Below are 66477 nucleotides of genomic sequence, written 5' to 3' on the forward strand. Positions count from 1 at the left end.
GTGCGCTCACAACGTTGGACAAAAGCCTGAGCGGAGGGGACGCTGGACTCGGCGAGCTGGGACGAGAACAGAGGAGGCTGGTACCCGAGGCTACTCTGAAAAGGAGATAGCCCGGTCGCAGATGAAGGAAGCGAGTTGTGAGCGTATTCTGCCCAGGGGAGCTGTTCTGCCCAAGACGCAGGGTTTCGAAAGGAAAGACTGCGTAAGATGCGACCAATAGTCTGATTGGCCCGTTCTGCTTGACCGTTAGACTGGGGGTGAAAACCGGAAGAGAGACTGACGGAAGCCCCAATCAAACGGCAAAACTCCCTCCAAAATTCAGACGTGAATTGCGGACCCCTGTCCGAAACGGCGTCTGACGGAAGGCCATGAATTCTGAAAACATTCTCAATGATGATTTGTGCCGTCTCTTTAGCAGAAGGAAGCTTAGCGAGGGGAATAAAATGAGCCGCCTTAGAGAACCTATCGACAACCGTTAGAATAACAGTCTTCCCCGCTGACGAAGGCAGACCGGTAATAAAGTCTAAGGCGATGTGAGACCACGGTCGAGAGGGAATGGAAAGCGGTCTGAGACGGCCGGCAGGAGGAGAGTTACCGGACTTAGTCTGCGCGCAGTCCGAACAAGCAGCCACGAAACGACGCGTGTCACGCTCCTGAGTGGGCCACCAAAAACGCTGGCGAATAGAAGCAAGCGTACCCCGAACGCCGGGGTGGCCGGCTAACTTGGCAGAGTGAGCCCACTGAAGAACGGCCAGACGAGTAGGAACGGGAACGAAAAGAAGGTTCCTAGGACAAGCGCGCGGCGACGGAGTGTGAGTGAGTGCTTGCTTTACCTGCCTCTCAATTCCCCAGACAGTCAACCCGACAACACGCCCCTCAGGGAGAATCCCCTCGGGGTCGGTGGAGGCTACTGAAGAACTGAAGAGACGGGATAAAGCATCAGGCTTGGTGTTCTTTGAGCCCGGACGATAAGAAATAACGAACTCGAAACGAGCGAAAAACAGCGCCCAACGAGCCTGACGCGCATTAAGTCGTTTGGCAGAACGGATGTACTCAAGGTTCTTATGGTCAGTCCAAACGACAAAAGGAACGGTCGCCCCCTCCAACCACTGTCGCCATTCGCCTAGGGCTAAGCGGATGGCGAGCAGTTCGCGGTTTCCCACATCATAGTTACGTTCTGACGGCGACAGGCGATGAGAAAAATACGCGCAAGGGTGGACCTTATCGTCAGAATGGGAGCGCTGGGACAGAATGGCTCCCACGCCCACCTCTGACGCGTCAACCTCGACAATGAACTGTCTAGAGACGTCAGGTGTAACAAGGATAGGAGCGGATGTAAAACGCTTCTTGAGGAGATCAAAAGCTCCCTGGGCGGAAACGGACCACTTAAAGCACGTCTTGACAGAAGTAAGGGCTGTGAGAGGAGCTGCCACCTGACCGAAATTACGAATGAAACGACGATAGAAATTCGCGAAACCGAGAAAGCGCTGCAGCTCGACACGTGACTTAGGGACGGGCCAATCGCTGACAGCTTGGACCTTAGCGGGATCCATCTGAATGCCTTCAGCGGAAATAACAGAACCGAGAAATGTGACGGAGGAGACATGAAAAGCGCACTTCTCAGCCTTCACATAAAGACAATTCTCTAAAAGGCGCTGGAGGACACGTCGAACGTGCTGAACATGAATCTGGAGTGACGGTGAAAAAAATCAGGATATCGTCAAGGTAAACGAAAACAAAGATGTTCAGCGTGTCTCTCAGTACATCATTCACTAATGCCTGAAAGACAGCTGGAGCGTTAGCGAGACCGAACGGCAGAACCCGGTATTCAAAGTGCCCTAACGGAGTGTTAAACGCCGTTTTCCACTCGTCCCCTCCCTGATGCGCACGAGATGGTAAGCGTTACGAAGGTCCAACTTAGTGAAAAACCTGGCTCCCTGCAGGATCTCGAAGGCTGAAGACATAAGGGGAAGCGGATAACGATTCTTAACCGTTATGTCATTCAGCCCTCGATAATCCACGCAGGGGCGCAGGGTCCCGTCCTTTTCTTAACAAAAAAACCCGCTCCGGCGGGAGAGGAGGAAGGGACTACGGTACCGGCGTCGAGAGCTACAGACAAATAATCTTCGAGAGCCTTACGTTCGGGAGCCGACAGAGAGTATAGTCTACCCCGGGGGGGAGTGGTACCCGGAAGGAGATCAATACTACAATCATACGACCGGTGAGGAGGAAGGGAGGTGGCCCTGGACCGACTGAAGACCGTGCGCAGATCATGATATTCCTCCGGCACCCCTGTCAAATCACCAGGCTCCTCCTGTGAAGAGGGGGCAGAAGAAACAGGTGGAATAGCAGACATTAAACACTTCACATGACAAGAGACGTTCCAGGAGAGGATAGAGTTACTAGACCAATTAATAGAAGAATTATGACACACTAGACAGGGATGGCCCAAAACAACAGGTGTAAAAGGTGAACGAAAAATCAAAAAAGAAATGGTTTCGCTATGATTACCAGAGACAGTGAGGGTTAAAGGTAGCGTTTCACGCTGAATCCTGGGGAGAGGACTACCATCCAAGGCGAACATGGCCGTGGGCTCCCCTAACTGTCTGAGAGGAATGTCATGTTCCCGAGCCCAGGCTTCGTCCATAAAACAGCCCTCCGCCCCAGAGTCTATCAAGGCACTGCAGGAAGCTGCCGAACCGGTCCAGGGTAGATGGACCGACAAGGTAGTACAGGATCTTGAAGGAGAGACCTGAGTAGTAGCGCTCACCAGTAGCCCTCCGCTTACTGATGAGCTCTGGCTTTTACTGGACATGAAATGACAAAATGACCAGCGGAACCGCAATAGAGACAGAGGCGGTTGGTGATTCTCCGTTCCCTCTCCTTAGTCGAGATGCGAATACCCCCCAGCTGCATGGGCTCAGCACCTGAGCCAGTGGAGGAAGATGGTAGTGATGCGGAGAGGGGGGAAACGGATAACGCGAGCTCTCTTCCACGAGCTCGGTGACGAAGATCTACCCGTCGTTCTATGCGAATAGCGAGTTCAATCAAAGAATCCACGCTGGAAGGAACCTCCCGGGAGAGAATCTCATCCTTTACCTCCGCGTGGAGACCCTCCAGAAAACGAGCGAGCAGCGCCGGCTCGTTCCAGTCACTGGAGGCAGCAAGAGTGCGAAACTCTATAGAGTAGTCCGTTATGGATCGATTACCTTGACATAGGGAAGACAGGGCCCTGGAAGCTTCTTTCCCAAAAACCGAACGATCAAAAACCCGTATCATCTCCTTCTTAAAGTTCTGATACTGGTTAGTACACTCAGCCCTTGCCTCCCAGATTGCCGTGCCCCACTCACGAGCCCGTCCAGTAAGGAGAGATATGACGTAGGCGATACGAGCTGTACCCCTGGAGTACGTGTTGGGCTGGAGAGAGAACACAATATCACACTGGGTGAGGAACGAGCGGCATTCAGTGGGCTCCCCAGAGTAACACGGTGGGTTATTAATTCTGGGCTCCGGAGACTCGGAAGCCCTGGAAGTAGCCGGTGGATCGAGGCGGAGATTGTGAATATGTTTCGAGAGGTCGGAGACTTGGGCGGCCAGGGTCTCAACGGCATGTCGAGCAGCAGACAATTCCTGCTCGTGTCTGCCTAGCATCGCTCCCTGGATCTCGACGGCTGAGTAGAGAGGATCCGAAGTCGCTGGGTCCATTCTTGGTCGGATTCTTCTGTTATGCAGGTGAGTGAGGACCCAAAAGCGATTTAACAGAAACAGAGTCTTTTAATGTCCAAACAGGGAAAACATAAATCCTCAATCTTTACAGGAGATGTCCAAACAGGGAAAACATAAATCCTCTATCTTTACAGGAGAGTCCCCCTTCTAGTAGTAGAGGAGAATAGCAGGGCTAGCGGCAACAGACTGCTGGTCCCTCCGGGTAGGCGCGGGCCGTAGAGGACAGAGACACCTGCTCACACGCAGCATCTGATGAAGAGGCAGATTACGACAGGACGGGACAAGGGCAAAGCAAACAAGAATCCGACAAGGACAGAAGCAGAAACAGAGAGAGAAATAGAGACTTAATCAGAGGGCAAAAGAGGGGACAGGTGTGAGAGAGTAAACGAGGTCGTTAGGAGAATGAGGAACAGCTGGGAGCAGGAACGGAACGATAGAGAGAGAGAGAGATAGAGAGAGAGAAAGTAACCTAATACGACCAGCAGGGGGAAACGAAGAGAAGAGAAAGCACAGGGACAAGACATAACATGACAATACATGACAGAGGGGGAGGGTCGTGCAGAAAAGAAAGTAGAAAACGTCACCTTATTGTCATTCGAAGGACAGTTTTTTTTATTTGTGTGTTTGTTTTGTTTCAGTCGGGATTGCGTATGTACTTCATCATTATATCACAGAGGAAGGAGTGCACCTTTAAGTTGTTAGCCTTACACTTTCACTTTCCCTCCTTCACCCCTGCGTTTGACCCCTGACCTTGGCTCACAGCCTGTTTACACCATCTCGCCCTCCTCCGATACCAGCTTGGTTGGTTCTCTCTCTCTCTCTCTGCCTTTCTCCACCTCCCTCCACCTCACCCTCCTTCAGATACCAGCTTGGCACGCACTCTCTCTCCATTGATTATGGTCATTTTGTACCTGAAAACATTCATTTATCTGATTAGCATAGAGCCTGGGTCCAGTTCATTAGCCCTGACCAGCTGACACCCATGCAGGCAGGCAGACGCCTGGCCACCCATAAGAATCCATCACAGAGCCACTGAGGCCTGAAGAGCACCGAGGCAGGCAGAAAGGGAGGGAGGGTGGGTAGACAGGTAAAAGGTAGGTATGTTGGCAGGCCGGCAGGGGGCAGACATGAAGGAAGGAACAGCCACAAACACAAGCATGCAGTGATGTAGTAGCGAGTGCATATACACACACACAATCCAACATAATGGGTCTGAAAGACTGCGGATCAATGAGGCTCCAAAGAGAGGATGCTTACTAGTGGGGTGCTGAGGGTAAGGAGGTCGGAGAGGTGGAGGAACGTGGGATGGAGATTCAGGGGGAAAGAGCACAAGACGAAGGGGTGGAGGAGGAGAAGGCCACCCTGCAAAAAAGGCTGTGATCTGATCAGTCAGAAGGGCTCCCTGGGGACCAGCACCACAGAAGGAGTCAGATTAAACGTGATTGAATTCACAGTCGTACCATCTTCAAAGGTTCATATGCTTGGGTTCATTCATCCCCCAGGATACATGCACTCTCTGTATCGCTCTCTCTCTGTCTTTCTCCCTGTCTCCCTCTGTTATTCTCTATATCTACAGTATCTTCCCACCTCTCTGTCTGTCTATCCCTTTCCTTCTCTCTATTTCTCTGTCATTCTCCATTTCTACAGTATCTTCCCACCTCTCTCTCTCTCTCTCTCTCTCTCTCTCTCTCTCTCTCTCTCTCTCTCTCTCTCTCTCTCTCTCTCTCTCTCTCTCTCTCTCTCTCTCTCTCTCTCTCTTTCTCTCTCTCCCTTTCTCTCTCTCTGTCTCTCTCTCTGTCTCTCTCTCTCTCTCTCTCTTTCTTTCTCTCCCTTTCTCTCTCTCTGTCTCTCTCCCTTTCTCTCTCTCTCTCTCTCTCTCTCTCTGTCTCTCTCTCTCTCAAATTCAGAGCCTGGATATCAAAGTCTAAACCCAAACATATAAGGGAGAATGATAAACTCATGGAGAGTTTCAGGGAATGTGTTTGGTCATGAAAAATACAAAACTGGAGTTTAGGGTCTTTGTGATGTTTCTTCTCTTCATTTGGATGCTTTTCTCACACATTGTCGCATGTTCAAACGTTTGTTTTATTTGACCACCCTTAGACTGTTTATCAGAGCCTATAATTCTTGGTACACTTCTTCCAGAACAGGAGGGAACTATCAAATGATGAGCACATCCTTGAGTCAATAGAACACCACATGCTCGTAACAGTTTTTTATTTGACATTTTAAAGGGACATGTTTGCTTGGCCAGCAATACAATGGGGCCTTTTGTTCTTTTGTTGTCCACAGATTGTTTATCGACTCTGGGCTGTGTGAAGCCTATGCCTCTGACGGTGTGGTGAGGCCTCGGGAGAGAACTATAGATTCCTCTGTGTGTATCAGTACACTGGCTAGGTCAGATTTCTGAAGACTAAAATATCTTATGCATTCTCACACAGATGCTGGCACTCGCTACCCACAAACAGACACACAGAAGGAAACTTGACTTGACCACCTTCATTCTACCTTCTATCGAGTTGGTTACTTAAAGTATTGCTTTAGACAACTCTTTTTACCCTCAACATGCTGAACTCTCAACCCTGTTACACCTGGACGTCTCAGCTCTGTTACCCTCCGAGGTCTCAACTCTGTTATCTTCAAAAGTCAATGTTGTTACCCTCAGAAGTAAACTCTGTTACCATTAGAAGTCTGAAGTCTTTTTACCCTCAGAAGTCTAAACTGTGTTACCCTCAGAAGTCCCTCCACTTTTTCTGCCTGCTATTCATAGATTAATGGATGTTCTTTATGCAGTGGGTAAGGGAACCTACTATTAAAAACTCAAATCATTCACCAACTCAAATAATTACAAATGAGTGTTTGCATGAATAAATCAGAACATGATCATTAAAACATACCTCGTGCCCATTCTCTATTCACCTACTATGAATTCCCTTCATTTTGCATTCAGGCAACACCAAATTAATGCAATTCAGTAGCAATTCAATACCCAATATCATGATTAAAATCCACATCTCCCTTCTCCCAACCTCCCTCTTCTATTCAAACAGCTTCTATATCTGTTATCAGACTTGTTCTTGGCCTCAGATAATGTGTACCCTCGTGGTCTATGACGAGTTTCTTCCCTGTGCCATTTGAAGCTTGCTTCTCTGATATTTGACGGTTGACATTCAAAGGTGCTCTTTCTACCTGACTGCGGCAGGCGCTCCAACTTGCTAATGTTATCTGTTTCACCCCAGTTTAGAGGCGGAGAGGTGTGGAGGTTGGGGCACTGGAGGCATAGAGGGATTTTCAAAGCATAATGAGGGTTTTGCTGGAGCGCCTGCCTGCCTCTCTGCCTGCCTGGTCCCCTTCACAGAACAAGAGGGGAAAATGCTCTCATTCTTCCAGTCAAAGACTACAGAGAGCCTTCCTTGGACTTGAAATGCAGGTCCTTAAGCTAATCCTCTGTTGTAGAATGAATATGCATAATATTACTGCAATTTGAATAATATAGTTTTTTTTCTGGCTTAGCTTTTTCCTGTTCCCATTTAGTCAGCTTTCCATACCTCTGGGATGAGGGTAGGATTGAATGTGTATTTTGACTCATTGCTAGCATGACTCACAAAAATGTATATCCCCTTGTTTAACCTTGATTTGGTGTACAGATGCCTGTATATTTGCAAGGCAGTGTGCTTGAGTGCATGTGTAAACATACTGTATCTATGTGTGTATGAAACGCTGTAAACCGGAGACTCTGTGCATCTGTGCGTGCGCTAGCGTGCACATGCAGCAGCATGTGGATAAACTCAGATTGCTCCTCTCTGGTCCACTACCCTCTGGTTTTTAGGCAGGCAACCTCTTGGCCCAGCTAACAGCTTGCAGAGCTGAGAAGACCGCTCTCTCTTAGCCCAGTCGCTGGATCCCTCAGCTCAGGTGAACAAGAGTAGATGGAATTTCTCCAGCCCCGCATGAGGTCTGCAACTCATCACAAACCGGTCTCGGCTGGTTTGTCCAGCGAATCAAATCAGGACCAACACTATTTCAGTTTTTGACTGGAATCTCTGAGTACAACTCAGTCATTCACCACATCTGATTCGATTCCATCCAACTTAAATGAAATATAACCCCAAAAACAATGGTGGTTTGACATTGTGCGAAAAGCCCACATGCTGTGCGTCACCACCGTAAACTCTAGTTATGACATCATCTGCTTCTGTTTGCGAGCCAAAAGACCTTGGCTGTTGATAATACCGTCTATTTATACTATTCACAGCACACATTCAAATATGAACACACGTACAAAAGGTGCTTCATACACAGACAGTACAAACAGAGAAACCTATACAGTAGTCACAAGAACCATAGGATAGATCTGCAGTGCAGCGCTGCAAGGATGTACTGATAATGCACAATAGGACAATACTGCAATAGTCACAATAACATCAATGGAGAACAAACACCCACATTAAAAAATACTATGGTTAAATACTATAGTATCCACTTTAGTGTTTTTGTGGACTTTACTGTAGTATTTACAGTTTATTTTTTAAGAAAAAAAAACAGTAGTATATGCTATAGTACTTACTGTAGTATACTGTAGTATTTTCTGTAGTATGGACATTGTGTGGACATTACTGTAGTATTTACTATAGGGTTTTTGTTTTATTATCTTTGACATAGTGGTGGGGGCTTTGTTCTTGAGGAAACCTACTTGACAAAATACGCAAAGAGCAAATTTTCCATAACCTGTAGGTAGGTAGGACTGAAGAGCAGGTCAGAGCTTCTGCTCTTTTTATATATATATATATGTATACTGTAGGGAACACATTATATGGTCTCTACTTGGCATATAGGTTTCTAACTTATGGGTGGCACAAATTGGGATATCGGGAGGGGCATGGGCAGGGTATATGCTAATATAATACAGTAGCATGTACTATAGTAATTACTGTTCTTGCGGATTGTAGTGATTTTGCGACCATTAATGTTTACTGCAGTTTACTACATTATTCTATAGTAAGTACTGTAGTATTCTATAGCAAACTGTAGTATTTTTTTCATGTGGGCACACACACTCAAAGACCTGCCGGACTACTCTAGACATGATTGTATAGTACAACATAAAGACATACCACACAATCCAAGCACATCATGGAGAAAAACATCAGAAACGTAGGTGTTTATTGACGTGATATAGTCTTTGAGAAACATGAAGCAGTCAGTCAGAAGCTCTAACGATGCTCTCCAACGGAGCTTAGGAGTTGATGACGTCACTACTCCCGCTGTGCTTTATGCCCTCTTCTATGAATGAATAATGAGTGTGTTTCTTCTCTGAGCGGTCTAAGTAACACAGAGTCCTCCTAGTACTTGGCCTCTCTGCTTTCTCTCTGCCCCATGGGCAGGCTGATTTAACATTCAAGAGGCTGGTATCATTCTTCTAACATTGCCACGTTACGTTAGACTACATCTGAAGTCTTTCGCTCTCTTCAAGCCTGTGTAAGACTGAGCTGGTGTGAAGCAGAGCACTTCATCAAGACACAACAACAACAAAAATCATATTTGAAGGTGTCCTTGTTTACATACTTCAAGTACCCTTTGAGTGCCCTTTGACCTTTGAGTACAGCCAGGGACCCTCTAAGCAGGTTCTGAGTAGGTGTCTGTTTGCTTGTTTGTTGTGCATTTGGAGACAGCAGGTGATTCCACTTCACACTGATATCAGCCAGTTAGCTCAGTGAACTGCAGCACCTCTCCGTATCAGCGTGTGTGTGGTGACCTTTAAACTGATTGTGAATTAACTGACTCTGGAATCCTCCGCCCGTGGCCTTTGAAGGTTACAACGCTAACACTCCTGACTCTTATCACCTCAACGCTACAGACCTGTACATATAAACCTGGGTGGGGAAAACAACAAGGTCTATCACGTTTGTTTTCTCTCCAATGCCAAACAATCTAATGCCAAACAATCCTTTGTACCAATGGCAGAAAGGCTCCTGAATGTTTAAAAACCCAAATGCTTAAAAAACCAAGTAGGACTTGAGGGCTGGTCTACAACTAACATTGCAGTTGACAGAGTGTTCTGTTGTGAATAGTGTACAGATGAATAATTAATTGCTAATGAACTGCACTTTACCTACCTGTATTTATTGTCTGTTTATGTCCTTTGTCTGTCTTTAATTGTGTTATCCCTGTGGGGATAATAAAGTCATTAACTTATCTTACTCCCTCCATCTATTCATCCATCTCTTTCAGCAAGCATAGGTATCAGACACTGGGCCTCTCGCTCTCTCTCTCGCTTGCTCCCTTCTATCTCCTCTCTCTCTCTCTCTCTCTCTCCAACCCCTTCCATGTCCCTCAGGGGCAGGAGCTGGGATGTCCATTCTCCATAGTCTCCAAAATTCCATCAGAACCCCTCTCTGGGAAGAGAAGAGGATCAGAACCCCTTTCTGGGAAGAGAAGAGGATCAGAACCCCTTTCTGGGAAGAGAAGAGGATCAGAACCCCTTTCTGGGAAGAGAAGAGGATCAGAACCCCTTTCTGGGAAGAGAAGAGGATCAGAACCCCTTTCTGGGAAGAGAAGAGGATCAGAACCCCTTTCTGGGAGAAAGGCATGACAATAAAACTGAAAATGAATAGAAAAACAATTAGTGGAGCTGATGGGACTGTGTATGATAATGAGATGGTGTGTGGTTGCGTGTAATGGAGAGAAGTTTGAAGTTAATTGAGGGCGAGATATGACACTGGGCGGTCTCCTCCATGGTATTGCGCTAGGAGACAAAGGATTTATCAGTAAAATCACTGAACCCAGTACATTCAATTTATTATCAGATTTCACAAACCAGAACTATCTTGCCTTAACCTGACCATAAGGCAATATTAATTGGTTTCCTAACTCATTTTATTGGTTTCATAATGAATTTCGGATTTCTTTCATCAGTTTCAATATGCCATTATTGGCATGAAGGGTCTTGCTGAGTCAAACCATTTCTCAGTAGTCTTCATGTTTCTAATGTATAAAATGAAGCTAAAATACCATCATTCCAGCTGAAAGGCTTAATGTCACAGTTGTCGTGAATGTACATTTATTCAACATATTCAATTTGCCACTATGCCTCTCTACAGTAGCAGTGAAAGGTAATGTAAGGTTTTTTTTCCATTATGTTGTCAGTGGGATAATTCCCACTGCCAGAATGAGAACATTTGCAGTCTCGTCTTTAACTGACTGTTGGTTTTCTGAAAGAGAATGAGTGCCACCCTCTGGTTGAATGATAGAATGACCTCCACAAACCATTCTAGAATCCATATAGTCAGCAAACCGACAGAAATGTACACGAATACAAATGTATGCGCTTTCTCAAAGATCGCACAGAGATCACATATAGACACACACGCATACATACATGAACAAGCACGTACACACACATTTGCGCGCACACACACACACACACACACACACACACACACACACACACACACACACATTTTACTTGAACAAACCATAACCTTCTGTCTGCACCACACACATCCTCTCCTATTCAGCTTTAGCAACTTACAAAAAAAGGGTGGGCTTGTTGCACTGCATTTCCTATCAATTCATGCTAGGAATGGGAATACATTCCATTATGTTGAGCATGATCGACAGCAGAGGGCCCTCTCCTCCCCTCCTCAGAGAGAGGCTCTTTGTTAACAAAAGACAATTAAACGCTGTCTGCCTGCTGTATTGATCATGTTTCCCTGATAGGCAGTGCGGAACCACTGCACCTGTATTCATTACACTACCTGTTCAGCGTGGGGAGGGGTGATGGGGTAACGTGCTGATTGCGAAATTAAGTGCCGTGAGCTGAAAGACTCACAAAACTGTTTTGTGATTTGTTGACTTGGCTTCTACATTTTAGAGAAGTGCAGTCTGTCATCCTCCATGGGCAACATTTCCTGATATGAGCAAAAAAAAAATGAATCTTACAATGAAAACAGGCCATTTATGCTATTGCAGAGTGATATTAAATGGTGAGTTCTGCAACATATCCTTGCAAATGTTGGAGTGACTTTAAAACCGTTATGTTATGGATCCACTTTTGCAGTTATGACAGGATCAAAAATAAATCTGCTGGTGCCTGGGTACAATATTTACCACTCGTAGTACGTAATAAGGGACACAAGCCCTCATGTAAATATCGGCTCTTTTAAGCTCTGTTTGTTCAATTGCTAATAACCCATCCCCCAACCACCTGACTATATGTGATAAAGAGAACATCTGAAGCCCGAACCTAACGCTAATCTGCAAATATATGAAATACGATGTGGCTGCTATGAAAGTGAATTGTATTTACGTGTTATCAGGGGAGTATTCATTCCGCTGATTCTGTTGGGAAAAAAAACATCAACATTTTAAAAGTTATCCTTTTTAGATGAAACTATACTAAATCTACTCATGTCGCCAAATAATTGAAATTGCATTTTTTTTTCCAGTTTCACTTACCTAGCTAACAAATGCAGCTAGCTAGTTTAGCATACTCAAACACCCTGCTTAAACAGAGGAATGCTATGTTAGCTAGCTGGCTATGACTATTCAACACAACACAACTCTTCCAAGTCAAGGGAAGCTTTCATAAACCGTATCATAACCGCTACACACAGCCTACATCGTTGTCACTATATTAGCTAAAGTAACAGAATAGTCAACATACTGTAGCTAATAGAACTAACGTGTTAGTAAACCCACTACAATCATGCAGTAACATTACAGTCTACAGTCAGTAAGCAGTTTAGCACTTACACTGGTGGGTGTAATAAATTAGTGAAACTGTAGTCAAAACAGAACTGACAGATCTGTTAAGTCAAACATCAGTTACCTTGCCAGCTACATCAGTCAAACAAAGACTAAACAGTTCATGCTCTGCTTTCTTGTACAATGCTGAGAAAAAGCACAACATACACAGACAACAGCTGCCTGTCGACGAAGACCTAATAAAGCCTGCTGAAACAAACAGCCATAGACATGGACCAGGAGGCTAAATGGAAATTCAGATGGTATGAATGTATCACGACTCAGTGAAACATAAGATATTACAGTTTTTAATGTACTGTTGGTAGGATATACATGACCGTGGGCAAATTGTTTGTTTGATTATCAGTATTGCTTGTTAGTATATCGCAATGTAATGTAATGTAAACCAATGTAAACCCGAGATGGCATAGCAGTTCAGACGTCTTTTGTCCTCGTCTTGTCGTGTCGTGTATATATATATATTTACAACTTTTTTCACATACATTTTATTTTTATTTTCCATCAACTCATCTTCAATACACTCTCCTGCAACCTGCCTCACCAATTGATATGTATAAATACGTATTATTTACCTCAAATCTGCAATCCTCCAAGAAGCTAGCCAGAAGCTAGCCAGAAACTCCAAGAAGCTAGCCAGAAGCTAGCCAGGAGCTAGCCAGAAGCTAATCAGAAGCTAGTTAGCTTCTTTACTGGCAACTCGTTAGTATTCAGCTAACCACGGTTTGTGGTCATCAGCTATCCTTTAACTCGAAAATCTATCGCCAGTTTTGTACGGCGCAGCGCGGCTCGGAACGGAACATACCGGACCGATTTTTCTCTCCATGTCCCTGGATTTCAACTGCTCTCTGGACATTCACTCCCGGATCTCACAGCTAGCTGGCTGCTATCCGTGTGTCTATCTGCTTTCGTCGATTCCGGAGCAAACATCAATTACTCCGGAGCTAGCCAGCTCCGTCAATCACTCCTGAGCTCCGTCAATTACTCCTGGGCTGCAGTCACCTATCCGGACCCGTTTTACTGCCTACGCGGAGCCCCATCGGGCCTTCACAACTGGACTGCCGACGTTATCTACCCGAAGGAGATCCGGCTGGCTCCTCCGTCGCGACGTTACCTGAACGCCCATCTGCGGCCTGCTAACCGTTAGCTGTCTTACCGGCTGCTCTCAGAATAGACAATCGGACAATTTATTTATTTTTATTATTATTATGTTTCTTCTTGGGCCTCTATAACTATATCTATTGTTTTTATTTTTTTGTTGTTGTGTGATTTGGACTAATCCCCTCTACAACACGGAACTCCACTAATCTACTGACGGAACGCAAGAGGTGGCTAACAACAGACCTCCATCCTATGCTAGCTTGCTACCAATGTCCTGGCTAGCTGTCTAAATCGCCGTGACCCCCAAACCAACCTCTCCACTCCCTGGACCCTTTTGATCACTCGACTAAGGATGCCTCTCCTTAATGTCAATATGTCTTGTCCATTGCTGTTCTGGTTAGTGTTTATTGGCTTATTTCACTGTAGAGCCTCTAGTCCTGCTCACTATACCTTATCCAACTTATTAGTTCCACCACCCACACATGCAATGACATCTCCTGGTTTCAATGATGTTTCTAGAGACAATATCTCTCTCTTCATCACTCAATACCTAGGTTTACCTCCACTGTATTCACATCCTACCATACCTTTGTCTGTACATTATACCTTGATGCTATTTTATCGCCCCCAGAAACCTCCTTTTACTCTCTGTTCCAGACGTTCTAGACGACCAATTCTTATTGCTTTTAGCCGTACCCTTATTCTTCTCCTCCTATGTTCCTCTGGCGATGTAGAGGTGAATCCAGGCCCTGCAGTGCCTAGCTCCACTCCTATTCCCCAGGCGCTCTCTTTTGATGACTTCTGTAACCGTAATAGCCTTGGTTTCATGCATGTTAACATTAGAAGCCTCCTCCCTAAGTTTGTTCTTTTCACTGCTTTAGCACACTCTGCCAACCCGGATGTTCTAGCTGTGTCTGAATCCTGGCTTAGGAAGACCACCAAAAATTCAGAAATTTTAATTCCAAACTACAACATTTTCAGACAAGATAGAACTGCCAAAGGGGGCGGTGTTGCAATCTACTGCAAAGATAGCCTGCAGAGTTCTGTCCTACTATCCAGGTCTGTACCCAAACAATTTGAACTTCTACTTTTAAAAATCCACCTCTCTAAAAACAAGTCTCTCACCGTTGCCGCCTGCTATAGACCACCCTCTGCCCCCAGCTGTGCTCTGGACACCATATGTGAACTGATTGCCCCCATCTATCTTCAGAGCTCGTGCTGCTAGGCGACCTAAACTGGAACATGCTTAACACCCCAGCCATCCTACAATCTAAACTTGATGCCCTCAATCTCACACAAATTATCAATGAACCTACCAGGTACCCCCCCAAAGCCTTAAACATGGGCACCCTCATAGATATCATCCTAACCAACTTCCCCTCTAAATACACCTCTGCTGTCTTCAACCAAGATCTCAGCGATCACTGCCTCATTGCCTGCATCCGTAATGGGTCAGCGGTCAAACGACCTCCACTCATCACTGTAAAACGCTCCCTGAAACACTTCAGCGAGCAGGCCTTTCTAATCGACCTGGCCGGGGTGTCCTGGAAGGATATTGATCTCATCCCGTCAGTAGAGGATGCCTGGATATTTTTTAAAAATGCCTTCCTAACAATCTTAAATAAACATGCCCCATTCAAGAAAATTAGAACCAGGAACAGATATAGCCCTTGGTTCTCCCCAGACCTGACTGCCCTTAACCAACACAAAAACATCCTATGGCGTTCTGCATTAGCATCGAACAGCCCCGTGATATGCAGCTGTTCAGGGAAGCTAGAAACCGTTATACACAGGCAGTTAGAAAAGCCAAGGCTAGCTTTTTCAAGCAGAAATTTGCTTCCTGCAACACTAACTCTAAAAAGTTCTGGGACACTGTAAAGTCCATGGAGAATAAGAACACCTCCTCCCAGCTGCCCACTGCACTGAAGATAGGAAACACTGTCACCACTGATAAATCCACCATAATTGAGAATTTCAATAAGCATTTTTCTACGGCTGGCCATGCTTTCCACCTGGCAACTCCTACCCCGGTCAACAGCACTGCACCCCCAACAGCAACTCGCCCAAGCCTTCCCCATTTCTCCTTCTCCCAAATCCATTCAGCTGAAGTTCTGAAAGAGCTGAAAAATCTGGACCCCTACAAATCAGCCGGGCTAGACAATCTGGACCCTTTCTTTCTAAAATTATCTGCCGAAATTGTTGCCACCCCTATTACTAGCCTGTTCAACCTCTCTTTCGTGTCATCTGAGATTCCCAAAGATTGGAAAGCAGCTGCGGTCATCCCCCTCTTCAAAGGGGGGACACTCTTGACCCAAACTGCTACAGACCTATATCTATCCTACCATGCCTTTCTAAGGTCTTCGAAAGCCAAGTCAACAAACAGATTACCGACCATTTCGAATCTCACCATACCTTCTCTGCTATGCAATCTGGTTTCAGAGCTGGTCATGGGTGCACCTCAGCCACGCTCAAGGTCCTAAACGATATCTTAACCGCCATCGATAAGAAACATTACTGTGCAGCCGTATTCATTGATCTGGCCAAGGCTTTCGACTCTGTCAACCACCACATCCTCATCGGCAGACTCGACAGCCTTGGTTTCTCAAATGATTGCCTCGCCTGGTTCACCAACTACTTCTCTGATAGAGTTCAGTGTGTCAAATCGGAGGGTCTGCTGTCCGGACCTCTGGCAGTCTCTATGGGGGTGCCACAGGGTTCAATTCTTGGACCGACTCTCTTCTCTGTATACATCAATGAGGTCGCTCTTGCTGCTGGTGAGTCTCTGATCCACCTCTACGCAGACGACACCATTCTGTATACTTCCGGCCCTTCTTTGGACACTGTGTTAACAACCCTCCAGGCAAGCTTCAATGCCATACAACTCTCCTTCCGTGGCCTCCAATTGCTGTTAAATACAAGTAAAACTAAATGCATGCTCTTCAACCGATCGCTACCTGCACCTACCCACCTGTCCAACATCACTACTCTGGACGGCTCTGACTTAGAATACGTGGACAACTACAAATACTTAGGTGTCTGGTTAGACTGTAAACTCTCCTTCCAGACCCATATCAAACATCTCCAATCCAAAGTTAAATCTAGAATTGGCTTCCTATTTCGCAACAAAGCATCCTTCACTCATGCTGCCAAACATACCCTTGTAAAATTGACCATCCTACCAATCCTCGACTTTGGCGATGTCATTTACAAAATAGCCTCCAATACCCTACTCAACAAATTGGATGCAGTCTATCACAGTGCAATCCGTTTTGTCACCAAAGCCCCATATACTACCCACCATTGCGACCTGTACGCTCTCGTTGGCTGGCCCTCGCTTCATACTCGTCGCCAAACCCACTGGCTCCATGTCATCTACAAGACCCTGCTAGGTAATGTCCCCCCTTATCTCAGCTCGCTGGTCACCATAGCATCTCCCACCTGTAGCACACGCTCCAGCAGGTATATCTCTCTAGTCACCCCCAAAACCAATTCTTTCTTTGGCCGCCTCTCCTTCCAGTTCTCTGCTGCCAATGACTGGAACGAACTACAAAAATCTCTTAAATTGGAAACACTTATCTCCCTCACTAGCTTTAAGCACCAACTGTCAGAGCATCTTACAGATTACTGCACCTGTACATAGCCCACCTATAATTTAGCCCAAACAACTACCTCTTCCCCAACTGTATTTAATTTATTTATTTATTTTGCTCCTTTGCACCCCATTATTTTTATTTCTACTTTGCACATTCTTCCATTGCAAAACTACCATTCCAGTGTTTTACTTGCTATATTGTATTTACTTTGCCACCATGGCCTTTTTTGCCTTTACCTCCCTTCTCACCTAATTTGCTCACATTGTATATAGACTTGTTTTTTTTACTGTATTATTGACTGTATGTTTGTTTTACTCCATGTGTAACTCTGTGTCGTTGTATGTGTCGAACTGCTTTGCTTTATCTTGGCCAGGTCGCAATTGTAAATGAGAACTTGTTCTCAACTTGCTTACCTGGTTAAATAAAGGTGAAATAAATAAAATAAATAAAAAATGTGCAACACGCAATACTGTTATGGCTCTATCCAGATGTTTTGCTTTGGTGTTTCTGATTTATTCTACAATTCAAACATGGCGATTATCCCAAACTCCCATTCCACTTACACCGAAAGACGTGGACGAAAATCTTCACTTTCATATTGTGAACTTCGGCCATTAACAACTTTACCGGCACGTGATATTAACTTTCCTACGGGAACAGCTGAGCCGCTCGTGGAAGGTACACAGGAAACGTGGCAGCATCGCTGAAACCGGTGTTGACTCCAACAAGTTGCTTGTTACCTTCAGCCTGCTACTCTGTGGTGATGTACACCCCTGTCCTGGTTCAAACACCACAAAGCAAGCTAAACAACTATGCCCAAACTGTGGTAAGACCATAAGGAAGAATTCAAAAGCGGTGGCTTGTGACATTTGTGATTGGTTTGTTCACTTAAAGTGTGGAGCTATCAACCCCTTGTCATATGATGAAGCTGTAAAGTCTCAAAGTAACATTTCGCTAGTTTGCAATGTATGCTGCTTAAATGCGGTGCCAAACATTGGGATGCTGGACACATGCAGGGATGATGAGTGCAATCTAGATGAGATAGTCGATGTATCAGCAGTGGGCACAGAAAATGGCGTTTGACTGTTTCAATCGGAGAGGACTTCATTTTATTCATGTGAACGCACGGAGCCTGCTGCCGAAATTAGAGGAACTCCTTGCTTCTAACACATGGGCTGCAGTAGTTACTGTGACTGAGACATGACTCGATGGGTCAATTGAGGATGATGAGGTTGAGCTACCAGGTTATAGCATTCATAGAATTAACCGAAACCGTGGTAGCATGTGGGTTTTTATTAGGAATGCTGTGCATTTTAACCCTAGTTCATATCTGAAAATGGATAGTCTTGAGGTTACATGGGTAGATATACTTCTTCCTACATGTCGTCCTATACTTGTTGGTGTGCGCTATCGGCTTCCCAAGCAGAATCATTTATATGATTTACTTGAATCGAATTGCTGTGATCACAATATATTTGCGGATAGCGAATGCATTCTGCTTGGCGATTTTAACACAAATGTGCAGTTATCACCCAAGAAGACTAGTAAATGCCCTGTATAACTAATCAGTTATTTGGACTAAAAAAGTAACGTTGTTTAGAGGTCCTTGGAATTTTGGATTGGTCTCATGTACTAAACTGTGATGATGTTGATCAAGCTTGGTACCTTTTTAAAGATTTCTTTCTGTCTGCACTCGACTCTCTGTGTAAAGACGTGCGCCGAGAGTCGGGAAGCAAATTCAGGAAGTGAGTGTTTTAATAAATAAACTGAACATAATACAAAACAAGGAACTCGAACAGCACACAGAAATGATACAGAAACAGAAACGATGCCTGGGGAAGGAACCAAAGGGAGTGACATGTATAGGGAAGGTAATCAGGGAAGTGATGGAGTCTAGGTGAGTCTGACGACACGCAGGTGTGCGTAACGATGGTGGCAGGTTTGCGCCATAATGAGCAGCCTGGTGACCTAGAGGCCGGAGAGGAAGCACATGTGACAGTACCCCCTCACCTGCACGTGGCTCCAACCGCAGGACGGCAACCAAAATGACGATCCCGGGGAACAGGAGTGGACCGATCATCACTGCTGAGGTGCGGGAAACCTGTCAGTCCAGCTGAAACGTGGGAACATGGTGACCTAGAGTGCCAGAGAGTGCATACGTAGTGGTACCCCCTCCCCGGCGGGTTCGACTCCAGCCGCAGGACGCCGACCAAAGGGACGATCCCGGGTATCAGGAGCGGACTAGTCACCCCTGCTTATCCGCGGGAACTTGTCACCCGCTGGGGCGCGGGATCCTGACAGACCGGCTGAGGCAGGGGAGTCTGGTGATCCAGTTGAGGCATGAGAGCCTGACGAGCCGGTGGAAGCAGGGGAGCCTGGCGATCCGGCTGAGGCATGAGAGCCTGACGAACCGGCTGAGGCAGGGAGCCTGGCGATCTGTCTGATGCATGAGAGCCTTCAGCGGCTCCCTGACCGACGTCATTTCCACCAAAACAAAAAGACAAAAAACACTCCCTGATGCTTCCCTTAGGTGAGGAGTCATTCTGTAATGACGTGTGCTGAGAGTCGGGAAGCGAGTTCAGGGTGTCACGATTGTCATACGAATGACACCAAGGCGCAGCGTGGTATGCGTACATTCTAATTTATTAAAAGAATGAACACTTAACAAAACGAACCTTGAAGCTAATATGAATAGTGCAGACAGGCAACTAAACATAGAACAAGAACCCACAAACACAAAAGGGAAAATGGCTACCTAAATATGATCCCCAATCAGAGACAACGATAAACAGCTGCCTCTGATTGGGAACCATATCAGGCCACCATAGACATACAAATACCTAGACATAAAAAACCCTAGACAATACAAAAACTAGCATACCCACCCTCGTCACACCCTGACCTAACCAAAATATAAAGAAAACAGAGATATCTAAGGTCAGAGCGTGACACAGAGAGTGAGTGTTTTAAAACTTCTTTGGGCTGAGATCCCGCTAACGGGATCGATATGACAACAGCCAGTGAAAGTGCAGGGCGCCAAATACGAACAACAGAAATCTCATAATTAAAATTCCTCAAACATACAAGTATTTTACACCATTTTAAAGATACACTTCTTGTTAATCCCACCACAGTGTCCAATTTCAAAAATGCTTTACGATGAAAGCACACCAAACGATTATGTTAGGTGAGTGCCTAATCACAGAAAAACAGCCATTTTTCCAGCCAAAGAGAGGAGTCACAAAAAACAGAAATAGAGATAAATGAATCACTAACCTTTGATGATCTTCATCAGATGACACTCATAGGACTTCATGTTACACAATAGATGTTTTGTTCGATAAAGTTCATATAAAAAAATCTCTGTATACATTGACGCGTTATGATCAGTAGTTCCAAAACATCTGGTGATTTTGCAGAGAGCCACATCAATTTACAGAAATACTCATAATAAACATTGATAAAAGATACAACTGTTATGCATGGAACTTTAGATAAACATCTCCTTCTCCGCTGTCATCAAAAAAGCTTTACCAAAAAAGCACACCATGCAATAATCTGAGTACAGCACTCAGAGACCAAAACAACCCAAACAGATATCCTCCATGTTGTGTCGTCAACAGAAATAGCATTATAAATATTCACTTACCTTTGATGATCTTCATCAGAATGCACTCAGAATGCACTCCCAGGAATCCCAGTTCCACAATACATTTTTGTTTTGTTCGATAATGTCCATCATTTATGTCCAAATACCTCCTTTTTGTTCGTGCGTTTAGCCCAGTAATCCAAATTCATGACGCGCGATCACTAGGTCCAGACGAAAACTAAAAAAGTTCCGTTACAGTCCGTAGAAACATGTCAAACGATGTACAGAATCAATCTTTATGATGTTTTTAACATAAATCTTCGATAATTTTCCAACCGGAGAATGCTTTTGTCTGTAGAATTGCAATGGAACTCAAGCTAACTCTTACGTGAACGCACGTGGTCAGCTCATGTCTCTCTGGCAGACCTCTGACTCATTCCCCTCTCATTCGCCCCCACTTCACAGTAGAAGCATCAAACAAGGTTCTAAAGACTGGAGCCTTAGGAAGTGCAATTTGACCCCATAGACACTGTGTATTCGATAGGCAAAGAGTTGAAAATCTACAAACCTCACAACCACTTCCTGGTTGGATTTTTTCTCAGGTTTTTGCCTGCCACATGAGTTCTGTTATACTCACAGACATCATTCAAACAGTTTTAGAAACTTCAGAGTGTTTTCTATCCAAATCGACTAATAATATGCATATATTAGCAACTGGGCCTGAGCACCAGACAGTTTACTCTGGGCACCTTATTCATCCAAGCTACTCAATACTGCCCCCAACCATTACAAGTTAGAAGCAACCACCTAGCAGACCGGGTATGATAACTGCTGGTGGTGTAGGAGACCAGACTACAGAGATAAAGAGGGAGTTTACCCAAAACGGCTTTGTATATGAACACATAAATATGTATCTTTCTGCACATATAAAGTGAGGTCCAACCTACCATTTAGTACAATGTGCAATGGTGAGAGAGTGACTTGTCATTTGTAATAAAGCGCAAGGATGCATGATAAACAAAGTCCAGTCTCTGTAAGACGAAGGAGGTTGCATGCACATACACCAAGTCACCATAATCAATTACAGAGAGAAAAGTGGCCTGAACAAGCTCCTTTCTAGCCATAAGCGGGAAGAAAGCCTTATTACAAAAATAAAAATCAAATTTCAATCTAAGCTTTGTCACAAGATAATCCACATGAATTTTAACTTCTTGCGTCGAGCCATCCCGGATCCGGGATCGTGACTACAGCCTCAAGCCCATTACCATAACGCAACGTTAACTATTCATGAAAATCGCAAATTAAATGAAATCAATATGCTAGCTCTCAAGCTTAGCCTTTTGTTAACAACACTGTCATCTCAGATTTTCAAAATATGCTTCTCAACCATAGCAAAACAAGCATTTGTGTAACAGTATTGATAGCTAGCGTAGCATTTAGTGTAGCATTTAGCGTTAGCATTCAGCAGGCAACATTTTCACAAAAACCAGACTCTCAGTTAGATAGCAAATGTTCAGTTTTTCCTGAAAGATGATGTGTTTAGGACGAATCAATCCGTTTTCTGCGTCACGTTTAGCTACGAAAAAAACCTGTATCCGGGATTGTGTAAATCTATCCGCAAGCTCATTAGCATAACGCAACGTTAACTATTCATGAAAATCGCAAATGAAATGAAATAAATCTATTTGCTCTCAAGCTTAGCCTTTTGTTAACAACACTGTCATCTCAGATTTTCAAAATATGCTTCTCAACCATAGCAAAACAAGCATTTGTGTAACAGTATTGATAGTCTAGCATAGGATTATGCCTGGCATGCAACATTTTCACAAAAACCAGAAAAGCATTCAAATAAAATCATTTACCTTTGAAGAACTTCAGATGTTTTCAATGAGGAGACTCTCAGTTAGATAGCAAATGTTCAGTTTTTACAAAAAGATTATTTGTTTAGGACGAATCAATCCGTTTTCTGCGTCACGTTTAGCTACGAAAAAAACCTGTATCCGGGATTGTGTAAATCTATCCGCAAGCTCATTAGCATAACGCAACGTTAACTATTCATGAAAATCGCAAATGAAATGAAATAAATCTATTTGCTCTCAAGCTTAGCCTTTTGTTAACAACACTGTCATCTCAGATTTTCAAAATATGCTTCTCAACCATAGCAAAACAAGCATTTGTGTAACAGTATTGATAGTCTAGCATAGGATTATGCCTGGCATGCAACATTTTCACAAAAACCAGAAAAGCATTCAAATAAAATCATTTACCTTTGAAGAACTTCAGATGTTTTCAATGAGGAGACTCTCAGTTAGATAGCAAATGTTCAGTTTTTACAAAAAGATTATTTGTTTAGGACGAATCAATCCGTTTTCTGCGTCACGTTTAGCTACGAAAAAAACCTGTATCCGGGATTGTGTAAATCTATCCGCAAGCTCATTAGCATAACGCAACGTTAACTATTCATGAAAATCGCAAATGAAATGAAATAAATCTATTTGCTCTCAAGCTTAGCCTTTTGTTAACAACACTGTCATCTCAGATTTTCAAAATATGCTTCTCAACCATAGCAAAACAAGCATTTGTGTAACAGTATTGATAGTCTAGCATAGGATTATGCCTGGCATGCAACATTTTCACAAAAACCAGAAAAGCATTCAAATAAAATCATTTACCTTTGAAGAACTTCAGATGTTTTCAATGAGGAGACTCTCAGTTAGATAGCAAATGTTCAGTTTTTACAAAAAGATTATTTGTGTTGACAAATCGCTCCGTTTTCTTCATCATGTTTGCGTAAGAAAAAAAATGAAAATTAAGTCATTAAAACGCGAACTTTTTTCCAAATTAACTCCATAATATCGACAGAAACATGGCAAACGATGTTTAGAATCAATCCTCAAGGTGTTTTTCACATATCTATCGATGATAAATCCTTCGTGGCAGTTGACTTTCTCTTCTGAAGAAATGGAACGCGCATGGACCTAGAGATTACGCAATAATTTCGACACAGGACACCGGGCGGACACCTGGTAAATGTAGTCTCTTAGGTCATTCTTCCAATGATATGCCTACAAATACGTCACAATGCTGCAGAGACCTTGGAGAAACGACAGAAAGGGCAGGCTCATTCCTGGCGCATTCACAGCCATATAAGGAGACATTGGAACACAGCGCCTTCAGAATCTGGGGCATTTCCTGTATGAAACTTCATCTTGGTTTCGCCTGTAGCATTAGTTCTGGGGCACTCACAGATAATATCTTTGCAGTTTTGGAAACGTCAGAGTTTTTTCTTTCCAAAGCTGTCAATTCCATGCATAGTCGAGCATCTTTTCGTGACAAAATATCTTGTTTAAAACGGGAACGTTTTTTATCCAAAAATTAAAAGAGCGCCCCCTATCTCGAAGAAGTTAAAGGACAACTTGTCATCCAACCAAATACCTAGGTATTTGTAGGATGACACTTTTTCAATGGATAAGCCACCAGATGTGACAATGTTAACGTTCTCTGGCAGAGTTCTAGCTCTGGTAAAGATCATGAATTTATTTTTTTGTATATTAAAGACTAGTTTGAGACCATAAAGGGAGGCCTGCAGTGAATGTAAATTGTCTGGTGGCGATTTTTTTATGAATTGTTCAGCAGTCTAATGGCTTGGGGGCAGAAGCTGTTGAGGAGCCTTTTGGTCCTAGACTTGGCGCTCCGGTACCGCTTGCCGTGTGGTAGCAGGGAAAACAGTCTATAACTTGGGTCCATTAATGATGTAGTTTGCCACTGCCATAGCTGCAGTTGTGGTGCTGTGCCCCGATCTAAAGCCAGACTGAACCCTGCTCAGTATGTTATTTTCGATTAAGAAGTTGTTTAACTGCGAGTTCACTAGGGATTCATAGACTTTCGCCGGAATAGGGAGTTTAAAGATAGGACAATAGTTATTAGCATCTGAGGGATCTCCACCCTTTAGCAGTGGAAGGACATAAGCTGATTTCCAAATGCTGGGTATGGAATTGGTCAAGAGATTCATGTTGAAAATGTGAGCCACAGGTTCAGTAATAATACCAGCTGCTATCTTTAAGAGGTAAGGGGGTCCAGGTTGTCTGGACCTGTAGACTTTTTAGTGTCTATTGCCTTTAGTGCTTTATAGACCTCAGTATAAAAAACAGGCTCAAGGTTCAAATGGTTCACATGAGGGCCTATATCATAGTTGACTGTAACAGCGCTTACATTAGAGGCCTGGGCCCCACCATTATCGAAACTGAACCAGCAGATATGAAGTGCTTGTTAAAAAACCCTACAATATTGGCTTTATCCTTCACTTCATTAGAATCAATTACATGGTCAGGAAGGCCAGAGGAGACATTAGAACCTGACACTGATTTGATTGGCTTCCAGCACTTGGTTGGGTTGTTTAGGTTCTCTGTGACTGCATTTAAATAGTAATCTGATTTGGACTTTCTGATCATTCCTGTGCATTTGTTTCTTAGTCCTCTGAATGAGGCCCAGTCGACAGGAGCATTTGTATGTCTCGCTTGAGCCCAAGAGATATTTTTCTTTCTAATTTATTCTGCCAAATTATCTGAACACCAGGGATTTCCCCTTCCACTGATTCTAAATTTCTTCATAGGGGCATACATATCCCAAATCGACACAAATTCCATATGAAAATAGTCCCAGGCAGTGTCAACATCGAATATAAGACTTAACTCTGTCAATATTATGGTACAGATCATGTAAAAACGCTTGCGCATCAAACTGTCTAAAATCTCTTTTAAAAATATAACGGGGTTTGGCTTTGGTCACTTTTGTATTTCTAACACAAGCAATTGCACAGTGATCACTGCCATCATTACAGAATATCCCAGTCGATGTGTATTTGTGAGGGGGATTCCTTAGAATAATGTCCAGTAGCGTTGATTTGTTAGGTGCTGTGGGATTTGGTCTTGTAGGCGCATTAATTAATTGAGCGAGATTCAGAGAGTCACACAGTTCTTTAAAAGAGTCCGATTCATGTCCCAGTTCAAATCACCTAAAATAATGAATTCGGGGTCATTTAGCTTGTGCAGGATATCAGAAAGAGAGTTAAGTGCGTCTCCGAAGCCGAGGGCTGTAGTCTTAGCCGACTACAGTGATGTGAGAGTCCTTACACATGTTCAACAAGCCACACCTGTTAATTGAAAGGGACTACCTCATGAAGCTGGTTGAGAAAATGCCAAGAGTGTGCAAAGCTGTCATCAAGGCAAATACTTATAGAGTTAGTGTTAAACAAATACATTTTCATTTGTTTAACACTTTTTTGGTTAGTACATGAGTCCATGTGTGTTTTGATGAATGTGTCCAAACTTTTGACTGGTACTGTAGCTCTTGACTATAGTCATCAGAGGGGAGTAAATGATGAATGGAAAGTGTCTGAGGTAGTCAGTTTCCAACAGAAGGAGGTTCAGAGCAGGGAGAGAGCGCTACAAATGACAAGATCATGCAACCAACAGAAAGAGAGCAAACCATGGAACAGATCATGCTCCTCCAATGAAATGAAAACAAATAGACCCAACATGCCATCTGCTGCGGCACTGCACACAGCCAGCCAGAAGGAACAAAACGGTCTATTCTGTGATAGTGCAGACCACAAATCAGAAAGCTGCCCTGACCAAAATATTGCTACATGCAAAGAGAAACTAATGAAAATGGGAAGATGCTTTGTATGTTTAGGACAGAAACGCATAGCAAAAATCTGTAAAGTTTGTAGATAGAGGAAGTCAGAGAACAGTACTAGATAGAGGCAGTCAGAGAAGCTTCATACATGAAAACCTTATGAAGGGCCTGAAACTACCAGTAATCAGACAAGAGGGACTCACTCTTCACACGTTTGGTTCCTTTTCTCCAGTAACATCACAACACAGTGAAAGTAATCTTGGGGAATGTCTGGGACAAACAGCAGAGAATTTAATTAGAGACAATTGAAACACCACAATGGTGCACAGCTATGACAGAGACGCTGGTTGCTTTAGAGAGCACCCTTTGGATGGTCGGTGCAGGGATCAGTGTACATGTCAAGTGTCGCCGAGTCAATATGCATGTTCTTCCCACTTGATGAAGACACACTAGTCTCCAAACAACTGCATGCATTCTGGGAGTCTCTGGGTATCATAAGTGAGAAAACACTGAACCCAGAGGAAGACGAGGCTCTACAGAGGTTAGAGAGAACAACAACCTTCAAAGGTGGACGATACCATGTGGAGTTGCCATGGAAACGAGAAATGTCAGAACTCTGAGACAACTATAGAATCGCCAAGAAACGGTTTGAAAGTCTGAAGAACAGACTGAAGAAGGATGTGACATTGTACAGCAGATACAATGAAGTAATAGAGGACTAATTACAACAGGATATGGCAGAGGATGTGCCCAAGGACAAAGCATCATGCGCAGACGACGTGAAATACTACTTACCTAACTATGCAGTACTCCGAGAGGTCAAGGTGACGACAAAACTGAAGTGGTGTATGATGAAGATGACTGTTCATCGCTCAATGACTGTCTATTCACAGGACCCAACCTGAATCGGCATCTTGTCAGCGTTCTGATAAAGTTCAGACTACATGAGATCACATTCATGGTAGACATCAAGAAGGCTTTCCTGCAGTTATCCCTAGCAGAGAGACAGAGACATGACACTATGAGATTCCTGTGGCTCACAGGCCCTCGAAGGGGAGAAAATGAAGAGGAGCTGCTCGTGCTGAGGATGAACAGAGTGGTATTTGGAGCTTCCCCAAGTCCATTCTTGCATCGCAGATACAATCAGGAAGCACCTGAAACAATATGAAAGGGAACAACCAGAAGTTGTAGAGACAGTGAGAGAGTCACTCTATGTAGATAACTTCATTGCAAGTTCACGTGATGTTGAAGAAGCTTACCCTGTGACAAACAACTGCAAAGTGAATGGTGTCGACTGCAGCCATGGACCTCTGCAAGTGGATGACCAACTCTCCTGAACTGAAAACAAAATGGGAGGTGAATACGACAACTGACCACCCATTGGCGCTAGAAACACAAGGTGTCGTGCGGAAAGTTTTAAGTTTAGTGTGGAGACCGGGAACAGATGACTTTGTGTTTGACCTCAGGCCGCTACTGAGCATTCTAAGGCAAAAGGAAAACACAAAGAGAAGTGTTCTGCAGTTATCTGCACACATCTTCGACCCTCTGGGCTTCCTGACTCCTTCACCATCAGGATTATGTGCATGTTCCAGGACATGTGGGAGAGGGGACTCAGCTGGGACGAAGAGTTGCCACCTGATCTGACTCGAGAATGGCAACAGTGGTAACCCAGTTACATCAGCTCGCCATACCAAGGTGGTACAGAACAGACATGCAGCCACAGAACAGCCACAAACTGAAACGACACATGTTCTGTGACGCAAGTGAAAGGGTTTATGGTGCAGTAGCTTACCTGCAAGGTGAATCACAAGGTGGGTAAACAACAACAAGTCTAGTCGCATCCAAGTCCAGGGCAGCCCCACTCAAGAAAATGACGCTGCCACGCCTGGAGCTCATGGGAGCTGTGATTGGAACTACACTAGCAAACAGCCTACTGACCACACTGAAAATGGAACAAAAACAGATCAAAATGTGAACAGACGTATGCAGCTCAGCTCAGAAATTGAAACAGTTTGTCGCAAACAGATTGACAGAGATCCAATCCCTGACCAATCCAGAGTCATGGTCACATAATGAAGGGAAAACAAATCTAGCCAACCGCCCTACAAGAGTACAAACTGTTCGAAACTTGACACAGAGCCAGCTACGGGGGAACAGACCCAGCATTCTGACATCACCGAATCAGTCGGAGGAGACTGATGACAACAAGGTTCCAGAAGAGGTGAATACAGAACTCAAGAACTACTCAGTGTGGAAGGAAGACTGCAACAGTCCAACTTCACATTCAGAGAGCAGCACCCATGGGTTCTGCTCAACAAGCACAGATACTGATACAGTATCATCATGAGAAGATGATGTATTCTGGAGTAAGAGACACTGGATACTGGATCTTGCATGCTAGGCAGCTTGTCAAGAGCACAGCGGCAAGATCTACAGTCTGCAAGAGATTCAAGGCAAGGGCCAGAAAGCAGATCACTGCACCTTTACTAAAATACAGAATAACTGAATCCCCACCGTTCAAAGTCAAAGGTGGGGATTTTGCAGGACTGCTCTATGTGAAAGAAAATAGTTCTGTGAAGGAGTCATACGTTGCGCAATTCACTTGTGCTGTAACCAGAGCAGTGCATTTGGAACTGGTCTCAGATCAGTCAACCGAGGCATTCCTGTTAGCTCTGAAAATATTAACCTGAAGGAGAGGATTATGCATGGTAATCTATTCGGACAATGTAAAAACGTTCAAATAGAGCTGATCATGACTTTGAAGAGCTTTGGAAGGCAATCAAAGAGCCCCAACCTGGAGGTTCATCGCTGAGCGAGCAGCCTGGTGGGGTGGATTCTGGTAAAGACTCCCCAGGTCAGTTAAAACATGCCTGAGAAAGGTTATTGGGAAAGATTTGCTCAACTTTGAAGAGATGTGCACAGACCTGACAGAGGTTGAAGCTATCCTAAATTCTAGGCTTCTGACCTTCTTGCGCAATGAAGTGGATGAACCACAACCCCTGACACCAGCACACTTCCTGGTGGGTAAAAGACTAAGCTCACTCAGCACCCAACGCTCAACAAGGAGTAAATGACACGAAGATGGAAATACAGGCAGAGACTTGTGACCAGCTTCTGGAACAGCTTGCAAAGAGACTACTTTCTGGATCTATTGTCAGCACACCGCTGTGACACAACACAGCCCACCCCACTGAATGTGGGTGATGTTGCACTCATTGGAGAAGATAGCACACCCAGACCAGCCTGGAAACTAGGGAAGATTGAGGAACTGTTTCCAGGCCGAGATGGCCTAGTTAGGTCATGTTCAGTTTGTACTACCTCAAGGACTTTGTTGAGAAGACCTATTCTGCTGATTTACTGCTTGGAGATTTAGATGAACATGGTTGGAGGATGTTGTAACTTTAATGGGTTACAGAGTTCATGTTTACAGTTCATTCATTGAGCTGTATCTAAAGATATTTAATTTGACAGTTATTTACATATGTAAGAGTAATTGTATGTTTCTACACCTGCATTGCTTGCTGTTTGGGGTTTTAGGCTGGGTTTCTGTACAGCACTTTGAGATATCAGCTGATGTACGAAGGGCTATATAAATACATTTGATTTGCTTTGATTTGATTTGATTTGTATTAGAATTCATGTGAGGGAGATTGAGAGAACTACGTGCATATTTCTGTTGTAATGGTTAGTATTGGATTATGCTATTGACTGCAAGAACACGAATGCCTTGCGACAGGAAGTAAGCAAAACGAGAACGCGCAAAAGGGACAAGTGATGATCCTGGCTTTCGCTAGCAACTTCCTTTTATTGTTTAATAGAATCTAAAGTGGTCAAATGTAATGTGAACAAGTATCATTACCTAAAAAGAACTTTCATCCTACAACCGACATCCCGAGTCATTACATTGAAGATAGTTATTCTATACTTTTGCCTGTTTGATTGCCTTACGGAGGGCATAGCTGCACTGTTTGTATTCAACCATCTTCCCAGTCATCTTATCCTGGTTAAATGTAGTGGTTTGCGCTTTCAGTTTTTCATCCACTCATCCACTCACCTATTAGTCAGTTCATACCCAAGCTAGGGATGTACTCCCTCCGAACCATCTTGACACCTTCCTTATGCCCTAAAGTGTTTTAGGGGGGAACCACTTTTGATGTAGTTACACCTTAAATACCTCCAATACGCTATGCGGATATCAGCCAATGCGGGTTAACTCTTGATCTGATTGAATCCAGGCCTAAATTGTGGTTTGGTAATTAACACCAATGACCAATAGATCTGCGTTCTCATGCAAGTTGAACCCAGTTAAAAGAGAATGTTCTAGATTTAAAGTATCATGTTCTCTTGCTTAACTATTTTAACATGGTACTGTACTTTACAACCAACAATGTTTTGGCATGCAATAGCAACCAGTAGGGTACAAACTATTGCCAGGCCTCACAAAGATGCAGGAAAGTCTTCTGATATTTTTCCAGGGAGGACACTCCTATGATATGTAAATAATAGCTGATCAATCTGTTTAGAAATCGTGTTGGTCACTTCAACAAGACAGTTACTGTACCCGATAAGTCTGAGAGTAAGAATCGTCCTTTCGACATGGTTGGATTTTAGATAATCAAATCTATGGAGGAGCTTGACTAATTCTTATACTGTACAGTCGAGCTAGTCTCTTGTCACTTCTGAGACACCAACAAAGACATGTTATCAATGGGGCAATTTTAAGAATCCTGTCAATATTTGTTTTAGGAACGTCTCTGTGTATTGACATACAGGACAGGGATCTGAGAATGTGTGACTAGATGAGACAATCACCTAACACCTCATCTGTCTATCTTATCTCTCCTCTGATTATACTTATGGTGTGGTGCTATCTGTTTGACACACTGTAAATACACTGAGTATACCACATTTTAAAGAATATCTTCCTAATATTGAGTTGCACCCCCACTTTGCCCTCAGAACAGCCTCAATTTGTTGGGGCATGGACTCTACAAGGTGTCAAAAGGGTTCCACATGGATGCTGGCCCATGTTGACTCCAATGCTTCCCACAGTTGTGTCAAGTTGACTGGAAGTCTTTTGGGTGGTGGACCATTTATTGATACACATGGGAAACTTTTGAGTGTGAATACTCAGCAGCATTGCAGTTCTTGACACAAACCAGAGCTCCTGGCAGCTACTACCATACCCCGTTCAAAAGCACTGAAAGGTTTTGTCTTGCCCATTCACCCTCTGAACGGCACACATACACAATCCATGTCTCATTTGTTTCAAGGCTTAAAAAATACCTCTTTAACCAGTCTACTCCCCTTTTATCTACACTGATTGAAGTGTATTTAAGGGGATATCAATAAGGGATCATAGCTTCCCCCTGGATTCACCTGGTCAGTCTATGTCATTGAAATGTTTTGTATTCTCAGCGTATGCTTTAGCAGACACGGCATCGGAGCCTGGTTGAAGCTAGAAAGTATCAGGCCAGAATTGACACAATCCTGCTTGTAAACTTCTCAAGAGGACATTATAGATTGCACTTGCCTTCTGCCGTAAGGTCGTGGGTGCCAGCAGTGTTCCATTGGAATGAGCCATCTGAAGAGGCTGTCATTGTTGATACATGGAGTAGACTTAAAGACGTTATGGTTCAGCATGATGGAGTGTTTGTACAGGTTATTTTCGAAGGGAGAATTTAAAAAATGATAAAAAATGACACTAAGTAGGCTTTTGTAGTATGACAGGTGCAAACACTTGGTAAGACTGTTCATTATGCATTGAATATTCATATGGGCCTACATGTGAGCAAAATATATAAATATATCTAGAAATGTAATGAGACACAATGTGACCATAATGTTACATTGTTTACTGTCATTTTGTCCACATAAAATTCATGATTTCCAACAGTAACCTGCTTTCATTGCTTTCAACTTTTCAACCTGACCCGTTTATGCTGCGGGCATATCGTCAACAGGGTTTAATTGATAATCTATTATTACATATATATGGGAACATATTATCAATCAGATACTAGTGCCATTATGGATTTCATATGACATATTTCTATAATGGCCAGGTCGCAATTGTAAATGAGTACTTGTTCTCAACTTGCCTACCTTTTTTAAATAATAATAATTACAATTTCTGTAATTGTTTATAACTGTTGGGTCGTTGTAAGGTTATTCTGCTTCCCTTACGTTTGTAACAGGCACATTGTAATCTGTCTAGAAGCAGGTCGGCATGATTTTAAAGGGCAGTACCACCCTCTTCAAATAGATAAGAATCCATAAATCAATCGATTAGTGTGGCGTCATTGCTCACACACCATTCAGTGTGTGCGAAAGAATATTTGCTTACATGCACTAATGTGATGAGGAGCATTTTAGTGCATGCCATGAACACTCTCACATAATATTATCCCTCCTTGAGGTTACTTTACTTACTCTTACTTGACTTTACTTTGGTGATGGCACAAGGGTCATTCTTGAAATGCAGTGTAATTTAATCAGAAAACATGCATAAGTCATACACGGCAACACATCTAGTCGTATACATTGTAGAAGCTACTTGGGGCGAGCAAATTGGCTGGTCCCACTGGTGGTTTTTAGAGGTGTAGTGACATGTTTTGGGGATTCAGAGATATCTATCAATTATTTGGATACTTTTTTTAAGCTTGACAGTGAGCAAAAGTATTTCATATATTGTATAGTCCAATATTAAAGATTTACTAATATAATGTGTGCACCTCAGTATTATGTGATTGGTGTTACCACCTAGAAAATTAATGATTACAAAGATATACAACGACCTTGAGCATTCTGTCCGGTGGCAAACTGTTATCTGGGAAGGGTTCTACATTAAAGAAGATTATTAGCTAGTATGTCATAAATTTGAGGATTTCATTGGTGTGTCTAAATCCACAGTGTCACTTGGTGTTAGTCAGTTTAAATAAAGGGAAATGGCAGTGTGGGCAAAAATGATTCATCAAATCACTTTAGTAAAACATTTTTAAAGGATTGACCTTATATTTGAGCATTTGGGGCCTCCATTTCATAAAATCTTAATTTACCTAAAACGTGTCATTGGTGTTACTACTGCTACGGGGTGGTACAATGCTATCATAATGGTCAAAATGATTTAAAGTCATTAAAATAGCAGTAGTCCCTGGATTACAGATTATCCAATTTAACGCCATCAGTCACAATAGTGGGGAAAGACTGTTGTACAGTACTTTACAGGAACTAGAGAACATTTTCCATATGCACAAAATGGTTATTTCTCTCCAATTTTGTGCACAAATTGGTTTACATCTCTGTTAGTAAGCATTTGTCCTTTGCCAAGATAATCCATCCACCTGACAGGTGTGGCATATCAAAAATATGATTAAACAGCATGATCATTACACAGGTGCACCTTGTGCTGGGGACAATAATTTGGCAGTTCGTCCAAAACGGCCACAAAACTGCAAACCACGTGTTACCACGACAGGCCAGGACCTCCACATCGGGCTTCTCTACCTGCAGGATTGTCTGAGACCATCCACCGGACAGCTGATAAAACTGTGGGATTGCACAACCAAAGAATTTCTGCTGCCAGAAACTGTCAGAAACTGTCTCAGGGAAGCCCATCTGCGTTCTTGTTGTCCTACCCAGGATCTTGACTTGACTGCAGTTCGCCATCGTAACCAACTTCTGTGAGCAAATGCTCACCTTCGATGGCCACTGGCACGCTGTAGAAGTTTGCTCTTCACGGGTGAATCCCGGTTTCAACAGTACCGGGCAGATGGCAGACGGCGTGTATGGAGTTGTGTGTGTGTGAGTGGTCTGCTGATGTCAACGTCGTGAACAAAGTGCCCCATGGTGGCGGTGAGGTTATGGTATGGGCAGGCATAAGCTACGGACAACGAACACAATTGCCTATTAATCGATGGCAATTTGAATGCCAGGAGATACCGCAAAGAGATCCTGAGGCCCATTGTTGTGCCATTCATCCTCCACCATCACCTCATGTTTCAGCATGATAATGCATGGCCCCATGTCGCAAAGATCTGTACACAATTCCTGGAAGCTGAAAATATCCATGTTTTTCCATGGCCTACATACTCACCAGACATGTCATCAACAGCCTTATCAACTCTATGCGAAGGAGATGTGTTGCACTGCATGAGGCAAATGGTGGTCACACCAGATACTGACTGGTTTTCTGATCCAGTCCCCTACCTTTTTTAAGGTGTCTGTGACCAGTGAAATAGATTAGGGCCTAATGAATGTAGGTATGTACCTTCATTTTCAATACATTAATTCCATGATGCTGGTGGTAGTAACCATTGAGTAAATAACTATTCATTTCTATGACTGATGTGCCACGAAAGATGGTTCTATGTTCTGCATGATATTCTTTTGCAATTATTGATTTAAATTACCCAGAAACCAGATTAATATTGATTGTAGAGGAAAAGGGACAGTTCTCATTTCAAACAGAACTACCAAACTTGCTTGTCATTGAAAGTCAAAACACAGAATAGGTTTCTCAAAAATGTATCTGACTATTTTACTCTCTCTCTCTCTCTCTCTCTCTCTCTCTCTCTCTCTCTCTCAGGGACCTGCACTGCCCACAGCGACTACCACAACAGCACCTTTGTCTGGGCCAACTTTCCCTGTACCTACATCCTGGCCCGGATGTGCTCGCCCTCTGAGACCCCCCCTGTCCTACTTCAGTGTGGATGTGAAGAACAAGCTGCGAGGGAACTCCTCCATGTCTGCTGTTCTGCAGGCCAACGTGGAGGTGGAGAACCTCAGGGTCTCCCTACACAAGCGACAGAACCACCAGGTAATAGTGAGAACCACCGGGTCATAGTGAGTACAATATAGCTTGTTATTATAAAGTTTATTCACCATACAATGGGTTATAATAGTTTATTGGTTCTAATCATCTTCACATATGATTTAGGCCTTTTTATCACATTGATGTTAGGTAATGTATCTAAACCCAGGCGGCAGGTAGCTTAGCGTTTAAGAGCATTGGGCCGGTAACCGAAAAGTTGCTTGTTTGAATCCCAAGTCTACTAGGTGAAAGTCTGTCGCCTTGAGCAAGGCTCTTAATCCTAATTTCTCCTGTTTATCGCTCTGGATGAGAGCGTCTGCTAAATGACTAAAAAATAAAGCTCAATTTTACTGCCGGAAATTCACTCCCAGAACCTGGATTCCCCCGATTTCTACCCTGTGTTGTCACTGAATAACAGAATAACTTTTTAACCAAGGAGGAAGTGTTATGCAGTGATACCAAGTTCAATAGAGTACATGCATTGTCTGTTCCTTTGCCTTATGATTCTTAGATGGGTCTAGCTAGCTCCTAAGAAGTGAAAAACAGTCTGTTTCCTCATAATAAAACTGCTTTGTTTGATTATCAGCTATCTTTACTTAAAACACTAATCTTGTTACTGGGTGCTGACACCCTTTACAGTAACTATGTCTTAATCAATGTTGTCAACTCAATGTCTTTTTTGACGCCATACACTTGACCCCTCCCTTTCCTGTTTGCCCCCCCTTTCCCTGCCCACTGCTCTGGGCCACCAGGACCCTTATAAAAGTCTGCACGCTTTCCCCTCCCTAGTCAGAATCAGAGTGAGACTCCAGTACTCCCCACTCTCTATATAGTGAGTGTAAAGAGTATTTTATCTTAGCCTCCATAAGGGTACACAACTAGAAGAACACCCATGCTAGGAGGCACCTACATGGGGTTGCTGGCTACAGCAGCCCTCCTCTCTCTGCTACAGGACGGGACTTACGGCAGGTGAGTCTCACTGTCATACTGTTGGTCTATTGTTTAGCATCTAACGTACTCTTAGTTACTCTCTCTCTCTATGGCTGTGTCTTACTCTTTCAATTGTATGATTTACTGTCTTAATTATTATCATGTCAACATTAGTATAAATAATAAAAATGCTGAACTTTAGTTTGCAACTTGTTGTCGGATGCACCATGACATAGAGATTACAATGTCGATATGTCGATGTGTAGGCTAACAATAAGGTGTTTTACTTTGATACCAATTTCTCTCCCACTGTTTTGATTTGATCCGAATGTCTTCTTTCAGTGTTGAGGGTGACAGATCATCAGTTACAATGAGAGATGCAGGTATGAAACAGTATCAAATACAAAATAATGCTAAGCATTGTTATGCGTTTTTTAAATTCTCAAACAACACAATGATTGCTGAAGGAGAAGTGGGATTTGTCAGTAGAACTAGCAACCTATTCATCAGTCTGACTTATAGGCTACACCTTTGTCTGGTTTTTGTTAAGTGCAGTGTCATCACACCCCCAATTGCTACATTAACTTTGAACAAAAACTCACCTTTACTAAAGACCTAAACACAGAATAGTTTTTTTTAAACGACTACTTTAATTGACTATTCTCTCTCTTGTTCTCTCTCTCGCTCTCTCTCAGGGACCTGCACTGTCCACAGCAACTTCCACTACAGCACCTTTGACTGGGCCAACTTCCGCTTCGTTGTCCCCTGTACCTACGTCCTGGCCAGGCTGTGCTCGTCCTCTGAGACCCCCCTGTCTCACTTCAGTGTGGAGGTGAAGAATGAGCGGCGAGGGAACTCCTCTGTATCTCCTGTTCTGCAGGTCAATGTGGAGGTGGAGAACCTCAGGGTCTCCCTGCACAAGAGACAGAACCACCGGGTCATGGTGAGTACAACAGGTTATTATTATAAAGTTTATTCACTATATCGAATCAAATCAAATGTATTTATATAGCCCTTCGTACATCAGCTGATATCTCAAAGTGCTGTACAGAAACCCAGCCTAAAACCCCAAACAGCAAGCAATGCAGGTGTAGAAGCACGGTAGCTAGGAAAAGCTCCCTAGAAAGGCCAAAACCTAGGAAGAAACGTAGAGAGGAATCAGGCTATGTGGGGTGGCCAGTCCTCTTCTGGCTGTGCCGGGTCGAGATTATAACAGAACATGGCCAAGATGTTCAAATGTTCATAAATGACCAGCATGGTCGAATAATAATAATCACAGGCAGAACAGTTGAAACTGGAGCAGCAGCACGGCCAGGTGGACTGGGGACAGCAAGGAGTCATCATGCCAGGTAGTCCTGAGGCATGGTCCTATACTGTATCTGCCATGAACTGATAAACTGAAAAAGTATTTACTACAGTACAACAAAGTTCAGAGTTGGTTATGCAATGATGTACAAGAATATGAAACTTTATCAGATTTTTGAAAGTTATATGGGACATAAGAGGGTTAGTATTTTGTCCCCTATTCCAAAGTATCGAACACATTGATCCAGTACATTTTTACTACATGCTATGGTAAGAACGGCAAAGAAAGACCAGTCTTTCAAGTAAATCAATCTTTATCATGTTTTCAGGTCAACGGCATTTGGAAGAACCTCCCCCTGAGCCTCAACGGTGGCACCATCAACATCCGAGGCAATGCGGCTTCCGTCGTCCTGGAGACTAACTTCAACCTTTTTGTATCCTATGATGACTCCTGTGCCGTCCATATCACCGTCCCCGCCTCGTATTCCGGTAAAGTCTGCGGCATGTGCGGGAACTTCAACCACCTGAGAGACGATGATTACCACACGGCTGACAGTTCTGAGGCTTCAACCGCTGCCACGTTCGGCCAGAGCTGGCAGAGCCAGAAGGTCTGTCAGTCAACCGTTGTCCCCAATGAGTGTCCCCCTATGGAGGAGGCAGAGTACGCTAGCGAGCCCTACTGTGGGTCCCTGGTCTCCAGGCACGGGCCCTTCGCAGAATGCCAGTCTGTCCTGGGAGCCGAGAGCTACTTCCGGAGCTGTGTGGCGGGGATGTGTGGAGCAGGTGGTGGCCTGGAGGTGCTGTGTGAGGCCCTGCAGTCCTATGCTGATATGTGCCTCAAGGCCGGGGGGCCTGTACCTGCCTGGAGGAACTCGACTATGTGTCGTAAGTTGTTTTATGGTTTCCTATTTTGATTTCTAACCTTCCTGCTGTAATTAACTATTGAAGTTGGAAACAACTTGATGATGGTGATAGCCTTCCAGACATTTGACTAAATTCTCTGCCCTTTCTTTCCCTCCCAAGCCCTGGAGTGTGGAGTGAACAGCCATTACAACGCCTGTGCCGAGGGCTGCCCTGAGGCCTGCTCCGTCATGGACGCCCAAGGGGCGTATGGAAGCTGTGAGGAAAGGTGTGAGTGCAACCCCGGCTTCAAGCTCAGTGGGGGGACATGTGTCTCTGCAGAGGACTGTGGCTGCTGGATGAATGGAGTGCACTATGAGGTAAGGAATAGATTTAGGTTGATAGCAAAATATCAACACAGACAGACATTAAGAAACACACACACACATCTCTTTTCTTCACCCTTTTCCAGAAAGGAGCGACGTTCATGGACGGTGAATGTGATCGTGTGTGCCAGTGTATGGGCGGGGGCGGACTCCAGTGTTCTGCTTCCTCCTGCGCAGACGACGAGGTGTGCAAGGTCAAAGAGGGGGTCAAGGGTTGCTTCCCCTCCAGCCCGGCCATCTGCCGCGTCTACGGAGACCCCCACTACATCACCTTTGACGGCAAGGCATACACCTTCCAGGGGGGCTGCAGCTACATCCTGGCCAAGACGTGCGGCGGACACACACCCATCCAGTTCTCAGTGACGGGCCAGAACTGGAACCCGGGGAGCGAGAGCAGTGCTAAGCTGGCCGCAGTGGTTCTGGAGACCAAGGGTCTGCATTTGAAAATAGATAACTACAATGTTACAGTAAGAATGAAAACTACAACATTTTGAAATAATCTTTCTTTACTTGTGCAGATACTTTTTCCTATTTTGCCAGTTTTGCCTTTTGCCTTCAGAACCTTCAATAATCAGCTCTGGGTGTGCGGTAGATCCTACCTATTATTTACTTGTGACATTAACATGCATTGCTGACCCACTGGACCTTGCCCTCCTATAAACCCCCTCTCCACTTCCCTGTATTGCTTTGGTACAACAGTTCAAAGGAACTATGTAGAGAATTAGAGAATCGAACTATGTCTATCCCTCATATGTTTTTATTTGTATTTGCAACTGTTCAGTGTACTTTAGTTTCTACAATTTGTACAATGAGACAGTGGAGACATACTCTATTCCACACAAAAATTATATTTAATTTAGTTCAGTTCTACTTTCATCTATTTTACTTGGCTCCACTCTACCTTACTCTGCGCTACCCTTCCCTACGCTCCACTGCAGGTGAACCATGTTTGGCAGAGTCTTCCTATTGCAGTAAACGGCTCATACGGCGAGGTGAAGCTGTACAAGAAGAAGCAGTACACTGTCATGGAGACAACCTTTGGCCTCCAGATGCTGCTGGACGATCATCACAGGCTCTTCCTGCAGCTGGACGAGCGCTACAAGGGTGAGATGTGCGGCCTCTGTGGTACCTACTCCAACGACCAGGGGGATGACTTCCTGACCCCAAACGGCACCAAACCCGAGACCGATGAGGTCACGTTCGCCAACAGCTGGAGAGTGAAGAGTCCGGAGGACGATCGGTGAGTGGGTTGGATGTTTTGAACCATAACGGTAACATACTGTACGGTACATTATGTTACCGTTATGTTTGTAGTGGATGAGTGTATCCAGCCGTTAACTGAAAAATGCAGAACTGTCATTGTATCCTCAACCCTAATCTTTGAATATATCAATAAATCCAATACATAACACCATTGATCTCCTCTCCGTCCCCCTCTTCTCTAGCTGTGTTGCTTCCCCACCTGCCCCCCAACCATGTGACTCCCATTTGGACAACCAGGGCTACCAGGAGTGTTCCAAGCTGCTGCGTGACACTTTCAAGCCCTGCCACCCATTTGTCCACCCCACATCCTACATAGACAGCTGTATGTCTGACCACTGTGCCTCCGGCGGGGACATGCATGTGACATGCTACTCCCTGAAGTCCTACGTGACCGCCTGTCAGGTGGCCAGTGTTACCTTGCCCCCCTGGTTTAATGACACCGCCTGTGGTGAGTGTGATATGGTATGGTTGTTTTCGTAATGATGATGATTCTGCTGCTGAACACCGTACTATGATTGTAGGGTGGTTGGCTCACCCCATCCATCATCAAACACTTTGGTTGTTTCTGTAGCCTTCAACTTGGATCCTTCATTCCTTCCTCCATTCTTCTTTTCCTTCCACTCTTGCATCCCTTATTCCTGCCCTCTTTTTCCTCCCCTCCTCCCTCCTTCTCTTACTTTCCCCTTCCTACCATCCACCTGAGGCTTGTCTAATGTGTTCCTGTGAAAAACCCTGCTGTCTGTCTTATAATTGCAGATAGCCTACCTGGCCCTCCCACAAAACCACCAGTTACTACACCTGACAATACATGTAAGAACGTTGACCGCATGCTTTTCCAATGGGAGCATTTCAATTTCTTTGATACCAGCTGGTTCATTTGGTGACTGAGTTTTCTATGGCATCCTACAGTTTGTCCTCTAGACTGCAACTTTGACAACAGCGAGTGTGGGTGGGAGCAAATTGTTCAGGACAGTTTTGATTGGAGAAGACAGAGAGGCCCAACCCCGTCTGACCTCACAGGGCCAACCCAGGACCATACCACAGGAGGTGAGAGGTTACGAGGTCACATGGTTGTGCCCCCTCCAAAAAATCTGAAATTACCAAATATGCGTCATCCACTGTTTCTGAGATTTCAATGAACGAGACAATATATGGTTGTAGCCATTCGTCTTGTACAGACAGTGATATATAAATACCTATCTACATAGTGGACACCATAGACATCATAGAGGCTAGCCATTTCAGAGCTAATGTGCTGGGAGTCGTGACGTTAAAGAGTGTATGTGTATGTTTGTTGATCAGGTGGCTCCTACATGTACATTGAGGGCAATGGTGTGTACTACGGAGACTCTGCCCGTATGATAAGCCCTAAGTGCCAAAAAGGGGCGACAAAATACTGCCTGCGCTTCTGGTACCACATGTACGGACAGGCCAAGGCCATGATTCTCAATGTCTACCAGCTTGACGAGCACAACAAACACAGGAAACTGTGGTCCAAAGCCAATAACCAGGGCTCCACATGGTATCTTGCAAAAGTGGATATCAATATCGATGGGTCATTCCAGGTAGGAGAAGGTATCAGAGGTTTTTGAGAGGGTCAAATAGTGTGAAATGATTGTGATATTACACATTTTCACCCAACACAAAATGGCTCTGTTTCAGATCATCATGGAGGGAATCCGAGGCTCTGACCCTCAGTCTGACGTGGCATTTGACGACATCTCCATCCATTATGGATCATGTTCAGGTGAACGTTGTAACTATCACAGGGAGGCATGCTACCTGTACATCTAAACACTGGATGTCAGATGAGGAAACGTTTACCCTTTATGACCAATGCCATTCCTCTGCTTCCTCTGGCAGGTTCCTCAACAGGTGTTGTTGGTGGACCTTCAGTTCCTCCCCCAGTTAAAGAAGCATCATTTGTCCCACACCCAGGTATATGACATCTATAGACTACTTTTCTTATGGAAATAAAAAAAATCTAAGGTACTTCAGAATAATGAGTTAAAATGTTGGACTCATATTGACAAATGTTTCCCATGTTCCCTGCTCAGTCTGCAACTTCGATTGCACTTTCGAGGAGGACCTCTGCAGTTTTACCCAGCTGATGACCGATTCTTTTGATTGGACAAGGCACAGTGGCTCCACCCCCACTGCGATGACTGGGCCATCAGCTGACCACACTAAAGGAGGTAGGTGTTCTTAGGACTTTTACCCCAAACGGAACAACAAAATATGATCATTGTTGTCGATGATGGACATTGTAATGCCTTGTCTGAATGGTTGCAAAAACTCTAATGCTCAAACAGCAAACCTGAAAGTCAGAATTGCATTGAAGGATTTACCCTGTACTATTCTTTCTGCTCCATTAACTTCAATGGCTGAATTGCAAGACCTACATCCTTACATAAACAATCTGTCCCATTGCTGTATGAACTCCAGATAGAACCCCTAATAAAACCTACTGCTCTCTAAAGGAATTTCGTCTGTGACCCTATGTCTAATCTTATCTAATCTACTCTTGCCTATAAGATGACGGTCACTACTTGTACATCGAAGCCAGCAATGTGTCTAACGGAGACACGGCTCGCCTCCTCAGCTCTGAGTGTTCGGACCCCGGTCTTCAGTGTCTGCAGTTCTGGTACCACATGTCCGGTTCAGCGGAAACTATGGGCCTGCACGTCTACATACTCCAGGACCGCAGCGCCGACAGGGTATGGTGGAAGAGGAACAACCAGGGAGACTGCTGGCAACTAGCCCAGGTGGATCTCAGGACCACTGGACCTTTCCAGGTGAGTGAGTTATGTGACATTGGTCTTGGTTTAGCCTCTGACCTTCCCTCTGGAGGTTGGAACAATTAAAGGTCCAATGCAGCCATTTTTATATCAATATTAAATCATTTCTGGGTAACAACGAAGTACCTTGCTGTGACAGATTTCCATTAATATTGGCAACATTTTTATGAAAAAAATATGCCTCAAGCTAGAATTTTGCTAGGACTGACTGGGAGTGGTCTGAGTGGAGAGGGGAAAACTGAAAACTCGCTGTTATTGGCAGAGAGGTTTGGAACTCTCTTTGTTATTGGTCCCACGTCATCAGAGCATGACGCATGCTGAACGCGGAATGAGAGAGAGCTCGGGTTTGTTGTTTTGAAAGTTTCAGAAAAAGTGTTTCCTTAAAAAAGAAAAGCCTTCCTGTTTAATTTGGATCACTTGCCGGGACCGGTACTATCTGTCCCAGGATACTACCAAACCCTAAATTCTGAAGAGCTGATGGTTGGTGAAGCAGCTAGCATAGATGTTGCTGTGTGTGTTCAGAGCCATATTCCTGTAATGCTTATGAGGATCTCATGGCAAATGTTGTTGAAGTGTCATTGTTGCAGGTTCACCTGCCTCATCTAAAGCCTCTTCTTTCGGGATGCTGTTAAAGGCCACCAAGTGATAACAGTCAGAATTTGAGTAATATCTGTGCATTACTTGATAGTGTGTGTGTGATGTTAATAGAGAGGTCTATTTTCTGGGTAATCTGAACATTGACTGGTTAGCCACTAGCTGTCCTCTCAAGAGTAAGCTTTTAACTGTGATTAATGTCTGTAATTTCACCCAGGTTATCACTCAACCAATTAGAGGGCATACCTGTAGTGTTGGATCTCTGACATCCACTGGTATTGATCATATCTTCACGAATACTGCAGAGCTTTGCTCTAAATAAATTTCAGTTCCCATTGGCTGTAGTGAACATAACATTGTGGCAATAACAAGAATAGCCTAAGTGCCAAAGGTTGGTCCTGAAGTAATTCATAAGAGATCACACAAAATGTTTTCTCAGGACTCTTTTGTTGAAGATGTACAAAATGTATGTTCGTCTGATGTGTGTGAGGAAGTGAATGCAGATGCAGCACTGGAAGTATTTGTAAAACAATGAATGACAATTGTTGACAAGCATGCACCTGTTAAGAAATGTACTGTGAAAACTGTTAATTAAGAGCACTTAATTGAATTCAAAAAGGGTATGCTACAAAGAAATTATGGAAAAGAGGTGGTCAATTTGGTCAACTTAGTATGGGAGAGGTGGAAAAACTATTATTATCCATCAATAATGATAAGCCACCAGGAATAGACAACTTTGATAGGAAACTATTGAGAATTGTAGCAGACTGTATTGCCACACCTATTTGCTCTATCTTTAACATAAGCCTTAAGGAGTGTATGTGTGCACAGGTGTAGAAGGAAGCTAAAGTAATTCCTCTACCTAAAAATGGTAAAGCACCCAGTTTGCTGCCTATTCTAGTTAACTGATGGAAAGAATTGTGTTTGACCAAATACATTGGTTAAAATAAATGGATAATAAATGGATGATAAGATAATAGTTGGAACTGTATTGTTAGATTTGAGTGCACCCTTTAATCTTATTGATCATACATTCTTATTGAAAAAACTAACTTGCAATGGTTTTACATCACATGCCATCACGTGGTTGGAGAGTTATTTATCCAATAGAAACCAGAGAGTGTTGTTCAATTAAATCTTCTCTAACATCATAGGTACAGTGTGGTGTCCCTCATGGCAGTTGCCTTGGGCCGTTAATCTTCTCTATTTTTACGAATGATTTGCCACTGGTCTTACACAATGCTAAAATGACTATGTATGTGGATGATTCCACACTCTATATGTCAGCACCCAAAATAAATAAGGAGTTACAGTTAGTATCATAATGGGCGATTAATAAAAAACTGGTCTTAAACTAAAGGCATTGTATTTGGTCCAAAGCATTCTTTATTACCTAAACCTCAACTGGAGTTGTGCATAAATGGTGTGACCATTGAGCAAGTTGAGGAAGATAAACTCTTAGGTATAACATTGGATGGTCAATTATCATGTTCAAGTCAAATTGAAAAAGTTGTTGGGGAGATGGGGAGGGCTATACCTGTTAAAAAAACATCATGAATATGCATGCCAATCTATCCTGGTTGTGTTGATGAGAGATTAACTGCTTCTCTTCCAGTTTTTATGAGAAAGAGTAATGTGATGAAAATTCAAGATTGTCTGCACAATCAAATAACTCAGCTCAGACACCCATACATACCCCACAAGACATTCCAACAGGGGGTCTCTTCACAGTCCCCAAGTCCAAAACAAATTCACAGCAACGCACAGAGACTTCCGGTGCCGACAGAGATGGCCGCCTCGCATTGCATTCTTAGGAAACTATGCAGTATTTTGTTTTTTTACGTGTTATTTCTTACATTGGTACCCCAGGTAATCTTAGGTTTTATTACATACAGTCAGGAGGAACTATTGCATATAAGAGCAACGTCAAATCACCAACATTACGACCAGGAATACGACTTTCCCGAAGCGGATCCTCTGTTTTGCCCACCACCCAGGACAATGGATCGGATCCCAGCCGGCGAACCAAAACAACGACTCCGTAAAAGGGGCAGACAAAGCGATCTTCTGGTCAGACTCCGGAGACGAGCACATCGCGCATCGCTCCCGAGCATACTACTCATGTCCAGTCTCTTAACAACAAGGTAGATGAAATGCGAGTAAAGGTAGCATTCCAGAGAGACATAAGAGACTGTAACGTTCTTTGCTTCACGGAAACATGGCTCACTCGAGACACGCTATCGGAGTAGGTACAGCCAGCTGGTATCTTCACGCATTGCGCCGACAGAAACAAGCATCTTTCTGGTAAGAAGAAGGGCGGCGGGGTATGCCTTATGATTAACGTGACGTGCTGTGATCATAACAACATACAGGAACTCAAGTCCTTCTGTTCACCTGACTTAGAATTCCTCACAATCAAATGTCGACCGCATTATCTACCAGGAGAATTCTCTTCGATTATAATCACAGCCACATATACCCCCCCCCCCCCAAGCAGACACATCGATGGCCCTGAACGAACTTCATTTGACTCTATATAAAATGGAAAACACATATACCGAGGCTACTTTTATTGTAGCTGGGGATTTTAACAAGGCTAATCTGAAAACAAGGTTCCCTAAATTATATCAGCATATCGATTGTGCAACCAGGGCTGGTAAAACCCTGGATCATTATTATTCTAATAATGAAAAGCTGACCACGACTCCATTTTGTTGCTTCCAGCCTATAGGCAGAAACTAAAACAGGAAGCTCCCGCGCGCGCTCAGGTCTGTTCAATGCTGGTCCGAACAATCTGATTCCACGCTTCAAGATTTCTTCAATCATGTGGACTGGAATATGTTCCGCATTGCGTCAAAGAACAACATTGACGAATACGCTGATTTGGTGAGTGAGTTTCTTAGCAAGTGCATCGGCGATGTCGTACCCACTGCAACTATTAAAACATTCCCAAACTAGAAACCGTGGATTGATTGGTAGCATTCGCGCGAAACTGAAAGCGCAAACAACTGCTTTAAATCAGGGCAAGGTGACAGGAAACATGACCAAATACAAACAGTGTAGCTGTTCCCTCCGCAAGGCAATCAAACAAGCTAAGCAGTCAGTATAGAGACAAAGTAGAGTCTAATTTCAAAGGCTCAGACACAAGAGGTATGTGGTAGGGCCTACAGTCAATCACGGATTACAAAAAGAAAACCAGCCCCATCCCTGACCAGGATGTCTTGCTCCCAGACAGACTAAACAACTTCTTTGCTCGCTTTGAGGACAATACAGTGCCACTGACACGGCCCACTACCAAAACCTGTGGACTCTCCTTCACTGCAGCCGGCGTGAGTAAAACATTTAAACGTGTTAACCCTCGCAGGGCTGAAGGCCCCGACGGCATCCCCAGCCACGTCCTCAGAGCATGCGCAGACAAGCTGGCTGTTGTGTTTACGGACATATTCAATCAATCATTATCCCAGTCTGCTGTTCCCACATGCTTCAAGAGGGCCACCATTGTTCCTGTTCCCAAGAAAGCTAAGGTAACTGAGCTAAACGACTACCGCCCCGTAGCGCTCACTTCCGTCATCATGAAGGGCTTTGAGAGACTAGTCAAGGACCATATCACCTCCACCCTACCTGACACCCTTGTCCCACTCCAATTTGCTTACCGCCCCAATAGGTCCACAGACGACGCAATCACAACCACACTGCACACTGCCCTAACCCATCTGGACAAGAGGAATACCTATATGAGAATGCTATTCATCGACTACAGCTCAGCATTTAACACCATAGTACACTCCAAACTCATCACCAAGCTCGAGACCCTGGGTCTCGACCCTGCCCTGTGCAACTGGGTACTGGACTTCCGGACGGGCCGTCCCCAGGTGATGAGGGTAGGAAACAACATCTCCACCCCGCTGATCCTCAACACTGGGGCATCACAAGGGTGCGTTCTGAGCCCTCTCCTGTACTCCCTGTTCACCCACGACTGCGTGGCCATGCACGCCTCCAACTCAATCATCAAGTTTGCAGACGACAATGCAGTGGTAGGCTTGATTACCAACAACGACAAGACGGCCTACAGGGAGGAGGTGAGGGCCCTCGGAGTGTGGTGTCAGGAAAATAACCCCACACTCAACATCAACAAAACAAAGGAGATGATTGTGGACTTCAGGAAACAGCAGAGGGAGCTCCCCCCTATCCACATCGACGGGACAGTAGTGGAGAGGGTAGTAAGTTTTAAGTTCCTTGGCGTACACATCACGGACAAACTGAATTGATCCACCCACACAGAGAGCATGGTGAAGAAGGCGCAGCAGTGCCTCTTCAACCTCAGGAGGCTGAAGACATTCGACTTGTCACCAAAACCACTCACAAACTTTTACAGATGCACAATCCAGAGCATCCTGTCGGGCTGCATCACCGTCTGTTACAGCAACTGCTCCGCCCACAACGGTAAGGCTCTCCAGAGGGTAGTGAGGTCTGCACAACGCATCATCGGGGGCAAACTACCTGCCCTCCAGGACACCTACACACCACCCGATGTCACAGGATGGCCAAAAAGATCATCAAGGACATCAACCGCTGCCTATTCACCCTGCTATCATCCAGAAGGCGAGGTCAGTACAGGTGCATCAAAGCTGGGACCGAGAGACTGAAAAACAGCTTCTATCTCAAGGCCATCAGACTGTTAAAAAGCCATCACTAACATTGAGTGGCTGCTGCCAACATACTGACTCAAATCTCTAGCCACTTTAATATTTAAAAATTGGATGTAATAAATGTTTCACAAGTCACTTTAAACAATGCCACTTTATATAATGTTTACACACCCTACATTACTCATCTCATATGTACTGTATACATATGTACCATCTACTGCATCTTGCCTATGCCGTTCAGCCATTGCTCATCCTTATATTTATATTATATTCATTCCTTTGTTGTTGTGAAATTGTTAGATTACTTGTTAGATTTTACTGCATGGTCAGAACTAGAAGCATAAGCATTTCGCTACACTCGCATTAACATCTGCTAACCATGTGTATGTGACCAATAAAATGTGATTTGATTTGGTGATTTGATTTGTAGATGTATGATTCTCTTCTTTATGTTTTAGATGAACTAACTTCAAAGTAATGACTCGGGACGTCGGGTTTGATATGAAAGCTTCTTTTAGTAATAATACTTGTTCACGTTACATTTAACAACTTTAGATTCTACAGAGCAATGCAGGTAAGATGCTAGCGGAAAGTCAGCTTAATCACCTTGCACCTGCACATAACTGGCGCGTTATCTCTTTCATTCCTGTCGCAAGGCATTCTGGAACTTGCAGTCAAAAAACGGACAAAAATGTCAGTTCCTTTAGCTTTTTCCGAATCGTTAGATGTTAATTTATTTGTACTTTTGGCTGTTCTGAAATATTATTTAAGGGCATAATTGTTACTGGCAGTGGCTGTAGAAAACGGCAGCAACAGTTGTATTAATTGCCACTGGATGGACCTTCACCCTGCTATCATCCAGAAGGCGAGGTCAGTACAGGTGCATCAAAGCATCCGAGACTGACAGACAGCTTCTATCTCAAAGCCATCAGACTGTTAAACAGCCACCACTAACATTGAGTGGCTGCTGCCAACATACTGACTCAACTCCAGCCACTTTAATAATGTAATAAATTGATGTAAAAAAAATGTATCACAAGCCATCTTGATTTAATACATGTATCACTAGCCACTTTAAACAATGCGACTTTTATATGTTTACATACCCTACATTACTCATCTAATATGTATATACTGTACTCGATACCATCTACTGCATCTTGCCTATGCTGTTCTGTACCATCACTCATTCATATATTTTTATGTACATATTCTTTCATTCCTTTAAACTTGTGTGTATAAGGTAGTTGTTGTGAATAGGTTAGATTACTCATTGGTTATTGCTGCATTGTCGGAACTAGAAGCACAAGCATTTCGCTACACTCGCATTAACATCTGCTAACCATGTGTATGTGACAAATAAACTTTGATTTGATTTATTATACAGAGACATGATCACATGGAACCCCCTTCCATCTCCAATTACGCAAGCAAACAGCAAAATTACCTTCAAGAAATGGATAAAACAACATCTCATGGCACAATGGGGACTGTGAAATGACACACACACAAACACACGCACCCATAGACACACTATCACACTCTCAACACAATCAACGCAATCAATTTACACACATTATTCTTTAGTAGTATTGTTTGTATATTGTTGTATTTTATATTAGTGTGACTGTTCTTGTCTACAGTGTTTTGTTACTTGTCGTGTTTGGTGTTTTTTTGGTGGACCCCAGGAAGAATAGCTGCTGCTTCGGCAAAAGCTAATGGGGATCCGAATAAACCAAATAATATTATCCAATTTACCACATGGTGATGTTACTGTGGAAAGCTGAAACTCCTGCCCGTGCAAACCTGCTGATTAGAAGGTCCTTTAGATTGTATTTTCAACCAGCAACTCCTCAAATCATCAAATTCCTTCACACTTTTACAGTGTCCATTTCATCATCTGTTGTGCAATATGACACAAAATACAGGCAAGACACAATGCTGACTTCACTGGTCCTTTAAGCAACAAGGTGAATAGGGTTGAGTGGAATGTGAGATGTGGATATTCCTCACTGCACCATTAACCCTGTGTTGTAATCTTAAAATGTCAGATGAGTTTGGACTCGGACATGTGTACCATTATTCATCCAGAAAGGTCCCTTTGACAAAATGTGCTTAGTGTACCTTTTTGCTATATATGCTCTGTTATAAATGTTTCTCCCTGGCTATTACTTTGATCTCAGATCATCTTAGAGGGCCGAAGAGGCACCACTGATCAATCTGATGTGGCTATAGATGATGTTTCTCTGCATCATGGACACTGTGAAGGTAAGGGTCACTCCCTCCACAGTGAACAACACAACCACATTTGGGGTAATTGTTATAACGTTGATTTTCTTTTAACTCCTAGATCTGATTAAGCCAACAACACCAACCGAGAATCCTGTGCCAGCAGACAAGTCTACCATTGCACCAACACCAGCTCCAATTACCATGAGACCAGTAACACTAAGACCAACAACTGCTGCACCAGCTCCAACCAGCTCAACCATGCCATCTAAACCCTCAACAACTGCTAGGCCACAACCACCAACAACTATGAGACCAGAAACACCAGCACCACCCACAACTGAAATACCAAGTCCACCAAGACCGACAACTGAAAGACCACAACCCCCAAGACCGACAACTGAAAGACCACAACCCCCAAGACCAACAACTGAAAGACCACAACCCCCAAGACCAACAACTGCAAGACCACAACCGCCCACCACAGCGAGACCAAGTAAGTCTTTATGTGCCCTTGATAACACAAAGTTACAATCTTCATTCATTACAGACCCTTCCTAAAACAAGTGTTATACAATCGGTGTTTTACAAATCGAAAGACACCAAGTACAAAGAAAATGTCATCTGTACTCATTCTTGCAGTCAGTGTGCTACATATTCTATACACTCAACCTTATATTTGAAGAGTTTTATTCCAAAACCTTATATATCCATTTTCAGAAATATTTGTCAATTAGCTTTTATTGTAAAAAACAAAATATGAAAGAGATTGGTGTGTTTTTTAACTATCTAATCATGGCATGGCATGTATTTGTTTCAAATGTATCATTTGGTTTCATTTCAGAGACAAATAATCATGTTTTTTTGCTAAATGCTATACATATCCGCCTCACTTTCAGAGAATAAGTAGTACTGCTAGGTTTTACACAGTGAAATGTAACACATTACTACATTTTTTTAAATGAAATGTACAAATGATACATTTGTGACATCGATATTTCATGTTTTTAAAACATATTTAAAACAGTAATATGAGATCTGTATTTGAGTAATATAGCAGATGCTCTTACCTAGAGTGAATTACAGTAAATACATTCGTCTTAAGATAGCTGGGTGAGAGCCACATGTCAGTCAAATATACAGGATACGAACATTCCATTCCAGCTAAGCAAATGGATATATAGCACTTTGCCCCAATTTCTTGTGTACATTTTCATACACATCTAAAAACCTTAAGAATGAAACATCTGAGAACAATAATATTTTACAGACATGAATCTACCCGTAATAAGCTTTTCTGTTGACGAATTGGTGGATATTGCGTTATTGGAAATAAACTCTTCATTTGCTCTTTTCTCTTTAGCACCATCGTGCCCAAACAACAGCCACTTCGCCCCCTGCATCTCCGACTGCCAGCCCACCTGTGTGCACCTCCACGGCCCACCCGACTGCCACTCTGATGAGCACTGCGTACAGGGCTGTGTGTGTGACGACGGCTTTGTGCTCAGACAGAGGGTGTGTGTGCCCACCCAGCAGTGCGGCTGTGTGGACAGCAATGGCAACAGCCATCACGTAAGTAACCTAGCACCCAATGAGAACTGCTTTAGAAGTATGTTTGGTGTAGACCCAGTGCCCATAGTTACATGTGTGAAATCTGCAGTGTAATGACTTTAAAGATGGACTTTTATTTCAGTTTAAAGAGAGCTGGTACACTGAGCACTGCCATCAGAAGTGTGCATGTGTTGAAGATGATGGTGTGGGGGAGATTGACTGCAATAATGAATATGAGTGTGATGGGGGTGCCATCTGTCTTCAGAATGAAGCCGGACTGTATTTCTGCAAGTCAACAGGTAGGCCACACTTCTCAGAAACTTCACTCTCTTAAGAACTGTCTCTCATACACTCAACAGACATTCAATTGCATTCAATGCCAGTCCCTTACAGACCTCTGTCAAGGCCTAAAATTCTCCTGTGTTCTAAAACAATGTGCAATACCAAATCCAGAACAGTTAAGTCTCAAATACCTTCACTGTTTTATATCATAATTCCTATCTATGTGTTTTCTCACCATGTCCTCATGAACTTGTTGTTTCTATGGTATTAATCTTGTTTCTATTTTTGTGTTCAAGGCTTCAGCGAGTGCTCTATCAATGGAGACTCAGAGTACAGAACCTTTAACAACAAGAAGCATGACTTTGAGGGCACAAACTCTCATGTTCTGGTCCAGACCACAGACCTGTCCAAGAACCAGCCAGACATCTACATCAAGACCATCAATGAGATCATCAACCAGGATGGTGATGACAGTCATGGTGACAGTAGCCAAGGTGACAGTAGCCAAGGTGACAGTAGCCAAGGTGACAGTAGCCAAGGTGACAGTAGTAATGTTGACAGCAGTGATGAGGATGACAAGCATAAAGACAGCATGAGAAGGGAGAACAGTGAAGACAAGCATGATCACAGCGATGAGGACAGTGATGAAGATAAAAGTGAGAACAACAACCGTCTGCGACTCGGAGGGCTGAAAATCAGAGTCTACAACCACATAGTGGAGTTCAGGAAGAACAGGAAACTTGTTGTAAGTATTTAGGACTTATACATGATTTAATATGACAATTATAAGGTTATTCATAACTTCTACTTACAGTTGAAATCGGAAGTGCACATACACCTTAGCTTTAATCTTGAGTGTAGGGGGCAGTATTTTGATGTTTGGATGAAAAACATACCCAAATGAAACTGCCTATTTCTCAGGCCCAGAATCTAGAATATGCATATAATTGTCAGATTAGGATAGAAAACACTCTAACGTTTCCAAACTGGTCAAAATATTGTCTGTGAGTATAACAGAACTGATATTGCAGGCGAAAACCTGAGGAAAATCCAACCCGGAGGTGCTGTTTTTCCTGAAAGCTCTCTGTTCCATTGCCTGCCTTCGCTCCATTTAAAGGGATATCAACCAGATTCCTTTTCCTATGGCTTCCACATGTTGTTAACAGTCTTTAGACATAGTTTCAGGCTTTTATGTTGAAAAATAAAATCACATTGCGTCATTGTATGGCTGGGTGCCAGCAGCGTTTTGCATACGCAACAGTTTGGAGCAGACATTTTCTCTCTCTCTCCTATTGAAGAAGGTACAGTCCTGAGGATTGATTATAAAAAACTTTGACATGTTTCTACGAACTTTACGGATACTATTTGGAATTTTCGTCTGCCCGTTCGTGACCGCTCGAGCCTGTGGATTTCTGAACATAACGCGCCAACCAAATGGAGGTATTTTGGATATAAAACAAATCTTTATGGAACAAAAGGAACATTTATTGTGTAACTGGGAGTCTCGTAAGTGCAAACATCCAAAGATCATCAAAGGTAAGCAATTCATTTTATTGCTTTTCTGACTTTCGTGACCAATCAACTTGGCTTCTAGCTGTTTGTAATGTTTTGTCTGCTGAGAGAGATTTTTTTAAATCAGACACAGCTGGTGGTTTAACAACAAGCTAAACTGTGTTTTGCTATATTGCACTTGTGATTTCATGAAAATGAAATAGTTTTAGTCATTTAATTTGAATTTGGCGCTCTGCAATTCCGGGGATGTTGACGAAAACGATCCCGCTAACGGGATGGGTGCATCAAGAAGTTATCTTCCTGTCTGATGTCTTGAGATGTTGCTTCAATATATCCACATAATTTTTCTTCCTCATGATGCCATTTATTTTGTGACGTGCACCAGTCCCTCCTGCAGCAAAGCACCCCCACAACATGATGGTGCCACTACCATGCTTCACGGTTGGGATGGTGTTCTTTGGCTGGCAAGCCTCACCCATTTTCCTCCGAAGATAACAATGGTCATTATGGCCAAACATTTATATTTCTGTTTCATCAGACCAGAGGACATTTCTCCAAGAAGTACGATCTTTGTCCCCATGTGCAGTTGCAAACCGTAGTCTGGCTTTTTTAAGGCGGTTTTCGAGCAGTGGCTTCTTCCTTGCTGAGCGGCATTTTGGGGGATGTCGATATAGGACTCGATACTTTTGTACCTGTTTTCTCCAGAATCTTCACAAGGTCCTTGGCTGTTGTTCTGGGATTGATTTGCACTTTTCGCACCAAAGTACGTTCATCTCTAGGAGACAGAATGCGTCTCCTTCCTGAGCGGTATGACGGCTGCATGGTCCCATGGTATTTATACTTACGTACTATTGTTTGTACAGATGAACGTGGTATATTCAAGCATTTGGAAATGGTTCCCAAGGATGAACCAGACTTGTGGAGGTCTACAATTTTTTGGGAGGTCTTGGCTGATTTCTTTTGATTTTCCCATGATGTCAAGCAAAGAGGCACTGAGTTTGAAGGTAGGCCTTGAAATACATCCACAGGTACACCTCCAATTGACTCAAATGATGTAAATTAGAAGCTTCTAAAGCCATGACATCGTTTTTGTGAATTTTCCAAGCTGTTTGAAGGCACAGTCAACTTAGTGTATGTAAACTTCTGACCCACTGGAGTGGAATAATCTGTCTGTAAACAATTGTTGGAAATATGACTTGTGTCATGCACAAAGTAGTTGTCCTGACTGACTTGCCAAATCTATAGTTTTTTAACAAGAAATTTGTGGTGTGGTTGAAAAACGAGTTTTAATGACTCCAACCTAAGTGTATGTGAACTTCTGACTTCAACTGTATCTTTACACATGATTTATCATGTGCTTTCTGATTTGTTACCCCATGTCTTATTGTAACCTGTAGCCAAAGGTTTGCCACAGTGCTGGCAGAACTGAATTATCTCATTATCTACAGGATGGAATTACCTAGTTTCCTTTTTGGCACCTGTATTTTTCAGTTTATGTGTGTGTGTCTGTGTGTCTTTGTGTCTCACCCTGACCCTCACAGCCACTGGCTAGGTGCAATAAGAAAAATGGTTCATGACAGGTTTGTAGTCCACTCTAAACTTCAGATGAATGCAGAACTAGCCATATATTATCTTTTCACTTCTTCCCTACTCCTCTCCTGACCTTAAAACACACTAGCTAGGCTTACTTACGTTGGTTGCCTTTAAAGGTCGACTTTGAGCAAAAATAGCTGATCAATGCACCATCATACTAGGTCATTTAATGGTTGAAAAAAAGATTAATAAGATATTTGGCTTCTGAAGTGCCATTTCTTACCGATATTCACAGCTTTCATTCAAAAACAATTTGTGTGAATTACATGAACACATGCTGGAGGAGTTACTGCCCAGCAAACCAACATTGGTTCTGTAACGGTTCCCAGAACATTCATCTAGGTCACTGACAATGTTCTCATAACACACAAACAGTCCAATCGTAGTGATCATTATACAATGTTTGTATAAAACATTCACCTGATGTTGCAAGAACATTCCTAGAACATAAAAATTGACTTATTTTATTCTTACAACATTAACGGAATGTCCTGTGCAACCTAACTTAAACATTGTATGAATGTCATCACAACTGAGAATATTTTGTGTTTTGGGAACCTATCCCGTGTAATGTATGTAATGTACCCACAGTGTTTCCACAACCTAATTACATGTTCTGGGAACCTTTAAAGAACTCAAAGGCTGTATTGTCAACATTCTTGAAACATCAAAGGAATGTTTTGTGCACCCTGATACCAACATGGTCTGAAAAAAAAAACATTGGAGCATATCTCTTGTCATATATCCACAATGTTACCACAACCTAATGAAACATTCTGTAAACCTTGAAAGAACAGATGAAATGTGTTCTGGGAACGTTCTTGTAACATCAGGTGAATGTTTTGTGTTTTGGGAACATGTCTTTTGTGGTGTCCCCACAATGTTCCCACCATTTAAAGAACAGATTTAATGTGTTATAGGAACGTTTTTGCAACATCAACCAAACGTTTTAAACAAACATGTAAATGTTCAGGGAATGGTTTGTGGTGGTTGTTACAGATGTTGTGTACAAAAGTTTAGTGAATGTTAGGAGAACATTCCAAGGAAATTTCATCTAAAACACTTTTGATAAATAAATAGATTTTATCCAAAAAATGATCTTAATGTTTTGGGGGTTTTATCATCCTAATGTTAGATAAAACCCTAACTATAGCTAATGTTCTGTGAATGTTCCCAGCTAGCTAGCCTCTGCATAGTCCCCAACAACCGGATGCTCCCGTTTGCAGGGGAAATGGAAAGAGAGCCTGTGACGGGACTTCCTCTTTTGGACGTTAACAAGGCAACACTCCAACACTCCTAGTGATTGGTTGAACAGTGTAGAACAGAACCTCCCCCCAACAGTTGTTTTCTTCTTGTCAAGACCAGTATGTAGGGGGATCTAGTTTCAGACAATTCTTTTACATCTGCTACGTTAGGTTACTTGCTAACTAAATTAGCTAGCTTAGCTAACAGACTAGCTACGTCGGTCGCGGTCTGCATGAACAGAATGACATATCAATGAACCACTAAAGGCACACCCCATTTCTGTTTGAGAAATCATAGCAATATTCCTACAGTGAAATAATTGTTTTCCCAAGAAATATGTGTGTGTTTAGTAGACTGCTAGCACATTTTGACTTGTTGCCATTGGGTCAGTAACAGTCTTTCAACAGAACAATAATTAACTATGAGCCCAATTATTTGTTTCCTCATTGGTTGCTGCCCTCTGTTGTTGACAGATAAGCAAAATTACATTGAACATATGATCTCTTGCCCCATCTTTCCTCTCTCTCTCTCTCTCTCTCTCTCTCTCTCTCTCTCTCTCTCTCTATAGCTGGATGGTAGGAGCACGCATGCCCCTGTCTCCCCAGCAAGGGGTCTGAGGATTCTGGAGAGCTCTTCTCGTATCTACCTGAAGACAGACTTTGGCCTCTCTGTGGAGTTTGATGGACACAGCAGAGCAGGTAACACCACTGTTGCATCACAGCCAAAGGAAAGTTTAAATGATTGGTATCTCACCAGTCTCTCTGATAACAAGACAGTAAGATAGCTGTACAGACAGTGTTTACTGCTCAATATGTCTCTTATCTGTGGACAGATAATATTAGCATAATAGTATAATTAACATTTACATATTTTATCATATCTTGCAGAAATATGGTAACAAGGCAACATACTGTATCAATCCAAACACATATGTGTATGATGTGCTACAGGCTTTGTGATATACAGTAAGCTGCTTTATGATATAAAGTCAACTGTTACAGAACATAGATGTACTGACAGAAGGAACTCACTTCCATGTCTTTACTTTGCATAGTAATCATCCTGCCCCACACCTACAAGAGGAGATTGGGAGGCCTGTGTGGCAACTTTGACGGCAAGAAGAAGAATTACATGATGAAGCTGAACGGTAAAACAGGCCAAGATCGTCAAATAAATTGGAGAGAGCTGAAGAGTGACGGAGGACGGACTGAGCATAACATGGAGGTACGGAGTCACAGAGACAGTACTAGCTACCACTACCACATTAATGTCTGCAATATCGTGTGTATAGAGTGTACAGTATGACATCCATATTAGGAACTCCCTCACTTTTTTCAAATCTCAACTTTTAACCATCTCTTAACCAAGCAGATACAGTGGGGAGAACAAGTATTTGATACAGGTTTGATGTAGGTTTTCCTACTTACAAAGTCTGTCATTTTTATCATAGGTACACTTCAACTGTGAGAGACAGAATCTAAAACAAAAATATAGAAAATCACATTGTATGATTTTTAAATAATTCATTTGCATTTTATTGCATGACATAAGTATTTGATCACCTACCAACCAGTAAGAATTCTGGCTCTCACAGACCTGTTAGTTTATCTTTAAGAAGCCCTCCTGTTCTCCACTCATTACCTGTATTAACTGCACCTGTTTGAATTTGTTACCTGTATAAAAGACACCTGTCCACACACTCAATCAAACAGACCCCAACCTCTCCACATTGGCCAAGATCAGAGAGCTGTGTAACGACATCAGGGATAAAATTGTAGACCTGCACAATGCTGAGATGGGCTACAGGACAATAGGCAATCAGCTTGGTGAGAAGGCAACAACTGTTGGCGCAATTATTAGAAAATGCAAGATGTTAAAAATGACGGTCAATCACCCTCGGTCTGGGGCTCCATGCAAGATCTCACCTCGTGGGGCATCAATGATCATGAGGAAGGTGAGGGATCAGCCCAGAACTACACGGCAGGACCTGGTCAATGACCTGAAGAGAGCTGGGACCACAGTCTCAAAGAAAACCATTAGTAACACACTACGTCGTCATGGATTAAAATCCTGCAGCGCACGCAAGGTCCCCCTGCTCAAGCCAGCGCATGTCCAGACCCGTCTAAAGTTTGCCAATGACCAACTGGATGATCCAGGGGAGGAATGAGAGAAGGTCATGTGGTCTGATGAGACAAAAATAGAGCTTTTTGGTCTAAACTCCATTCGCCGTGTTTGGAGGATGAAGAAGGATGAGTACAACCCCAAGAACACAATCCCAACCGTGAAGCATGGAGGGGGAAACATCATTCTTTGGGGATGCTTTTCTGCAAAGGGGACAGGACGACTGCACCGTATTGAGGGGAGGATGGATGGGGCCCTGTATCGCGAGATCTTGGCCAACAACCTCCTTCCCTCAGTAAGAGCATTGAAGATGCGTCGTGGCTGGGTCTTCCAGCATGACAACAACCCGAAACACACAGCCAGGGCAACTAAGGAGTGGCTCCATAAGAAGAATCTCAAGGTCCTGGAGTGGCTTAGCCAGTCTCCAGACTTGAACGCAATAGAAAATCTTTGGAGGGAGCTGAAAGTCCGTATTGCCCAGCGACAGCCCTGAAACCTGAAGGAGAAGGTCTGTATGGAGGAGTGGGCCAAAATCCCTGCTGCAGTGTGTGCAAACCTGGTCAAGAACTACAGGAAACGTATGATCTCTGTAATTGCAAACAAAGGTTTCTGTACCAAATATTAAGTTCTGCTTTTCTGATGTATCAAATACTTATGTCATGCAATAAAATGCAAATGAATTACTTAAAAATCATACAATGTGATTTTCTGGATTCTGTCTCTCACAGTTGAAGTGTACCTATGATAAAACATTACAGACCTCTACATGCTTTGTAAGTAGGAAAACCTGCAAAATCAGCAGTGTTACAAATACTTGTTCTGTACTGTACTGTATATTTGACTTTTATTTAACTAGGCAAGTCAGTTAAGAACAAATTCTTATTTACAATGACAGCCTAGGAACAGTGGGTTAACTGCCTTCTTCAGGGGCAGAACAACAGATTTTTACCTTGTCAGCTCAGGGATTCAATCCAGCAACCTTTCGGTTACTGGCCCAATGCTCTAACCACTAGGCTACCTGCCGCCCCAGGGGAATATCTTTTATTATAAGGAAATGTTATATCTTTAAAGAGCACCAACACCAAAACTGACTCATTCTTCTTTTATGTTTTCAGAGGATCATCTTCCCTTCGTAACTTTGCTTATGGCCAGCGACATGACCTCAATGCATCAAGACCTCAATGCATCAAGACCATTGAATTTGTTTTTTTCTTTTTTTCTCATAGACAGACACATTCCTTCCTACAATGGACACAGTGCATTTTAAAGCACTTGGGTTAAAAAAGGGGGGGTTTTGTGGACTATGGATCAATAAAGTTTTCTACTTCCTCCATATTACTGTTGGTTTAAATCATGTTGTTTCTGCAGCTTATGACCCACCTGTGTGCCTTACAGTCGTAGGTTATTTACACAGTTAACCTAGTGTAAAGAATCAATGTACACACGACACTTCCCACTTGAAAAAATACTACAGTTTACTATAGAATACTACAGTTCAGACCCCAGTCCTACCTACCTGGTTATGGAAAATGTGCTCTTTTAGTATTTCTACAATAGGTGGAGAAAGTGGAGAAAGCCTCCACTTCTATGTCAAAGATAATAAAACAAAAACACAACAGTAAATAGTACAGTAATGTCAGCAAAAACGCTACAGTAAATACTACATTCCACAAAAACACTACAGTAAATAATACTGTATACTACAATCCGCAAAAACACTACATGAATTGCTATAGTATATACTACAGTTTTATTTTACTACAGTATTTGTACTATAGTTAACTGTGCATACTGCAGTATACTACAGTAAACACTACAGTGAATACTTTTTTTTCTTCTTTTTTTTCACCTTTATTTAACCAGGTAGGCTAGTTGAGAACAAGTTCTCATTTGCAACTGCGACCTGGCCAAGTTAAAGCATAGCAGTGTGAACAGACAACACAGAGTTACACATGGAGTAAACAATTAACAAGTCAATAACACAGTAAGAAAAAAAGAAAAAAAAGGGGAGTCTATATACATTGTGTGCAAAAGGCATGAGGTAGGCGAATAATTACAATTTTGCAGATTAACACTGCAAACTACTACAGTAAAGTCCGCAAAAACACTACAGTGAATACTATAGTATTAATACCATAGTATAATATATAATTTTTTACATGAGGGTTATACTTGTATATTACTGCTAACGTGTAATATTTATTCGAAGGCCCACATTCCCTAAGCTTTAGACTGATGTCCAATACCTCAGTGACTGTAATGTACAATATTACTGTACGATAATAGAAAATTATGGGGTAAGGGGTAAAAAAAAATGCCTAGGGGGCATCTCTGTAAAACTCAAGTGATTTGACCTAGACCCCTGGTTATAGTGTATTATTTATCGTCTCAATCAGTCTGGTCATGTGTGTCTCCATTGGTCTATTCCAGGGGCGGTCAGTGCCATTTAAGATGAGGGAGTACGATGATCTTTTTTTTCATCAGCAAGGCATTATTTCTATCACAGCATATTGGATGACTGTCATTCATATTCCATTCATTCAGTTCAATGTAAAAGCAAAAGGTTTAGGCTACTAAATGATACTTTAATTTTCCCTATACCCATCATGAGGTTAGTACAACCTAGCTTATGAATGAAAGTTTACAATGTAGGTGCACACATGTCGAGAGAAAATGTTTGTGACAGACAGTGACACGTGGACAGACAGGGACACATTCAATACCACCTTGCACACACTTGCCTGCATCTTGCTGATCTGGGGTGTAATCATTAGTACAACAGTTGCAAACGAGAGTATCTATTGGACAAATCCAGGTATGTTTATCCCGGTTTTGTTCAGTTTGCTTCACTGGAATCAATACACCCTTGATCATGCACAGTTCACTTTCATAGCAGCCACATTGAATCAATCAAATGTATTTATAAAGACCTTTTTACATCAGCGATGTCACAAAGTTCTATACAGAAACCCAGCCTAAAACCACAAACAGCAAGAATGCAGATGTAGAAGCACAGTAGCAAGGAAAAACTCCCTAGAAAGGCAGGAACCTAGGAAGAAACATAGAGAGGAACCAGGCTCTGAGGGGTGGCCAGTCCTCTTCTGGCTGTGCCGGGTGGAGATTATAACAGTACATGGCCAAGATGTTCAAACGTTCATAGATGACCATCAGGATTACATAATAATAATTGTATTCCTTCTCGCATTTATACGCTCTCCTCCTCTCACCCTTTCCCTTTGCTTGTGGACTTCAAAGCACAACACCTCAGCTACCACAGCCTACATCATTGTCACCATATTAGCTAAAGTAACATCATAGTCAACATAGCTAATACAACTAATGTGTTAGTAAATCCGCAACAATCATACAGTAACGTTAGAGTGTACAGTCAGTAAGCCTTTGCCCCGGAGGCAATAAATTAGTAAAACCAAAAGCTTACCTAGACTTGGAAGAATACCAGTTTTGTGTTGGATAGTCATAGCCAGCTAGCTAACATAGCATCCCTCTGTTTAAGCAGGGTGTTTAAGCAGGCTAAGCTAGCTATCTGCATTTGCTAGCTAAGTAATGAAACTGAAAGTTTCTCTCTCTCTCTCTCTCTCTCTCGCTTCTTCATTTTGGAAGAAATTCATTTTTATAAAACTGTTCAACTAATGTCTTTCTCTCTCTTTGAGTCAACTACTCACCACAATTATGCACTGCAGTGCTTGCTAGCCATAGCTGATGCTTTCAGTACTAGATTCATTCTCTGATCCTTTGATTGGGTGGAAAACATGTCAGTTCATGCTGCAAGAGCTCTGATAGGTTGGAGGACATTCTCCAGAAGTTGTCATAATGACTGTGTAAGTCTATGGAAGGGGGTGAGAACCATGATTCTCTTAGGTTTTGTATTGAAGTCAATGTACCCAGAGGAGGACGGAAGCTAACTGTCCTCTGGTTACACCATGGTGCTACCCTACAGAACGCTGTTGAGGCTACTGTAGACCTTAATTGAAAAACAGTGTGTTTTAATCAATTATTTAGTGGCATGTGAATATATTTAGTATAGTTTTATCTAAAAATAACTTTTTAAATGTTTTAATATTTTTATGAAATTCATTGAGAAGGATGGTCCTCCCCTTCCTCCTCTGAGGAGTCTCCACTAGTCTAGTCAGTGGACATACACACCATCCCTTACATGTCAAACATGAACCAATAATGAAGAGAATGTTGTTGTTAGTAAATCATTAGACGCCACTGACTTTTAGGGAAACGGGTACAACCAGTGATGTCTATAAAGCCTGGATGACTGACGGGGCACTGTATTGAAGCCATTGCGATGCCATCTTGGTACTCAGCCATTGTAAAAAATATTTTGTAAGCTATAGAAATGCATTTATTTATGTCTACATTCGTTTTTGACATGTTTATTATATTACAGACACCAATATATATATATATATATATATATATATATATATATATATATATATATATATATATATACATATATATATATATTACCACAGGTGGACTCCAATCAAGTTGTAGAAACATCTCAAGGATGATCAATGAAAACAGAAAGTACCGGAGCACAATTTCGCATCTTATAGCAAAGGGTCTGAATACTTATGTAAATAATGTACATTTACATTACATTTAAGTCATTTAGCAGACGCTCTTATCCAGAGCGACTTACAAATTGGTGCGTTCACCTTATGACATGTATTACTGTTTCTTGTTTTTAATACATTTGCAAACATTTCTAAAAACCCTGTTTTTGCTTTTTCATTATGGGGTATTGTGTGTAGATTGATGAGGAAAATGATTTATTCAATCCATTTCAGAATAAGGCTGTAACGTAACAAAATGCGGAAACAAGTAAAAGGGTATGAATACTTTACGAATGCACTGCACCTATAACTAAAGGAAGAAAGGATAACCTTACAAGGTATCACAAGCAGTTGTTCCTCTTTCAAAAAAATGTCAACCTTTATTTCTGAGAGTGTACATACAAAAGCAATGCGTTGACATCATTCTTATTTCATAACATATTACATGTTTTGTCAACAGTCTGTTGTTTGAATCGCGACTTTTAACTGCTGCCATTATTCCTTGTTTTCTAAAGTGTTCACCCCTCCAAAGCCAGTCACACAAGAGCCAACCACCTTCACCATGTAACACAGTAGACAGCAGTACTACACATTCACCATCAGTAGACAATAGTACTACAGTTTCACCATCTAATACAGTGGACAGCAGTACTACACCTTCACCATGTAACACAGTAGACAGCAGTACTACACATTCACCCTCTAATTCAGTAGACAGTAGTACTACACCTTCACCGTCAGTAGACAATAGTACTACAGTTTCACCATCTAATACAGTAGACAGCAGTATTACACATTCACCATCAGTAGACAATAGTACTACAGTTTCACCATCTAATAAAGTAGACAGCAGAATTACACATTCACCATCAGTAGACAATAGTACTAGAGTTTCTCCATCTACTACAGTAGACAGCAGTATTACACATTCACCATCTAATACAGTAGACAGCAGAACTACACCTTCACCATCAGTAGACAGCAGTACTACACCTTTACCATCTAACACAGCAGGCAGGACTGCTAAACCTTCAGAATCTAAAACAGTAGACAGCAATACTCCACTGGCATATAAAAAATATGATTAAACAGCACGATTATTACACAGGTGCACCTTGTGTTGGGGACAATAAAAGGCCACTCTAAAATGTGAAGTCTTGTCACCCAACACCATGCCACAGATGTCTCAAGTTTTGAGGCAGCGTGCAATTGGTATGTTGACTGCAGGAATGTCCACCAGAACTATTGCTGGAGAACTGAATGTTAATTTCTCTACCATAAGCCACCTCCAACATCGTTTTAGAGAACTTGGCAGTACGTCCAACCGGCCTCACAACCACAGACCATGTGTTACCATACCAGCCCAGGACCTCCACATCCGGCTTCTTCACCTGCGGGATCGTCTAAGACCAGCTACCAGCTGATGAAACTTTGGGTTTGCACAACCGAAGAATTTCTGCACCAACTGTCAGAAACCGTCTCAGGGAAGCTTGTCTGCCTGCTCGTTGTCCTCGTGAGACAAACGGTGGTCACACAACATACTGACTGGTTTTCTGATCCACGCCCATACTTCTTTTTGAAGGTATCTCATGTTGCGTTTATATTTTTGTTCAGTGTAGTTTACCATTTCATCCAGGATAAGCACCTGTTTCGACAAAGAATGGCACGTCAGTAAATAGTGCTCACTTATTAATATCCCTTTACACTTTTCTTTTTAAAACAGACAAGTCAAACACAGGAGGAAGCAATACTACACCTTCACCGCTAGAGGACAGCACAGTCGCAAAAGTCACAGCCTCCACTACGCTGGGTGTACCAGTATCTGAACTGTCAATCACACCTCTATTCACACCTATCCCCTAGTTGTATGGACCAAGAATGAATGCAGCAAATTACAAATTGTTTATCATATACATGGATTATTTCTGAACTTGGATCAACATGGACTCTTCAAGCAACACATACCACCCCTGCTGTGTCTAACCCGGTACATACCATTACCAGTCCAGCAGTCAAGTCATTTTGATCACGCAACTGACACAACACCACCAGTCATAACCCTGTTCTACAATATGCACACCACAACCATTGTCTGGAAGGACACAACTGAGATAGACCATAAGAACATCATAACCTCTTACAAAGGCAGGCTACAGTCCCCACTGCCAAGTTGCTCAAGAAGGAAATTATTGATTTTGTATAGGCCATACTTTACAGTATGGGTAGGATCATCATCTTAAAACTGATCATATGAAATTGTGATTTTTTTTCTCACAGATACCAAAACTCTGATCGCCCATTTGAGGGTCTCTATTCTTTCAGCTGGGGAGAGAAGTGAGGAAGAGATCATTGAGGCGTTGCACAATGTAAAAGAAGCTTACAATCATCAACTCTGACAAGGCTTCATTATTCAATAAAACGTTAGAAATCCCTACATAACCAGCATGAACCATAAATAGGCTATATTAAATCAACCTGCTGAGACACCAGGAAGGAGAGGCTTTATTTGTCTTCGTCTCCTCCTAGCTTGCAGCCCAGGTCCGAGCCTTTCTACAGAGGGAGTACTGTAAAGACTGCACACTCAGGATCAGAAACATCAGATGGACTGGAGACCAACATTTGCTCCAAACCATTAACCCAAACAATCTTATGAGCTCCATGGCACTATCCCTCATCGTATAAACCTAATATACACTAGGGTTCCAGGAGGGTTCTTTAGCTGTCCCCATAGGTTCCAGGTAGAACCCTTTTTTGGTTCCAGGTAGAATTCCTTTGGGTTCCATGTAGAACCCTCTGTGGAAAGTGTTCTACATGGAACCCAAAAGAGCTCTACCTGTAATCAAATAGGTTCTACCTGGAACCAAAAATCGTTCTTCAAATGGTTCTCCTATGGGGACAGCCGAAGAACACTTTTAGGTTCTAGATAGCATCCTTTTTCTAAGAGTGTAGCCTGGGCCCCACAGATATACCTACCTCTGAATATCCACAATGCCAGGTCACACTTTTAAGCCATTTTAATTTTGGTTCCGGCTATATCTTTTTCAGACTAATGAAATATATGCCCTATTCATTTGAAATATTTGTATTTTACGTTATTTAACCAGGTTGGTCAGACATATGCGATTGTAAGCATATGATGCTGTTTGGGCATTTGTCACAAGGAGGCAGTAGAACCTTTTCTTCTTTCCAACAGAAGCACAGTAAAATAAGCTTTCCTCTTTTGTTTCAACACTGTTTCATGAGTGGCTACCAAACAAAGTTATTTAGTGCAATTTGTGCAACAAATGCATTATTTAAAAGTACACACATAATGTTTTCATTTTTAGGTTAAACAATTTGTGCAGTTTTTAACGAATTCCTATTTGTATA

The 66477-nt window shown here is 42.9% G+C and overlaps 1 protein-coding gene across 1 annotated transcript; it reads left to right on the forward strand.

Annotated features, from left to right (window-relative positions):
- The first annotated feature begins 35995 nt into the window (after positions 1–35995).
- LOC115114341 (zonadhesin-like) lies at positions 35996–59852 on the forward strand. Its single transcript, XM_029642492.2, has 23 exons — positions 35996–36190; positions 36494–36534; positions 36847–37094; positions 37786–38341; positions 38480–38676; positions 38769–39149; positions 39621–39922; positions 40128–40393; positions 40702–40755; positions 40855–40992; positions 41248–41510; positions 41608–41692; positions 41809–41883; positions 42003–42140; positions 42481–42740; positions 50170–50254; positions 50337–50711; positions 51579–51787; positions 51909–52065; positions 52345–52793; positions 56967–57096; positions 57453–57622; positions 59635–59852. Exons 1-23 carry the CDS (start codon positions 36114–36116, stop codon positions 59653–59655), a joined length of 4677 nt encoding a protein of 1558 aa, XP_029498352.2. The 5' UTR covers positions 35996–36113; the 3' UTR covers positions 59656–59852.
- The last annotated feature ends 6625 nt before the right edge of the window (positions 59853–66477 follow it).

The sequence above is a fragment of the Oncorhynchus nerka genome, linkage group LG9b (assembly GCF_034236695.1).
Source record: "Oncorhynchus nerka isolate Pitt River linkage group LG9b, Oner_Uvic_2.0, whole genome shotgun sequence".
Taxonomy (NCBI): Eukaryota; Metazoa; Chordata; class Actinopteri; order Salmoniformes; family Salmonidae; genus Oncorhynchus; species Oncorhynchus nerka.

Coding starts and splice junctions, on each gene's coding strand:
- LOC115114341 (XM_029642492.2), top strand. CDS start 36,114: ATGCTAGGAGGCACCTACATGGGGTTGCTGGCTACAGCAGCCCTCCTC. Junction 42,141..42,480: donor AGCTGACCACACTAAAGGAG/GTAGGTGTTCTT, acceptor CTTGCCTATAAG/ATGACGGTCACTACTTGTAC. Junction 51,788..51,908: donor GCAATGGCAACAGCCATCAC/GTAAGTAACCTA, acceptor CTTTTATTTCAG/TTTAAAGAGAGCTGGTACAC.